Source organism: Wolffia australiana, chromosome 8 (assembly GCF_029677425.1).
Source record: "Wolffia australiana isolate 7733 chromosome 8, ASM2967742v1".
Taxonomy (NCBI): Eukaryota; Viridiplantae; Streptophyta; class Magnoliopsida; order Alismatales; family Araceae; genus Wolffia; species Wolffia australiana.
This window is the reverse complement of record NC_135842.1, coordinates 10,814,813-10,886,476: the sequence shown is the minus strand read 5'-3', so window position 1 is coordinate 10,886,476 and position 71,664 is coordinate 10,814,813. Positions and strand designations below refer to the sequence as shown.

The 71,664-nt window shown below is 40.6% G+C and overlaps 4 protein-coding genes across 5 annotated transcripts in view; 2 read left to right on the top strand and 2 right to left on the bottom strand.

The window, feature by feature from the left end:
* Window positions 1-23,971, top strand: part of LOC144706664 (Alkaline-phosphatase-like family protein) — a 33,815-nt gene extending 9,844 nt beyond the window's left edge. For both annotated transcript variants that reach the window (XM_078579664.1, XM_078579665.1), the window contains 10 exons: window positions 3,168-3,223; window positions 11,418-11,556; window positions 11,777-12,212; window positions 12,301-12,392; window positions 12,472-13,000; window positions 13,114-13,225; window positions 13,517-13,558; window positions 13,654-13,819; window positions 23,254-23,337; window positions 23,775-23,971. In XM_078579664.1, the coding sequence (XP_078435790.1) occupies window positions 3,168-3,223; window positions 11,418-11,556; window positions 11,777-12,212; window positions 12,301-12,392; window positions 12,472-13,000; window positions 13,114-13,225; window positions 13,517-13,558; window positions 13,654-13,819; window positions 23,254-23,337; window positions 23,775-23,870 (1,752 nt within the window). In that variant the 3' untranslated portion in view covers window positions 23,871-23,971. The remainder of the gene's footprint in view (window positions 1-3,167; window positions 3,224-11,417; window positions 11,557-11,776; window positions 12,213-12,300; window positions 12,393-12,471; window positions 13,001-13,113; window positions 13,226-13,516; window positions 13,559-13,653; window positions 13,820-23,253; window positions 23,338-23,774) is intronic.
* A 4,505-nt stretch (window positions 23,972-28,476) lies between these two features.
* On the bottom strand, window positions 28,477-32,477 carry LOC144706665 (transcription factor MYB86-like). Its single transcript, XM_078579666.1, has 3 exons — window positions 31,927-32,477; window positions 31,212-31,341; window positions 28,477-29,010 (listed from the first exon to the last, which is right to left on the bottom strand). Exons 1-3 carry the CDS (start codon window positions 32,057-32,059, stop codon window positions 28,584-28,586), a joined length of 690 nt encoding a protein of 229 aa, XP_078435792.1. The 5' UTR covers window positions 32,060-32,477; the 3' UTR covers window positions 28,477-28,583.
* A 10,701-nt stretch (window positions 32,478-43,178) lies between these two features.
* LOC144707079 (DHHC-type zinc finger family protein) lies at window positions 43,179-46,981 on the bottom strand. The gene is made up of 8 exons (XM_078580202.1): window positions 46,797-46,981; window positions 46,582-46,695; window positions 46,189-46,509; window positions 46,045-46,113; window positions 45,870-45,941; window positions 44,533-44,661; window positions 44,353-44,433; window positions 43,179-43,879 (listed from the first exon to the last, which is right to left on the bottom strand). Exons 1-8 carry the CDS (start codon window positions 46,836-46,838, stop codon window positions 43,274-43,276), a joined length of 1,434 nt encoding a protein of 477 aa, XP_078436328.1. The 5' UTR covers window positions 46,839-46,981; the 3' UTR covers window positions 43,179-43,273.
* A 20,443-nt stretch (window positions 46,982-67,424) lies between these two features.
* LOC144707121 (uncharacterized) lies at window positions 67,425-67,814 on the top strand. Its single transcript, XM_078580240.1, has one exon. The coding sequence runs from the start codon at window positions 67,425-67,427 to the stop codon at window positions 67,812-67,814; it is 390 nt and encodes a 129-aa protein (XP_078436366.1).
* Window positions 67,815-71,664: the final 3,850 nt, after the last annotated feature.

Sequence of the window (71,664 nt, the reverse complement as noted above, 5' to 3'; positions counted from 1 at the left end):
TGGTGTTGGTTCGAGCACAGGTGTAGGTAATTCTCTGTGCTGTGAAACATCAGTTCCTTCAGGAACTAAGGTGGGAACTAGATCAGAAGACGCAGATTCCACTGTGGAATCTGTGACGTCAGTGACTGGCCGAGAGACATAGTCTTCTGCCGGCTCCGGCAGAGAGGATGCTGCAGGAACATCCGAAGCGTTCTCTGCAGGGAAGAGGAGCGGAAGTGGGGATGGACGCTGGGGCAGATCCGAATCTGTCACAGGTGGAAGCGATTCTTCCACCTGGGAAAGGTACTCAAGATCCCTTAGTGTGGCATGTTGTTTAGTTTGGTAGTAAAAGCTATGTTCGTCAAAGACGACGTCCTTGGATACAAGGTACCGTCGAGTGACGGGATGATATACCTTATAACCTTTCTGGGTGGTGGAATACCCTAAGAAGACACACTTCAGTCCCTTAGGTGTCCACTTATCTTGCTTATGTACGGGATTATGTACATAAGCGGTACATCCAAAGATTTTTACCGGTAGGTCAGTCTTAAGGCGTACAGTCGGACATTGAGTTTCAAGGATGTCCAGGGGACTTTGATAACTCAATGTCCGTGAGGGTAGTCGGTTAATAAGGTGGGTGGCTGTAAGTACAGCGAAGCCCCACAGATTCTTCAGGGCATAGGCCTGGATTAGGAGTGTTTGGGCTTTGTCGACAACATCCCCAATCTTCCTCTCAGCAAGCCCGTTTTGCTGTGGAGTATAGGGGCAAGAGGTCTCGTGTCGAATTCCACTGGAGGAAAGGAATTCCGTCAACTCGTTGTTGAGGAAGTCCTTGGCGTTGTCAGTTCGAAACCCCTGAACAGCGGTTCCGAATTGACGTGCGATTAATGCACAAAGGTTCTTGATACAACCAGTCGTCTCAGATTTGTTTTTAAGGAGGAATACCCAACTAAACCGACTGTGATCGTCTATACAGATCAAAAAATAACGATGTCCCAATAGATCTGTATGTGGAGATGGCCCCCAGAGATCACAGTGGATTAGGGAGAAGGGTGTTTTAGCTCTATTATTACTTAAAGGGTAAGTAGACCGTTTAAACTTACCCAATTGACAAGCTGGACAGATGAATAAGTCAAGATTATGATCCTTAAACAAATAAGGGTACACATGTTTGAGAAGGTGGAAGGAAGGATGACCCATCCGTTGATGGATTTCCATGATTTTCTCCATGGATGGCACCTGAGTGACCGTCACTGCAAGTCCCTTCGATGGAGAAGTAGAAGCTTGGCCGGGAAGATAGTAGAGTCCCTCCTTGACTCTAGCTAGACCAATCCTCGACCTGTGGACCTTGTGACAAAGATAGGCATCAATGTCATCAAAGAGTATGGTAAAGTGCTGAATTTTGGCGAGTTTTTGAACAGAAATGAGATTAACGAGAAGCTTAGGAACATGCAGAACATTGGAAACAAATCCAATGGGCTGGATGTCTAGTGAACCAAAGCCAAGAACAGGAAGTAATGTCCCGTCGGCTGTCTGGATACGTTTTCCGGAGGCAATGGGTTCATATGACGAAAACAGAGTTCTCTGATTGGTCATATGATCCGTTGCACCGGAATCTAATATCCAGACAGGATCTATGCAGGTATTAGAAGAAAAAAATGAGAGAGGATCGTTTTTACCACCATTGGCCATAGATGTCGATCCGATGACGGTGCTGGAGTTGCTGAGGAGGGCCTTCAGGTTCTGGATCTCCAGCTGCATGGCGAGTTGGGAATCCTTCATCGTCTGCAGAGTGGAGGCAGATGCTCCCCCTTGTTGAGAATTTCCGTCATCTGATGCACCGGAGGCCATGTGTGCCCGGGCAAGGTGTGGAGGCTTCCCGTGAAGCTTCCAGCATTTGTCCCGGAGGTGCCCTGTCTTCTTGCAGTAGGTACACACCCAGTCTTCTCTGGGTGTTTTTCCAGAGTCGGTTCTGCCCGGTGCAGACCGCTGGGGTTTCCCCTGAGCAGGATTTGGGGGCTTGTAGCTCCGGGAAACATAGGAGCTTGTGATGCCGGAGGCCGCCTTTTCCCGTTCCTGGAGAATGCGACTCTCCTCTCGCAGTAGCCGGGCAACGGCTTCATCGAAGGTGGGCTCTACATCTTGGTTGTAGAGCTGACTCCGGACGACCTCAAAGTCATGGTTGACGCTGAACAACAGCTGGCAGAGGCGAAGAGTGTCCCACCGAGCCTTCTCAACGGGGTTGGTGGGCGGAGGCCAGATGTGGTCCAGCTCGACGTGAATGTTCCGGAGTTCGTCGGAGACGGCTTCGATTGTCCTGTCCCCCTGTCGGACTGAAAAAGACCGCTGCAAGAGATCAACAATGATGGCTTTGTCACCTTGCTTGGAGTGCGTTCGGTGGACAGCCTCCCAGAGCTTGCGAGCCGTCTTATAGGTCTGGTACTTGGTGCATTGGTCACCAAGTAAGCTGTCCAGCAACCAGCCGAACACCAGTTCTTCTTCCATGACCCATATTGGGTATTTTGGCGATGTCGGAGGTGGTCCATCCTCAGTGAGATGCGGGAGGAGTCCTCTTGGTGTTAGGGCAGTCTCAATCCTTTGAGACCAAAGAATGACGTTATGCCCATTAAACAGACAAGCCTTGGGCAGAATAGGCAAGGATGTCAACCATCGATCCATAGAGATGATGGAAGATCGTCCCTCTGGTTGCCCTTGAATGCCAGACACTTCGGTGTCGGAAGTATTGCTTGAGGCTGCAGTGGTGCTAGCTGCCATTGATCAGTCAGTAATTTGCGGAAGCTCGAAGAATCTTGAAGGGAACAAAAAACTTGAAGGGAAGGCCACAATCAGCAAGCAAGAAATCCCTCCCATAGGATGAGCAGCAGAAACAGCAGAAATAGTCAACAAAGAATGCACTGAATGTAGCAGGAACAAGCCTGGATGCTTGCAGGAGCCTCCCTTGGGATGCCCTTTAGCTTCCAGGAAAAAATGCACCTAAGACAGGCTAGAAGACCTGCTCTGATACCATGTAGAACTGTGGAAATTCGGAGGAGAGAGAAAGTAGAGAGAGAGAGAGAGAGTGCACAAGATTGGGGCCAAAAGGATCATCTTTGCTTCACCAGAGTTCCCCTTTTTATACATATGATTATGTTCCTTTTTTTTCTGATTAAGCTGTTGTTTTGTTGCAGCTTGATTTTGCCGTAACTGTTGCAGCACTCCTTGGCATCCCATTTCCATTTGGAAGGTGAAGATTTATGTTCTAAGAAGCTTTCGTTTCCAGAGCTATTAAACATTTATATATATATTTAGAAATCAGCATAGTTAAAAGTTCCAACTTGGAAACGAATCATACCAGCCATTACGTCATTTTGTTTCTTTCATTACTCTTCTCTACTTTTTTCTCTTCGTTATCATTGCCAAGATTCATGTCCAGTGAAGAGAGTAGAGAAGAAGAGAAGGGACAAGCCCTTAGGGCGACGAGAACTAGAGGCACAAAACGGGTATTTTTTTCATTAAAAACAATAGAATATATACAGATAGCCGTGTAACGGCTAGTAGGGCCTATCACGTGCTGTACTCATGTGATATGCTCTAACACCTCCCTGCAAGCTGGAGAATGGATATTATTCATGCCCAGCTTGGATACAAGATAGTCATGCTGCAACTTAGTCAAGCCTTTAGTCGACAGATCTGCGCATTGGTGCTTTGTAGGTACGTAATGAATCGTAAGTGTCTTCTGATCAAGATGCTGTTTGATGAAGTGTCGACGCAGCCCCATATGCTTGGTTCGTTCATGTTGGATAGGATCATGGGTCAGACTAATTGCAGACTTGTTGTCACAGAATATTTTAGCTGGTTGGTCATGTGACAACTTCAATTCTTGAACGAGATGCTGAATCCAAAGGATCCCACAGATGCCCTTAACAAGAGCCCAAAATTCTGCTTCTGTGCTAGAAAGATAGACTGCTTTTTGCGTCTTGCTTCGCCAAGTAACCAGGTTGCCACAGAGAAAGGTACCATATCCCGTAGTCGATTTCCGATCAACCTGCGAGCCAACAAAATCAGCATCAGTGTATACCTCAAGGAGTGGTGACTTATGTCGTTGGAAAGTCAGTCCAAGCACATTGGTGCCCTTGAGATAATGGAGTACGTGATGTGCAGCCTGCAAATGAGAGATTTTAGGACATGTCATTAATTGACTAAGTACATTAACAGTGTAAGAGATATCCAGTCGAGTATGGGCTAAATATATAAGATTGCCTACAAGTCTTTGATAAGAGAGAGTATCCGTGTTAGGTTCAGTAGCGTCATTAGTAAGCTTTAGATTTACCTCCATAGGGGTGGATAAAGGTCGGCATTGTATGTGGCCAGTCTCATTGAATAAATCATCAATATATTTTTTTGAAACAAAATAATGCCATACGGAGTATAGGCTACCTCAATCCCTAAGAAGTAAGTAAGAGGTCCTAAAATTTTTATGTCAAAGTTTGCTTTAAGATGTTGACTTAAAGCTTCACTACCACTAGAATCATTTCCCGTTATAATAATATCATCTACATATACAATAAGGAGAACAATCTTGCCAGAGGGCCTACGGTGGTAGAATAGAGTATGATCACCATCACATTGACTATAGTTAAGATCAGTCATAGCCTTGGTAAACTTGGCAAACCAGGCTTGGGGAGATTGTTTCAGTCCATAGAGTGCCTTACGAAGGCGACAAACTTGTCCACAAGGTGTATCATATACTGGAGGTGGTATCATGTACACTTCCTCTTCCTCCTGTAGGTCACCTTGCAGAAATGCATTTTTTACATCTTCTTGAGTCAATTGCCAGTCATAACACGTTGCCAATAAGATCAAAATGCGTATAATGTTCATTTTTGCTACAGGAGCAAACGTTTCCTTGTAATGAATACCATACTGTTGTGCATATCCTTGAGCAACCAGTCGGGCTTTGTACCGTTCAAGTGTACCATCTGCCTTATATTTTACTGTGTACACCCATTGACAGTCTATAGCTCATTTCCCTGCTGGTAAGGTTGTAAGTTCCCAAGTGTTATTTGCATTTAGAGCCTCCATCTTGACATCCATAGCAGTACGCCATGGAGGATGAGACAAGGCTTCAGAGTGAGACTTGGGAAGAGTCACTTGTTGGAGATTCATCAGAAATGTCTTCTAAGTTGGTGAAACAATCTGGTTGGTAAGAATATCACTTAATGGAAATTGAGTGGTACGAGGCAGTGGGATACCATCCTGAATTGACTCAGGTATATCAGGGACAGTGACTGGTTCGTTTGACATAGTACTAGGACCGTGGAGACAGATTTGTTGATCTCCAGGTTTAGGTCTATTCTGCTAACGAGTGTAATGGAACGGGTACGGTTGTACCCGAGTAAGTGAAGGAACAGGTTCTGCCGGTGGGGGTTCCGGAGGATCCGAAAGGGAAAAATCCCAAAGGGAATCATCAACTGACTCCGAGTGTGGAATGTCAGTACTTAGTGAGTCAAGAGGTGATAAATAAGTAGGAGAGGAGGATACATTTCGTGAATTATTATCTTCATCATCATTTGGTTTAGATTAATAAAATTTGAGTTCAGTGAATGTAACATCTTTGGGTACACAGATACAACTCGTAGGGGGATGATAGCATTTATATCCCTTTTGCGTATTAGAGTATTCGACAAGCACACAGGTTAAGGCGCGAGGAGATAACTTATTTGTCTGATGTGGATATAGATGAACATAACATTCGCATCCAAAGAGACGTAGCTCAAGGGGGGAATTGAAAACGTGTATTTGGATAATTTCTTTGCATTATTTCTTCTGGAGTTTTTACACCAAGGGTAGGAGATGGGATGCTATTGATAAGATGAACGGAGTGCATAGCAGCTTCACCCCAAAATGTTTTTCGAGTATTGCTCTGGATTGTAATGGCTCTAACTTTTTCCAAAATATGTCCTAACTTCCGCTCAGCTACCCCATTTTGTTGAGGTGTATATGGACATGAAGTTTCATGAATTATACCTTGATCATGAAGCATATTCATCATATCGGAGTTGATACATTCACGTCCATGATCAGTGTGCAACCTTTTAATTTTCTCCTCAAACTGACGATGAACCATACTTAAGAAGCCCCGGATAAGATTAGGTACTTCAGAATTGTGTCTCATAAGGTGAATCCAAGAAAAACAACTCACATCATCTATAAAAATCAAAAACCATCGAAAGCCATGAAGATCTGAGAATGGAGCTGGTCCCCATACATAGCAGTGTATTAGTTCAAAAACATTTGTGGCATTATGGAAAGAAGAGGGATATGTGGTGCACCTGTGTTTAGCCGATTGACAGATATTGCACACTAAGTTAATCATGTTCAAATGAGTACATAAATTAGGAAACATGTCTTTCATAATGGAAAACGAGGGATGTCCTAATTGACGATGAAGAAGCCAGAATTTTTTGTCGCTAGTAGACGCTGCAGTCAAAGTGTGAAGAGAAGCCACCGGGATCCCTTGTGGCTGGCATAAGTAGTAGAGGCCTTCCGAGATTCGAGCTAGCCCATGCTTCAGGCCCGCCACCTTGTCACAAAGAAATGCATCAAGGCCATCAAAAATTAATTTATATGATGACAAATGGGCTAGACGCTGAACAGATAGTAAACTGACACATAACTTTGGAACATGGAGGATAGAGGTAAGTGTTCCTATTGGAACAACTGCTATGCTACCAATGCCAACTACAGGAAGCAGGGTACCATCGGCTGTTTGAACCTTCCGATTACTAGTGCAAGGCTCATAGGTTTTAAAAAACTCTCGATAGGGAGTCATGTGATCAGTGGCTCCCAAGTTGAGAATCCATACATTAGACTGATGAACCAGAGCTCTAGTTAAAGTGTGGAATAAAGAGTTGCCTGAGTGAGCAAGAGACGTCGAACCAATAATGTCGGTTGTAGACTTTAATAGATTCTTGAGTTGAAGGAGTTCCTCCTTACTAAGATTAAAGTTTTGTTCCATAGATACTGTTTCCTTCTGCTCGGTTACTTTGAGTTCTTCACTTGTTGAGATAGCGTTATGACTTTTGCTCACTTGGTTTGTCGCCCAGGCAGGTCGACCATGTATTTTCCAACATGTCTCCTTTGTGTGATGTGAACGTCCACAATGACTGCACCGGAGATGATCCTTGTCATCTCCTCGAGGGGGTTTTGGCTGGCATCCACCTTGATTACCCGGTCCAGATTGTTTTCTCTGATGTGTCTTAGATCCGGTAGAAGATTGTTGCACAGCACATGCAATACTCTCAGTCGACCGATGGCTCTCCTGAGTCTACTTTCTTCTTTGCACACTGAATCACCATATCTTCGAAATTCAGTTTATGTTCGCGGTTGAACAATTGTGCACGGATAGATTCAAACTCTGGTCGCAGACCCTTAAGATAGCAATAAATTCGATCTTGTAGGATATAACCATGGTCTACTGAGTTGCTAGTAGGGCCCCAATAAAAGTCGATGTTAGAACACCAGTACTTCTAACAATATAAATCTTGATACTCGAATATTCCACACTGAATTGAGAATTGAACACTGAGTGTACCGAAACAGTCACGATATAAGATCCAGGTTTTGAGTGATGAAGAAGTGAAATAGATCAGGGAGGAGAGAATAGGAGACTTAGATCGAGGGGTAGAAGGGACGGTGGCCGGATCGGGCGACAGCTTCTGCTTCGAGGAGAATCTCCAGCGAAGGGCAGAGAATTCTTGCAACTTCCAAAAGACGCCTAGTCCTTCCTTCCTTCCGCTTATATATTGGGATCTTGAACTCCTTGCGCTGCAACTTTCCCGCCTGTATTCAAATATTCGCACGTGTGGATCCTTCCGCACGTGGGGCATCTCAGCTCTTCTCCTCTTCGATTGATAGGTCCTTAGGGGATGTTTATCAGTCGATCTCTTTCCATAATGTCTGTAGTTCGTTAGCATAAGCTAAAGCTGTCCGATTTTCTTGCATAAGTCGCATGGAGCGATCAACCAGATCTGCAATGCAAGATTCGTCTTCCCGCATTGAATAATGTTTCTGAACATGATCCCATATATCTTTGACGGTGTCAAAGTCCATGTAATGTTGACTCAGATCCGGTGACATAGAGTCTAACATCCAGGTAAGCAAAACATCCTCTCGCAACGCCATTTCTGATAGGATGAATCAGATATCTCTCTACTAGAGGAAACTGTCCACCACTGGGACCAGCATTAATCTCATATTTGGCTTCGCCTTTAGCCATATAGTTTAAAAGCTATGATGAGCAATAACGCTAACAACAAATTCAGCTGGAGTAAATTGGAATGTCGCACCTGGTTTTTCCTTGTTGATGATCAGAAATTTGAAGAAAGTCGTCATCCAACCCCGTCCAGAAGAACACTCACAGTTCAAAGTATCGTCGTCCTTGAAGACGTCAACATCCAGGAGTTGTCATCGTTAACGTCAACCAAATTCGTCGTCGTCAACTCGTATCGTCAACCGCTTCCCTCATTGTCAACGAGCTTTGTCAACCCGTATCGTCGTCGCCTTCTTCTCAAACTAGGTCAGAACAGGAGCCACCAAGGTGAAAAGACAACTCCTTCCCAAGCAAGAGAGTAGCGTCCAACGGTAAGCTGCTGGGGATGATCTTGGAGAGGTGGGAGATTTGTCCAACAATTAGTCGTTGGAGATGCTTCTTCTCCATCCAGGGCTTCAGATCCAGCTCCTTCAGACGATAAGCTGTCGGAGATTCACTTGAGCTCAAGGTCGCTCTGATACCATGCCAAGATTCATGTCCAGTGAAGAGAGTAGAGAAGAAGAGAAGGGACAAACCCATAGGGTGACGAGAACAAGAGGCAGAAAACGGGTATTTCTTTCATTAAAAACAATAGAATATTTACAGATATCCATGTAACAGCTAGTAGGGTGTATCACGTGCTGTACTCACGTGATACGCTCTAACAATCATATCACTTCTGCCTTCATAATGAATATCGCTGTCTGTAGATTGACGTCATCAAGGATAACCTTGGCTTCTCATCAGGGCCTTATACTAGTTAGGTTTACTTTATTGTAATTTGGGGGGTTGTTTTTATTCGAAATAATGTCCGTTGACTTTTATTGTGTTTTATTTTTATACTACATGCAGAGAAACCATCCGTGAAAACATCTCTTTTCCTGTCATAATGTGCTGCCATGCTGCCCAACCTTGTACATATGACTATGTTGTGGCTACAGCTTGTGTTGTAGGTTGGCCCCAACACCCTATCTTCTCTCCTTTCTCCTTCTGTTACGGCTCCCTCGAGTAAATAAGCGTAACTGTATTGAAAAATGCGCAGATCCCACACTGGCAGAACAAAAACACGACTCGACTATATCCAAATCCACTTCACGAGTAAGCTGTTCCAAGTTGAACGCTGACGAGGAGAGAAAGATGAGGTTCACAAAGAGATAAATGGCAGACATAAAAAGATAGACAGGCCGGATTGACACTGTCTCTAGCTGAGTGTCGAGAGGATCTCCAAACACTTCCCGTAACCCCCGTGGAAGCTTCCGACGGCCAGGCTCCAGTATTCTTCCCTTCTCCCTCCCCTTCTGTTATGGTGCCCCCCTGCTCCTTATAGGTTGTTAGCTGACATGGTCTTGTCCCGCATCTGACCCAAGGCACTTGGTGCGTGAGCGACTCGAGCCGTTTTCTGTTTTTTCTCTTTTCCAAATATGTCCTCGTCAGTTGCCTATCACCATCTTATCTCTCTTATGTTGACAAGGATATCACAGTTTAGAGATTCATAAAATTCTATAATTCTGGAAAATGTTGAGTTATTTAAAATGTATTCAGGACTGTGAAAATCCATTAATGGAAGAAACGAAAAAGGGGAACATGAATTGAGTACACAAAATTTTCGTACACCAATTACGGTACGGTTCATGATTGAGTTTGACGGCTAGTCAAGTAGCTTATTACATCATATAATCTACTAGAGTTCCTTTTTCTTTCTATTTTTTTAATTTTCATGTTCTTAGAGCGTAGAAATGCCCAATTTATGCTTGAAGGCCTCTATATCCATCACAAAGGGTAAAACCAAATTAATATTAACCATAATTATTCTGCACGATTATTATTTATTTATTTTTTTGAACTATAACAAGTAGTGAACACCCGATGAATTGGTGAACCTTCCGTCAGGACCTCACAGGCCCTTTACATGCTTATCAGTCACCATCAAAACCTCCCTTCACTTCCCGTCGCTCGCAAGGACCATGCTGCCTTAAGTCCTTCTGCTTCATGTATAGCTCCATCGGTAGAAGCCCTTCTACCGCTGAACAACACCTCGTTTCTGTGTAGCCAGATGGCCCACAACACCGCTAGTGCTGGGCCCCCTTCCTTGTTTCTTCTTCCCACGTAATTCTGTGCTGAATCCCAAAAGGCCTGTTCAGATGTCATCTTCATCCTTGAGAGTAACTGGCTGGCCCAAACTGTGCGAGCAAAGGAACATTCAAAGAAAAGATGGTTGCAATCTTCTTCCCCATTCAAACACAGCACGCATTGCGATGAAGTATCTGGGTATTACTTTTTGTGAAAGACTCTTGTCATTAATCTTTTCCTTGCTAGCAGCCACCCAAAAAACTGCACCTTCAATAGGACTTTTTGGCACCATATGAACCTGCATGCACTGACTAGTGTCAAGTCTTCCTCTTGTCCCTCTCGGATCATCGTATAAGCCTTATGCACTGAGAAGGGGCCATTTGTGCATGTCCAACTATCTCGTTCTCTATCTTCTAGTCGTAGCTGAAATAGGGGTTGTTGCATATCTATGAAATCTGACACACGCTGGTCGGATAAGGCACATCGTATGATCGGGTTCCACGCGCCCTCCCAGCAGTCATGCACGTGGGCATTTTGATCCTGGGCAAGTGCATACAGTCGGGGGAATATCTCACCAAGGATGCCTCGTGGCGACCATGCATCTCTCCAAAATTTGAATGTCTTCCCGTCGCCTAACTTGGCCGAGAAAAAACCTTGCACCCTAGGAAAGACCTGTCTCAGCCCTTGCCAGAATGGCGATGCTCCATGATACATATCTGCCTTCTGTCCCAATTCAGACTCTTACCATAGATGTCACGCAATAAATTGATGACCAAATCCTCCCGTGGATTCATAATTCTCTACACCCATTTGGTTAGTAATGCCGTGTTCATGCTCTGCATGTGTAGGACCCCCAGACCTCCTATCTTAATTGGGTGGCATACCTTATACATTATTCTGCATGATTAGGACTCGCTGCAAAGCCCTCTAGATTTTGTATAAAGTTTTGGACATTTTTTCATTGGGTTGAGTTGTCGATCTAAAATTACTTGCTTTGATGAGCCTTGATTATACGTGATATTATGCTTTGCACTCACATTTTTCTTCATGCTCACAGCATTGGGAGGGTAAATCATGAATTGTATGCTTTGAGCGCTGGTACATGGGACAGAAAGGATCCTGATGTTGACGTTGTTTCATACTCGGAGGCATGGATGAAAAATTTCGTAGATACTTTGTGTGTAAATTCCTGGCAGGTACTTTTACTGGCTTATCTGATTTTTTGTATGGCAGACTCAACAAAAATCTTCACATGTTGCTTTTCGATTTTTGTCAGAACTTTTGCAAACTCTGTGAACTTTGGAACTTTATAGCGTGCTTTTCATTAATTTTGATGGTCAGGAAAGCCCCAAATCTCTTGGCTTTCCATGTGTTTTATCTTGGGACCTAATATTGCGTTAGCTTCTTAAATTTCAGGTGAAAAGATATATCGACCTTTATTCTTCTACCTCTCTTATTGGATTCTCCTCTGAAGACTTGCTGCTAGTAGATGAGACATATGTTCAAGCGCAGAGTAACTGGATTAGGTTCTTGGAGTCTATTTCTCAGTGTCGAGAGAGCGGCAAAAACTGTAACCCAAACCCTTCATTCTTCCACGAGCAAATCCGTGCATACTCAATTTTCTTAGAGAAGGTTGCTGAGCTGGCACGGTCAAAATGGACAGAGTTTGACCTGAAATTGATGATCGCTGGATTGTTTTTCCTACTTCTTTCTTTGTTTTATCAAGTTTTTGCCATTTGGAGAATCGACAAGTCAGAGTGTACTCTGAAGCCTCTGTTTTCCTTCAGACTCATGATTGCCGTTGCTTTAGTGATTATTCGTGCAGTTAGTTTTCTGTCTAATAGCTATATTTGTAAGTTTTCTATGTTTTCAATTCAATTGATTGCACGGTCGTTTTTATGTTTAGGACACTATTTAAGCTCAATAATTTTGGTACACAGTAGCGGAAGGAAAGGTGGCGACCTATCTTTTGGCAACAGCTGCATTGATTGACTTTCATCATTCACTGACGTCCGGAAGAATTAGTGTAGAAGTTAGTTTCATGCTTCATTGCTTGTGATTTCTTTTTGGGGGCCCAATTTAACTATGATACTTTTCTTCATGTTGGGTAGGAACCGATGCTTTTACTGGTGGCAGTTATTCTTAGACATAAGATTGATCTTGGGCCAATAAAAGAAAGCGTGGGTTCAGAGTTTTCAAGTCCATTGGAGTCATCTAATGTCAAAGCTATCGGATCTATCTGGAAGATGACCTCTGATATTTTACCATTTGCATCCTTTGTGACTCTGCCTCTACTTGTCTTTTTGACAGCCCCCATTGCATTGTTTGGGAAAAGCTTCAGCTTGTTTTTAGTAGGAACTTTCATAAACTGCTTTTTAATTGCTCTCCACTGGATCTGCGCAAGCAATGTGAGTTCAACCCAGAATAGACTTCGAAATGTGGGACTGTATCTTATCCCTAGACTTATATATGCAACAGACATTGGGATGGTATTCATTTTGATTCTTACTCAAATTTTCATATGGAAGAAGAGTATGATCCGTATTGCATCAGTAGCCACGCTATGTGTGCTGAGCTCAACCATTTTGTTGTTGTCTGGAAGGCAGAGTCCAGTTGCTGCCCTGATTTTTGTCATCGGAGGTAACTTCACATTTAGTTTTAGGCCTAAATTAATTAGTGTAAGGTTTTCTTTTGAACGTTACACTGATGAAAGTTGTGGTTTTGGTTATCCGTTTCTTCTTTTTTTTATGCAGCGTTATGTATCATACGGTCTCAGAAGACATCTGGAGGAATACTTGAAAACCCAATTCCGGTCTTAAAATGGTGTCTTCTAGCTATTTGCCTGTTTTTCTATACTGGTCACTGGTAAGAACATATTATTTGCTAGGTATTTAGTTCTTGTGGATACAGTTAGGACTTGAGCCCATTAAAGGGGTTTCTGCTGGTTTGAAAGGAATAAATTGAAAGAAATATTTAATAATTATACTTTTTGGTGCTGATTCATCCGTATGAGATCCAATTTTAACATTTTAACGGAAGTTGAAAGCTGTTTCTTCGTGACTGAAAATATTGATATTAATCTCTGTCCATAGTTTTTAAATTCTGTAAAATACGTAATGCTGCTACCTTCATCAGGTTTTTTATTTGTTTTCGCAGGTGTGCCTTTGATGGGCTAAGATATGGTGCTGCTTTTGTTGGGTGAGTGACAATAATGTTGAATTTTTTCCCATCAACGTTACCTATTTATTTGATGATCTTAATTTTTCACAGAATTTGTACTGTTGTATTTGCAGCTTTGACCAGTTTGACCTAATCCGCCAGGGAATACTCCTTTCAATAGAGACTTTTGGATTTTCGCACATCTTACCTATTTTCGGTCTTCCACTTCTGGTCCTCTTCTATCATCAGCAGCCGTGGAGCAGTAGAGAGAGGCAATCATTTCATTCAGACTTGATCCTGGTAATCAGTTCTGTCACCACAATTTTCATTCTGTTAAGACCCCCAATATCAGTTGGGGGTATTTCTAGATTTTTCTCTTAAGAGTAATTCCCATTTAAAATTTTTTAGTCCTCAGGGAAAGATGAGTTGTCTGGGAGATTGATAAGCTCCTACCAAGGAGTTATCATGGTAAGAAAAGACACAATCATAACCCAGCACGTGCCGGCTAAGGTACACGTGCAACTTTAAACAAATAAAGGCAGGATAGGGCAGATATAAATAAGAGGGGAGAGAGACTGATAGGGAATCTGTTACGGACCTCCCACGTTTCTACAATAAACGACCAAGAAAGGCATAACAACCAGCTGGACTTTGGGCGGGAAAAACACCTATATAAATAAAGTTCTCCAAGCAGAAGACAGGAAGGATATTTTGAAGTGAGATCTGGCAGGAGATGCTCCACCAGAAGCGGGAGGGAAGCCGATGCGGCTGAAGCCTCTTCTTCATCTTTCTTTCCTTTTTGGGATTCTCTGTATTACTTCTTGATTCTCTACATCTTTCTCATATTCCAATTGGAAGACATTATACATTGATCAATTGTTACGGATTTCTGGGGTTTTGCTGGACGAATTTCGGGAGATCCATTTCAGAATCAAGAGTTGGTGCATCTTCAGGAGCCCAAAAAAAAATATGTTCCTCAACCGGAAGACAAGAATAACTGATTCAGATTATTAGCAGGGTCACTCAAGCTGTGGGGAGGTATCAGAGGAGGTTGTGTTGTAGTATTGATTGACAGAGGGCAAATTCACAACTTCATTAATCCAGCTACATTGACAGCTTTATCAATCCCTACCTTAGATGGGCCAGATTCGATGTTATGTTGGGAGATGGCTATCTCAGATTATCTGAAGGAATCTGTCTGAATGTACCTGTACATGTGCATAGTTTAGATATCGTGTAAGACTTCTTACCACTTTCACTGGGTCGATTTGACATTATATTAGGTGTTCAGTGGTTAAAGACCCTGGACTGGTTTTATTCTTACAACAACCTGCTTTCACTAAAAATTCTCTGGCATGTTCGTTTATATATTCTGCATACTGCATGGAATTTCGACCACAGGATGTACCCTCGAATCATTAGCCTCAAGAAATTCTCTGGGGCAAATAACGATTCAGGAAATTGCAAGCATTATGTGACCCAAACAAGGCCATGGCACTTACTCTTAAATTCTAATCTTAAGATTTTATATCCTACGATGTTTTAACCTTGGATGGTATTGCCACCTAAAAGAGATGTAGACCATCGAATACACAGTTCCTGGGTCAAGACCAGTACACATGAAACACTATAGATATTCATATCTACACAAGAATGAGATTAAACAGTTGATACAAGAATTGTTGAATGCTAATGTTATTTGACCATCTTCTAGTCCCTTCTATGTCGAGCCCTACTGATTAAAAAGAAAGACGGAGGGTGAAGAATTTGCATCGATTACTGAGCATTGAATAAAATTACTATACCCAATAGGTCCCACATACCCATTGTGGAGGAAATACTAGAGGATTTACATGAAGGCACACTTTTCACCAAGTTGGACCTAAAATCTGTTCAGTATCAGATCAGGATGTTTGAGGTAGACAATAAGAAAAAGTGTTCAAAACACACCAAGGACACTATGATTGTTTGTAATGCCTTTTGGACTTTCTGCTGCTCCAGCTACATTCCAAGGACTAATGAATTCTATTCTCAGACACTACTTGAGGAAATTTGTCTCTGTACTTTTTGAATATATTTTAGGATACAGTAAGACTCCAGAAGAGCAGGAAGTACGCTGGAATATGATCTTGGATGTATTAATAGACTACCAGTTATAGGTTAACTTGAAGAAATGTAATTTCCATCAAGACAAGATTGAGTTTTTGGGACATTGGGTTTTCTATCAAAGGAATCTCTATGGACGCTGATAAAATTGTGGATATTCGAAGTTGGCAGATACCAGCTACACTCAAACAGTTTCAAGGATTTTTGGGGTTACCAACTACTACAGACTGTTCATCCAATATTACTCCACCAAAGCTCAACCACTTACAGCTTTGCTTAAAAAGAATTCCTTTAGGTGGTCACCAGAAGCTGATACAACTTTTCAGACCATGAAAATAGCGTCGACTTCCTGATTTTTCAAAGCCTTTTATAGTTGAAACTGATGCTTCTAGCTTTGGAGCGGGAGCTGTTCTGATCCAAGAAATCACACCCTATTGCGTATTACAGTAAAACACTTTCTTTTAGAGCTCAGTCAAAGTCCATGAATGAAAGAGAATTGATGTCTGGGCAATGAACCAGTGGAAACACTACGAACAATTCAAAAAGTTCTGTTTACTGACAGATCAAGCTACTCTCCATTTCCTCAATGACTGGCTAGGAATTCTCCAGAAATATCACAAGTGGATTTCTAATCTTCTAGGCTATGAATTTGAAATGGGGTAGAATGATGAAAAAAATAACACTGTTGCAGATGCACGATCACACTCCATGAATGAATTTTCATTAACAACCTGTCAGTACTTCATTTGCTGGAAAAAATGCAATTGGGACAAGAAATTGCTCAATATCCCATCCTGCCTGAAATTTAAAGTTCCTTAGTGCCAATATGGGAATGTGATACGCCTTGTTTGTATCAATGAAATATTCTCCGATTTTGCATTACCAGAAATCACCAAAGTGATACAGTAATTCCTATAAAATGTATCAATCAAGAAACAGAACACACCTCTATTGGCTTGGCAGAGATTCAATACCGAGCTGGATCAAGCTGAATAGCGATCCTTACATCTTTGAGTCTGATGAAGCACTGAGATCTGGAGCTCAGTCACCCTTCTCATAGACAGGTCGAATGCAACCCCGAGCCTAGAGGAAGAGACTTCCAACAGATTCTTGATCCCCCCTTTCCAAAAGGCCCCCGTTCTCCTTATATCCTTCTCCTCCCTCCCTCCTCCCCCCCCCTTATTCTCTAATGGGCTATTATTTCCTTCCTCCACTTAATGGGCCTAATTTAGCCCTCCTATTACTAGGTCGTCATGTGCCAATCCACATGATGCTCTTCTGTACTCTTTTATGCAGTAGACTCTGGGTCAGCCCTTGGTTGACCCCCACTGTGCCCTATGTTGACCATCGCCTCAGCCTCTCATCTAACTATTCCTTCCTTGGCCTTCTCTTGTATGAGATTTATAGGACCTTATCACAATGTAGGTCTGTAACGCGAAGACTAGGAAGTATATAATTGAATAAGAGCGATACAAAGATGTAGAGATGCTCCTCCATCCAAGACGGAGCATCCTCCTCCGGTTCAACAGGCCGACTCCTGCTCCAGCGTCCCGATGGTCCTAACCGTCTGCTTCAAGATCTCAAGAAAGACAAGACCTGTCCTCCTACTCTCCTCTTCTCTAATTTATAAGGGTTTCGTCCCCCTTTAGTCAGCACGTGCCATCACCGGCTGTTGGCCTGCTCTCTTCTTATTTCTTTGTTTGTATTTCCTTGAATAGAACATATCAGAATGTACGCTCATTACACATTACACCACAATCTACTATTCTACAAAAAGAGGTTAGTCATTCCTAGGATGTCTCTTTTGATTCTGATATGAATCTTCCTAAAGTATACAAGAGGAGGAATAAATCGATATTGATATTGCAAAACGACAGTTATGACAGTTATGACAGAAGGAGAAATAAATCGTTAGAATTCTCCTGGGCATCAAAACAACATAACAACCCAACGGAAGCATCTGAAGAGGCATTCACAATGGAGGCACTCCTTCATGGAGATGCTCGAAGAAGGCTACTGAAGTATAACTGTCTACATTAGGATAGTATAAATACATGTAAAATATATAGGTATGTTAGGAAAAGGACTCTCCAGGGTAGTGGGAGAATTTCCTAAGGCTCTTAAGGGATCCTTAAGAGATTGGGAGGCGAAGTCATCGTCTTGTAAGATCGCTCCTGTAACAAGGGTTCGTACATTGTACTTGTGACCGTGTAAAATATATTGTTATTGTTTGTTGTTCTAGTCTTAATTGTGCCATTCTAAGAGGACTGTATCAGTTTCCTATTATACTGAAGGAATTTCATGATGCCAAACTGGGAACCATAGTGGATTTTTGAAAACATATAACAGGATTTCTCAGAAATTTTACTGGCAAGGAATGAAACGAAAGATCAAAACTTATGTTTTGGCGTGTCATATTAGGCCAAACCCATCAGGTATCAACATTAAATCCGACTGGTCTGTTTTGCCACTTCCAATTCCTGATAAGATGTGGGATGACATCTCACTAGACTTCATTCAAGGGTTACCTTACTCTCATGGATTCAATTCTATATTGGTGGTGGTTGACAGGTTCAGCAAATACCCTCATTTTATTGCAACCAAGCATCCGTTTTCAACCCGAGTTATTGCGCATTTATGTGTACCTGCATCTATCATATTGGATAGAGGGAGTGTCTTCACTAGCTCATTCTGGAGGGAATTACACAGGCTAGTAGGCACCTTATTATGACTCAGATCTTCCTACCATTCAGAGACAGACAGACGAACTGAAATCACAAAGAAGGGTCTTGAGTTTTATTTATTTATTTATTTTTTGAAGAAAATAGGGCAGACCACCCGAAACCGGTGGCCAACCTGATACTATTTAAAAAAAAAAGTCATGTACACATCATTTACAGGTATGACGCACATCCTGTTTTTATCCCCCTACCCCCCAAAAAGATATTAGTGCCTCAACGTCAAATATGACACTCTCGACTGAAGCCTTCCCTCCCTTGAACACCACTTCGTTTCGGTGCAACCATACCGCCCACAGTATTGCGAGAATTCTCCCCCACTCCATTCTGCTCCGGTATCCACTCCACCCACCTCTACCCGTCGTGACTGATGCCCAAAAATCGTCGTCTGAGGAGATATTCACCCCTGAAATCTGTTGCGAAGCCCATACTCATTGAGCGATGTGACATGTGAAGAAAAGGTGTGAGCAGTCTTCCTCGCCCCGAGCGCACAAGGGGGAGCCGACGGGCTCTGCTGGTGCCCACCTCCGCCGATAGACCCGGGTGATGAGTTTCCGTCTCTTCAACAACCAGCCAAAAATTCTCACTTTGAGAGGAATCTTCAGTTTCAGCATTATGTGGCTTGTCTGCCTGACTTCTGGGTCATCTCTCGCCACCCCTCGAATCTTCAAGTATGCATCCTTCACCGAGAAGGGTCTTGAGTTTTATTGATGTTCCTTTTCTTCAGAACATCGTAAGCAGTGGTCAGATGGCTGCCCTTCTACTGTATGAAAGCCCTTCAACACCTTTGGATTCTTTAGACACTCTCCTACAACAACTTTGCTTGAGAACCTACCATATGAAAGTCCTTCAACACCTTTCAATTCTTTAGACGGTCTCCCACAAGAGGGGGATCGTATTCTCTGTGCGTAAATCTCATTTAACCAAGGGCCAAGAGTGCATGAAGACTCAAGCTGACAAACTCCAAAGAAATGTGCAATTTAATGAAGGGGATAATGTTTGCTTGATAATCCACCCCTATAGCATGAAGTCCTTGGCAAAGAGGCCTTGGAGAAACTCTCAAGAAAATATTTCGGACCTTTTAAGATTGATTTAACAGAGGCTACCAAAATCCATCTAGTTTTTCATTTCTCTCAACCTAGGAAGGCTATTGGTGCTAATATAGTTGCTTTGGATATTCAGGCTGATCTACCTGGAAATTTTGAATGGCAGGTATACCCTGAACGTATCCTTTCTTATCTCTTCATTGGGGACATAATTCAAGTTTTGGTCAAGTGGAAGAACCTGACAAACTATGAGGCCACATGGGAAGACATAGAAATCATCGACCGACAGTTTCCCAGCTTCCCATGCTAAGAAAAGTTCCCATGCAAGGGAGTAATGATAAACTCCTACCAAGGGCTTATCATGGTAAGAAAAGATTCAACTTCGAAGAAATAAAATATAACCCAGCACTTCAAACAAGCATAACCCAGCACTTGTGGGCTAAGGTGCTCAGGCGACTTCAAACAAATAAAGGCAGGTTATAAATAAGAGGGGGAGAGTGACTGATTGGGAATCAATAATTTTGTTGTTGCCATTTGGGTGAATGAATGTGATATGATCCGTCAATGCATCTATGTTCGGAAGAAGCCATGGCAGCAGCCCGGTTCAGAAGTCCAGGCCTAGCCCATTCCGGGTTCCATTTAAGCCCTCTCTCTTGGGAGACTGATAAGAACCTTGGTCCGGGACTCTGTGTACTAGTATTGAAGACCAAGTTCTCAATATGAGAAACAATAAAACATTTCAGAATAGATCATGAGGTAGTATGGTAAGTGAAAATGTCTAGCAATAAAATCAGGCTGATCCTCAGAGGAAACATACCACAACCAAAGACAAAAGGCCTGAATCATCAGTGCTCCCTCCCGGAGGATCTCTCTGTTACAAGCCTGATCTGGATTGTTGTCAGTTGGTTTGTGGTATGTTTCCTCTGAGGATATTGATAAATTGCCAAAGAGAGATGACTTGAAGAGTCTTGATCGTCAAGTATAGATTCAATAATCAACAGAAATAACAATTGTCCTTCCAAATCAGAGAAGATATGTAATGCGCTGATGTCCAGAGGCAGAATGGGGTTGAGATACATAATAAGAGAATAACAAGGTGGAAGAGAAGAGAATAAAAGATGAATCGGCAGTTTGGATTGATCTTGCAGCCTTCTGGAACAGAGAATCTCCAAGCTCCAGCCTGAGGTCGCCCTCCCATCAACTGATCTCAAGAAGTCCTTTTTACTGCCCTTCTGTTTGCCTGATGTCTTTTATCTCTAGGCAGAATCTCTGCCCATCCCATGTCTCACACGTGGCTTGAATAGCCCTGTGTGAAACCTTTCTTCTTCTTTCTTCTTTCCATGTATGTATGGGGAATTTCCATGTCAGTTTCTTCCCTCTAACTCTTTTTTTCTCTCTCTACCCTTCCAATATCATTCTCAACAGAGATTCTCCTAAGAGGGCACGTACGATGATCCTGGTCTGTCTCTTTCTCTATCTACCTTCCTACAACATTCTTTCTTTTTTGCTTTACGGCTGAAAATGATTCTGTAAAATCGTTTATTCGCTTTTACTGGCTCAATTATTTTTGGTGATTTGATGTCTAGATTCGGATATGAGCTCTATTTTATGCAGATATTTTACTGTGCTAGTTGTCCAAATTGGGCTCATCGACAAATGTTTGCCTCTTATGACTACCCAAAAAAATTTCTTTCCAACCTTCAAAGGGTGGTGATTCCATGGCTTGAGCCTATAAAGGGCCCAGTGGGCCAGCCTGACTGAAAGAATCGTTCCAATTTGGGTGTCATATAACAGTAATATATAATCCTTTAGATTGGGATATTCATCACGACATCATGGTTTCACGGTCATTCAGTGCATGGTCTTTTTCGTTCACTTTCTTGAAACCTGACAATTTAGTATTTCTTATATTTCAAGTTGTCACAGCTTTCTATGATCACCTATTCTGAATCTTACTACCGAAATGCTCTCCTTCCTTTTAGTGGGGTTGCTGCGCAACTTCCCCCTCCCCCTCCCCCTCTCTTTCTTTTTTTTTTCTCTCCTCACTGTTGTTGGATCTAGGTTAGGGATAGGATGTTTATGTTGTTTGTTTGCGAACATGTGAATGTTCACGACTGAATACAAACACTAACTTTTCACTGAAGCACTGTTCACAAACAAGTGAACCGTTGGATCAATGTGGTATTGGAGGCAACCAGGTGAACAAATCTCCCTCCTGAGCAATTTCTGGGCCTTGAGAATGCATCAATGATGGGGTGGATTTTGCAAGGAAGATGATGTTCAAGAGGGTGTCACCGAATCTCTAGATAACACTTGTCTTTTCTACGTTAAGGGAGGAGGGCCATCGGCTTGGACAGCTGCCGCACCCAAGTAATGGTGTCGGTGGCGCTGAGCGAGGGGAGCCCTGTTCTTATGTTCATGTGCAGCAGCATGGGTGCTGGAAAGACATGGTGCTTAAGGATATTCCAAGGAGTAAGCTCTACCGTTGAGAAAAAGAAGCTCTGGCCTTCCAGGCTGGGGATCTTTTTCTTTTGAGGTGTTAGAATGGGATTTTGTGGCGCTGTGCTGGCTGTTCTAGACAGGTGGGGAAGGTGCAAATGCCATCGTCATTCAGGATGGCGCTAACTAGGAATCCGGCTTCTACCATTTTTCAAGGAATTTGATATCATTGGATTCCTCAAAATGGTATGAGCTATTGATTCTCCGTCCACATGGATCTATTGTTTCTCCATCTGCATCTCCTTCTGTGTCTCCATCCCCTTCTGGTGCTTATTGCCGGAGAATATCAGATCATCTGCTCATCCTTCTCCGTCATGAACAAATGGTGCTCGACCTCAGGTGAGAGCTGATTGCACCATTGTAATCTGCAGGATGTCCCTGTTTGCCTGGGGACTTTCTGCTGATCAATGGCCGATTCTTCACACCATTCTTCTGTGCCAGATTTCTCAGCACCTTGTGTTTCTCAAGACTCTACAGCCCTTGATTTGCTCCCCTTTTTGTTGCCATCGTCAATTGTCTCACTGAATTTGTTAATTAACTGCCAAACGTTCGCAAACGAACAAGAATGAACCAAACACAAACATGAACAAGATATTTAGTTCATTCTTCCACGAACAACATTCATTTGCCATCGAACAATAAACTTCCCATCCCTAATATAGGCTATCACGCAGCCCGATAATCTTCCCTCTCTCTACTTCTCTCTCTCTCTCTCCTCTCTGTCTCCAGGCAATCAGATAAATGTCTGGTAACCGTCTCTCTCTTCTCTCTGATACAACCCCGACGTATCTAGGCCTCTTTCGCCATTTAGCCCAATAGGGGCATTTAGGTCATTTGGACCCTTTGTAATCCCTTTAAATAGAACAGCCCTCCCTAGAGGAGGGCAGCCAAGAAGTATCACAAGAATGTGTCTGGCTTCCTCCGGCGACATCCAGTCCGCCGGACCTCTCTCACAGGCGATGTCCACTCCGCCTGCCCCCACCTGCAGTAGTCCATCCCGGCACGCCGACGACCATCCTGGCGCCTTCTCCCCCCTTCTAGTCTTCTCCCTGATATGGACCAGCACGTTTGTATCACTCTCTCTCTCTCCTTTCATTTACTCTAATTGGATCCAGGCTATGAGATAGTATCCAGTAACTCTTTCTCCCTCTGTATAAGTGCAAAAGGGTTGGGGTTTTTAATCCTACGTAAATTGAGATCTTTTTTGGAAACCCTCTCTCCACCCAGCAGTTAAGATCTATCCATAGCAGCTTGCTTCTATCCTTTAGAACCTTTGTCTCATTTTGATAATCTTCTTAATTTTCTTCGAGTAGAAATGTGGATGATCCCTTTTTAAAAATTTCAGGTATTTCTGATTTATGGATTTATCAGCGCTGTTACAACTACACTAACAGTAGTTTGTGTCACAATCCAGAGGCGGCATTTGATGGTAAGTTACTCCTGCCAATGATTCACATGATCAAATCTCAATCTCTATCATTGGAGACAAACTATCAAATTATTATTCTATTGTCACCATCCATTCAATTTTTCGTTAAAACTTGATAGAAGTCTATTCAATGTATTAAATATTTATTTACAAATCTTTCAGCGTTTTTGGTAAAATCAATTTTTTATGGCTTAATTGAAAGTTTTCACTTACACTAGTATGTTAAACAAATTTAAAGATATTATTATTCAAGATAAAAACTTATTCCCTTTTTTGGATAGAAATTTTCCAGCAAGTTTTTTTAACCCACGAGATTCTTCTAATTTATAGATTTTGTCATGCTTGCTATTTATCCTAATTATTATTATAATCCAGTTATCACTCTGATTTATTCTTGTGAGTAATTGATCTGACTTAGTGGATTATACTTTTTACAGGTGTGGGGGTTGTTTGCACCAAAGTTTGTGTTTGATGTGGTGGCCCTAATCCTCACTGATACCCTCATATTGGCCGCTTCTCTCTTTTATATGTGATATGATGATATCACATCATGCTTTATAACTTAAAATTTGTATGCACTCTCATATGTTGATTTTTTGTGTTAATCATAGCCATTGAGTTATCTTTACTTGAATGGATGATGGTGTGCCATCCATCGAGATTCATTACGTCCCGCCGTCCATCCAAACCTCAGGAGAAAATATTCAAAATATTATGAACTGGCCTGGTCTGATGAACACAGATGATTTGCTATATTTCATCAGGCAGTATATCTGAATAGTCATGAATGCAGTATGTCTGATCATCCGGCCAAACCTCAAGACGTGAGGAAAAACTCATCATCACCAAAGTTCTTATACTTTTGAAATGCTTTATTCAAATAAAAACGATTTGTTTTAGATAATAGTGGACTAAAAGATTTCCATTCGTCCTACTATGCATCCTATGCCATTCGCCTCATAGCATTGCACCCCAGCCTACATCACTGATATCATCTAACAACAACTTCAACAGAACATGGGAGATATCGTATTATTTTGGTATTTCTCTCTCCTTTAATGTTGTTTAATGTACCCTTGAACTGTTATTTCATATCAAGAAAATGAGAACGTTTCCTGGATAAACGGTGATCATACAGCTCTCTCTTTCACTCATGTCTTGTTCAACTGTGCCTCTTTTCGAGTAAATGATGACCATCTCTCTCCATGATATTTGTATGAGTAAATGGGGAGATGTTCTGCATAAACAGTGGTCACATCTATCCCTATGTTCCCATCTTTGTCTCATCGGTGTTATTCAATGTGATGTTCAACTGTGCTCCTGTTTCGAGTAAATAGTGACTATATCTCTCTACTACTATGTTTCTCCATCTCCCTGATATCTCATATAATCAAAAATGGGAGAGCGTGTGAATAAATGGTGGCCACATCTCATTGATATCTTGCTGGGCAAATGCTCTAGCCCCACCATCTGAAAAGATGTCTCCATCTCTAGAAGAGATGACCAGGGTCACAACATGCCGCCATTGTCAACTCCGGACTCGAGGTCCAAAATTCGGTCATTATAAGGATTTGATTTCTGATTTTTTCTTAAAAGATTGAGTTAATAGTTATTTTCCTCACCTCCGGTGCCTCATAAATAGGTCAAAGTTGTAATGGATTTGATGATTATTAGATCGTGTTTTCATTCTCAAAAGTTGCCTCGATTTAATGGATTTAATGGATTTGACTTTTTTCTCTACCGATTCCACATATTGTCAGCATTGATAGGGGGCATTCCTTGTGTGCCTTTGTCAATACACGTTGCTTTCACCATCTTGTGTTGCCTACACATGGCAGACCAGCATCACTCGCCTGCACGTCCCATGTTATCTCACTCATTACCAAACCTCATATGATTTCAACTAATCTAACTTGATTGAATATTGATTAAATCCACTAACAAAGATTAATTCTGCTCACTCAGAGAAGAAATATACTTCCGATACCTTAATTGTGCATGGATGTGTTTCCTAATGAAATGATAAATATTTAAATTATATTTCTATGTGTCAGTATTGAACAAAACCAATATCTGATACCGATATCCGATATAATCATCCAACCCCTCAGGTGAAGACAAATGCCGATATCGGGACATAACAGATATCAGATGGTCTCATCTGACATCTGCATTACGATAAAGATGGCTATCTGATTATCCCATTTCCAATATTGTCATCTGACATCTGCATATCAATAAAGATGGATATCAGATTTTCCCACCTCCGATATTGTCATCTGACATCAGCATATCGGTAAAGATGAATATCAGATTTTCCCATTTCCAACATCGTCATCCAACATTGGGCTATGTGTTACTTTTGGTGACCAACCTAAGGGGGGGAAAATTGGGTTCTCTATTTGTATTTTATTTTAATTTTAATTAGCCTATGATTTTTCTACTTAAGAAATGAGGCAGGGGAAATGGGAAACACAATTATTTTTTTAGATAACTTAGGCTAATCCTTAATGCTGTTCAGGGGAATCCGTCCCGAGGTGATGATGTGCCCTAACCAAGTTTGTGTGAATGACCCCCAAGCAAATCACTTGGAAATAGCGCTGAACAAGCATACCAAGAAAAGAGAAAAAGGCGATGAAGCTTTGTCGTTTCAACCCTTAAAGGCTTCCACGGAATGATGTTGCTTATTCTACTTCAACTTAGTCCCCAAAGCCGTCTTCTTATGGCCCCCAAAGCCTTAACCTGAGTGATCACAAAGATCAACAATAAACAATATATTTTTGAATAATGTGTTCTCCTCAACAACACTTAGTATTGATGGCTACTCAAAATAGTATTCAAGACAATGATCAATTTTAAGAATTTCAAGAAGAAAACTTCTATGTCACAATTTTATTAATTCGAAGATAAAGATTCATAAATATAATTATGACTTTCCTTCAATAATACCTCCTTGTTCGTGGTCGTTCTTTCTTCAGTCCTTTTCTTCTCCATGTTTTTTTGGATAAAATTCTCGAGTTGTGTTTGACCTTTGATGCTTAAACTTCCAATATCTTTTTGTATCCTACACCAAATGAAATGATTCCACAAGGAACGGTTTTGCAACACGCTTTGTCACAAATCTTATTTTACACAAAGTACTTAAAAACAAATCAGAGAAATCTCCAGAAATTAATCTTTCAACGTCCTTTGTTTACCGCTCGATTCCTCTGTGTCCAACTTCAAACCCCTGTAACTCTTTCCGAAATCAAATAAATGATGTGATTCAAATTTCTTTAGTTTTGTACGGATGTCTGAAACAATTCATATGTTGAAAAAAAGCTCAAAATCACTATAAAAAATATGCTAAATATTCTAAACTTATCATAGGGTCAATGATGTGCGAAGTTTGGGTCCCAGCCTTCTTTTCTTTGAATATTGAAATACCCTGCACCAAAAATCACGATTCCAAGTTCTATGGACTTGGATTGATGTTAGAAAAAAATGGTATCTTCAAAGAATGTTAAAAAAAACTGCTTGAAAATTTCTCTAGGACTTGAGAGATCTCTCTACCTTTTGGACTGCAATTTTCAAAGGGCAAGGAAAGGGAATTTGAAATTAGGGCTCAAAACTGCATATATGGACTTGGAAATCCAAAAGGGCATAATGGTAATATGTAAAAAGTCTAACAGTCATATTCATTGATTATGATTAAGTAATATAAAATAATAATCATTTTAATTTTAATTTTTTTATAAATATAATTTTGCCATCAATTGAAAATAGCTTTCAAGAGTTAATAGCAAAAACTAGCCGTTATGCCAAGGACTTGAGATTTAAAAATAATATTAAACTTTTAGACATATTTAATATTAATAGTATCTTGATGTAATTAATTTTCATTAAATTATCAATATTCAGCTTTAAATACTCGAAGGTAGTAATTAAGATTTTGACAAATCACACAAATACCTGAACAGTGGTAAAAACTATATTTATCTTCATGTCATAAAATTACAAGTCCTAAATACACCGTTTGACTTGTTCAGTGTATAGTCAAGCTAAGTAACCTTTAAATATATCTTAGGCTCTTATTTTATCTTCACATACAATCAGTCAACTACTTGACTGATGGTCTATTATGCTTTGATTAAAACCCATGTAGAGGCATGCATCACTTTGAACATTAATCAAAACACATATCAAAGCATTATGCTAAAAATATCCTTAAAGCTTAATCTTCACTATGGATGGGTGAATACCACACCATGTGCACCGTCTATGGTTCTCTCGTGCAGTCTACCATTTAGATATTGAGCCTACCCAGACCCCTGCAAGGAAGCAGCTTCCCCATTGACCCCACAGGTTGACTCTTGTCTTGCCACTGTGGATGTCCGAGTCATTTTGGATCATATCTAGTAAATTGGGAGAACTTTTCCCTAAAGGTTGACCACATCTCCTATTTTTCTATCTCTCTCTCATTCCGTTATTCAATTTCTTCATCTCTCTCTCTGTCACTGATGTTATTCAATATCTTCTTCAACTTTGAACTAAAAGCTGACCACATCTCTCTCTTCCCTGCTCTTCTCTCTCTCTACTTCCCCATCTCTCTTCTAGAGGTGAAAGAGAAGCTTCATTTCATTTCTTCTTTTTCCCTTCTTCCAGAGTTTGATTGAACTGTGCTTCTCCATATCACCTCTCTCTCCACTATTCTTATATCTCTCTCTCTCTACGTCTCCATCTCTCTCTCTCTCTCTCCTAGAGGTGAAAGAGAAGCTTCATTTCACTGCTTTTCCCCCCCTTCTTCCATAATTCTACTTCTCCATCTCTCTCTCCAAGAGATGAAAGAGAAGCTACATTTCATTGCTTTTTTTTTCCCACTTCTTCCATAATTCTTCGTCTCCATCTCTCTCTCCAAGAGATGAAAGAGAAGCTACATTTCATTGCTTTTTTTTCCCACTTCTTCGATAATTCTTCGTCTCCATTTCTCTCTCCTACATGTGAAAGAGAAGCTACATTTCACTGCTTTTTTCCCCCTCTTCTTCCATAATTCTACTTCTCCATCTCTCTCTCCTACATGTGAAAGAGAAGCTTCATTTCACTGCTTTTTCCCTCTTATTGCATAATTCTACTTCTCCATCTCTCTCTCCAAGAGCCGGAAAGAGAAGCTTTCATTTCACTGCTTTTTTTCCCCCTTCTTCCAGAGTTTTATTCAACTGTGCAGGCTCGGCCCTGTAGACGAAGAACAAAGTAGGAAAAAAAAAACGCTAGATATGTCCAAAGGCGGGGGAGACCATCCGCCACGTGGCCAGGCTTCCCTCCTCCTTGATGACGTCACCGGGTAGCGGCGGCGCCGCCGCCGCCGCCGCGCCGCCGGCGAGGTGGTCCCACCAGTTGAGCTGGTCCTCGGGCCATGCCACGTGGCAGCCTCCATGGAGGTCGGCGCCGCCGCCGCCGCCGCCGCCGCCGCCGCCGTCTTGGTTTAACCAGAGGAGGAAGGAGCCCTGGGCGTTGACCGGCGGCGGCGGCGGCGGCGGCGGGGGTTGACCGGCGGCGGATGGCGGCGGCGGGAGAGGTTTGTGAGTGGCGGGGTCGATGCCGCTGAGGCGGAGCTTCTTCTTGATGGTGGAGTTCCACAGATTCTTTATCTCGTTGTCTGTTCTCCCCGGCAGGTGGGCCGCGATCTGAGACCACCTGCCCAAGAGAGAGAGAGAGACAGAGAAGTGCCCAGAAAGAGCTGTGAGAATCTAGAGAGAGAGAGAGAAGTGCCCAGAAGGAGCTGTGAGAATCTAGAGAGAGAGAGAGAAGTGCCCATAAGGAGCTGTGAGAATCTGGAGAGAGAGAGAGAAGTGCCCAGAAGGAGCTGTGAGAATCTAGAGAGAGAGAGAGAAGTGCCCATAAGGAGCTGTGAGAATCTGGAGAGAGAGAGAGAAGTGCCCAGAAGGAGCTGTGAGAATCGAGAGAGAGAGAGAGAAGTGCCCAGAAGGAGCTGTGAGAATCTAGCGAGAGAGAGAGACGTGGTGGAGTGAGGGGAGGGTGGAGGAGAGAGGTGAAGAGGTGTGAGAAGCTGGAGAGAGAGAGACGTAGTAGAGTGATGGGAAGGTGGAGGAGAGAGAGAGACATAAGGAGGTGTGAGAAGCTGGAGAGAGAGACATGGGCAGTGAGGGGAGGATGGAGGAAAGAGACAAAAGATGGTGTGAGAAAAGAGAGAGAGAGAGAAGGTATGAGAAGCTAGAGAGAGAGAGACATGGGCAGTGAGGGGAGGGTGAAGGAAAGAGACAAAAGATGGTGTGAGAAAATAGAGAGAGAGAAGTAAGAAGGTGTGAGAAGCTAGAGAGAGAGAAGTAGAACTAAGGTGTGAGAAGCTAGAGAGAGAGAAGTAAGAACTAAGGTGTGAGAAGCTCGAGAGAGAGAAGTAAGAAGGTGCGAGAATCTAGAGAGTGAGAAGGAAGAATGAGCCAATGAGGGGATGATGGAGAGAGACATAAGGTATGAGAAGCTAGAGAGAGAAGGTAGAAGGAAGGGAGGAAGGAGGAGAGAGACATAAGAAGAATGTGTGAGAAGCTAGAGAGAGAGAAGGTAGAATGAGGGACGGGTGGAGGGAAGAGAGAATTAAGAAGAATGTATGAGAAGTTAGAGAGAGAGACGGTAGAGTGAGGGGAGGAAGGAAGAGCGAGAATTAAGGTGTGAGAAGCTAGAGAGAGAGAGAATAGAGTGAGGGGAGGAAGGAAGTGAGAAATTACGGTGTGAGAAGCTAGAGAGAGGGAGAAGGAAGAATGAGGGGAGGCTACAGGAGAGAGAGACTTAAGGTGTGAAAAGCTAGAGAGAGAAAGAAGAATTACGCGGAGGAGACAGAAATAAGGTGTGAGAAGCTAGAGAGAGAAGGCAGAATGAGGGAAGGAGGAGTTTGAGAATTACGAAGGTGGAAGAAGCTAGAAATAGAAGGTAAAATGAGGCGATGAAGAATTAGAGAGAATAAAGGTGGAAGAAGCTAGGGAGAGAAGGTAGAATGAAGTGAAGAATGAGGATAGAGAATTACGGTGTGAGATGCTAGAGAGAGAATGTAAAATGAGTTGAAGGAGGAGAGAGAATTAAAAAAGGTGTGAGAAGCTAGAGAGAGAATGTAGAATGAGTTGGCGGAGGAGAGAGGATTAAAAAAAGGGTGTGAGAAACTAGAGAGAGAAAAGGTAGAATGAGGCGAGGGTGAGGATAGTGAGATGAAGACGTGGCAAGAGTAAGATAGAAAAAGAAGAAGATGCTAGAGTGAGAACTTAGAAGAGACTAAAAGACAAGACGCCAGAAGAAAGAGCTCAAGATATAATGAAATATGTGAGAGGCCCGAAAGAGAAGAAGAAGAAACTAGAATAAAAATCTGGAAGGAGATAGATGACGATAATAATAGGATGTCGGCAGAAAGTAGAACATAGAAAAGATGATGGGATGATAGAGGAAGAAAGAAGAAGAAAGAGAAGCCAGAAGAATAATTTATGAAGAACATGGAAAGAAAAGATGAACATAGAACAAGAATCAGTGAGGAGAGAGAAGAAGAAGACAATGGAGCGAGAATCAATATTTTTGAAGAAGAAAAAGAAGATGATGACGATTATGATGATGGAGAAGAAGAAGAAGAAGAAGAATAAGAAGAAGAATAAGAATAAGAATAAGAAGAAGAAGAAGAAGAAGACGAGGATGATGATGATGATGATGATGATGATGAAGATGATGATGATGATAATGAAGAATAAGAAGAAGATGATGATGACGATGATGATCATAAAGAAGAAGAAGATGATGATAATGAAGATGAAGATGCATATGAAGATGAATAATAAGAAGACGACGACGATGATGATGATAATGATGATCATAAAGAAGAAGATGATGATGATAATGACCTATTGCCGAGGGAGGCGTGGAGGTGGATGACGAGGTCCTCCTCCTGCTGGGAAAATGTGCCTCGCTTGAGATCGGGCCGGAGGTAATTAATCCATCTGAGTCTGCAGCTCTTCCCACATCTTTGCAGACCTGCGGCATTTCAGTCTCTCCCAGATGAGGAGAGAACAATAAATAAGTATAGCGAGAGAAAACAGATGATGAGAGAACATGAAACTATAGCGAGAGAGGAGGGAGATATAGAAGAAAGAAGAGAGAAAGATAGAAGCGAGAGAGAAGAGAAGAGAAGAGAGAAGAGACATAGATAGAAGCGAGAGAGACGAGAAGAGAAGAGAGAAGAGACATAGATAGAAGCGAGAGAAGAGAAGAGAAGAGAGGAGAAGAGAGATAGATAGAAGTGAGAGAAGAGAAGAGAGAAGAGAGATGGATAGAACTGAGAGAAGAGAAGAGAAGAGAGATAGAGAGAATTGAGAGAAGAGAACAGAAGAGAAGAGAGAAGAGAGATGGATAGAACTGAGAGAAGAGAAGAGAAGAGAGATAGAGAGAATTGAGAGAAGAGAACAGAAGAGAAGAGAGAAGAGAGATGGATAGAACTGAGAGAAGAGAAGAGAAGAGAGATAGATAGAATTGAGAGAAGAGAAGAGAAGAGAACAGAAGAGAAGAGAGAAGAGAGAAGAGAGATAGATAGAACTGAGAGAAGAGAGAAGAGCGAGAGACCGGCTAACTTGGGGACAGAAGACCAGGAGCCATGGCCGTGCTTGGTGATGTGAGAGAGGAGCTTCTCGTCCTCCTCGGGAGACCAGAGGCCCTTCCTCAGCTTCGGCTTATGGCAGCACGGCTGCCTCCCCATTCTCTCTCTTCCAATTCTCTGCCCCTTCCCACCTCCACAAGGCGCATTTAGAGAGTTAGAGAGTGTGTTTTTCAGAGCGAAACATGTTTATAGAGAGAGAGGGAAAGAGAGAGAGAGAGAGAGAGGTTAGAGAGATTGTGGGAGAGAGATGATAGAGAGAGATTTAGATAGAGAGGTTAGAGAGATTGTGGGAGAGAGGGTTGATAGAGAGAAGGTAAAGAGAGAGAGAAAGAGTGTGCTTCCCAGAAAAATATTGAAAAGAGAGATGGGAGAGAGGGAGTTGGGTCGAGAGAGATTTGAAAGAGAATTGAGAGAGCAAAACTTAGGGAGGGATTTTGAGAGAGTTGAGATCGAAGAGATTTTGGGAAGAAGAGTTGGTAGAGAGAGGGGGAGAGAAAGAGGGTGTTTGCGAGAGAGCATTGAAAATAGACATGAGACTGGAGAGAAAAAAAATGGAGTGGTGAGAGAGAGAAATAGACAGGGCATTTTAGAGAGATTTTTGGGGAGAAAGATAGAGAGAGAAAGAGGAGATTCTGAGAGGGAGAAAACTAGAGAGAGACAACTGTAGCAAATTGGTGCGAGATACAGCTTGTGGGTGAGAGAGAGAGGTACAGCTAGACGGAGGAGTCATTGAAGAGAGATAGATCAATTCTCAATAGAGAGAGAGAGAGAAGAGAGAGAGAGTCAGAGAGTTGAGGAAGAAAGCGACATATGACTCCTTAACAGAAATAACTTAGGTCCAATAGAAACCAAACAGAGTGAAGAGGGATCCACCGAAGAAAACCCAAAGACGGAGCATTAGAGAGAGAAAGTTGAGGTGGACAAGACAAAGTCTTATTTTTTCTTTTGGTTTTTTCTTACCTTGGTTTCATGACCGTGACAAACATTAACAGCGAGAGACTAATCAGAAGTCAACTCCCACACACTCTCCCTCTCTCTATCACTCTCTGTCTCTCTCTCTCTCTCTCTCTCTCTCTTTCTTTCTCTCTCACCCTGTCTCTCTCTCTCTCCTCACTTTCTCTCTCTTCCTGTGTCTCTCTCTGTCTCTCTCTCTTTCTTTCTCTCTCTCTCTCTCTATCTCACACTGTCTCTATCTCACACTGTCTCTCTCCCCCACTTTCTCTCTCTCTTTCTGTGTCTCTCTCCCCCTCACTTTCTCTCTCTCTCTTTCTGTGTCTCTTTCTCTCTCTTTCTGTGTGTCTCTCTCCCTCACTTTCTCTCACTCTCCCTCACTTTCTCTCTCCTCTTTCTGTGTCTCTATCTCTCTCCCTCACTTTCTCTCTCCTATTTCTGTGTCTCTCTCTCCTCATTTTCTCTCTCTTTCTGTGTCTCTCTCCCTCACTTTCTCTCTCTCTTTCTGTGTGTCTCTCTCCCTCACTTTCTCTTTCTCTCCCTCACTTTCTCTCTCTCCCTCACTTTCTTTCTCTCTCTCTCTCTCTTTCTGTGTGTCTCTCTTTCCCTCACTTTCTTTCTCTCTCTCTCTCTCTTTCTGTGTGTCTCTCTCTCCCTCACTTTCTCTCTCTCTCTCTCTCTCTCTCTCTCTTTCTGTGTGTGTGTCTCTCTCTCTCTCTCTCTCTTTCTGTGTGTCTCTCTCTGTCCCTCTCTCTCTGTCTCTCTCTCTCTCTCTCTCTGTGTCTCTCTCTGTCCCTCTCTCTCTCTCTCTCTCTCTCTCTCTCCCTCACTTTCTTTCTCTCTTGCTGTGTCTCTCTCTGTCTCTCTCTCTCTCTCTATGTGTCTCTCTCTCTCTCACACTCTCTCTCTCCCTCACTTTCTTTTTCTCTTTCTGTGTCTCTCTCTGTCCCTCTCTCTATGTCCCTCTCTCTGTGTCTCTCTCTCTCTCTCTCTATGTCTCTCTCTCTGTCCCTCTCTCTATGTCCCTCTCTCTCTGTCTCTCTCTCTCTCTCTCTATGTGTCTCTCTCTCACTCTCTCTCCCTCCCTTTCTTTCTCTCTTTCTGTGTCTCTCTCTTTGTCCCTCTCTCTGTCTCTCTTTCTTACACACTCTCTCTCTCTCTCTCTCTCTCTCTCTCTCTCTCTCTTCGTGCCCTTCGTCGGACTAAGTACTGTTGCATCATAATCAGATTCCAAGATCCAGGAATCGTTCGATTTGCCAAATCTAACGGCTGCGAATAAATTGACGACTTATCTTCCTCTCTCTCTCTCTCTTTGTCTTAATTAATTCGTTAGAATGACTAGTCGTTATACTCTTAGCAGGCTCCAGCGCAGGCGATGGACCTAGCTCCAAAAGAATCATCAAGAGAGATATATTTATGTATATTTATATGGGTATAGTACATATATTCAGAGAGATATGTAGTTTGTACTAAGAGAGAGAAGGTAAGTTACCCTTTGAACAAGACAGGTTCATGAATATGACAGATACGTAGATATCTGGGATTAGAAATATGTTAGGAGAGAGCGATGTGTGAATCATGAACAAGAAAGGTTCATCTGGAGGCACAAAATATAGAGTTAGAAACTTAGAAAGAGTGGTCTAGTTTCCTGAAATAAAAAATTGGAGTCACCAGGAATAAAAAATGGAGAATTGTGAGAACGAGTTTAGAGACATTAATGAAATAGGCTTTGTCCATTTCTCCTGAGATGGGCTCCCACCTAGCGTGCCCTAAAAATTACAGTATCTATCTAACTCTTAACTCTATCTCTTTTTCTCCCTCTTTCTATCTATCTCTCTCTCTTTCTCCCTCCTTCTATCTCTCTCTCTCTTTCTATCTCTCTTTCTCCCTTTTCTATCTCTCTCTTTCTCCCTCTTCCTATCTCTCTCTTCTGTCTCTCTTTCTCCATCTCTCTATCTTTCTCCCTCTTTCTATCTCTCTCTCTTTCTCCCTCTTTCTATCTCTCTCTTTCTCTCTCTTTCTATCTCTCTCTTTCTCCCTCTTCCTATCTCTCTCTTCTCTCTCTTTTTCTCTATCTCTCTATCTCTCTATCTTTCTCCCTCTTTCTATCTCTCTCTTTCTCCCTCTTCCTATCTCTCTCTTCTCTCTCTCTCTTTCTCTATCTCTCTATCTTTCTCTTTCTTTCCATCTCTCTCTTTCTCTCTTTCTCTCTCTCTTTCTATCTCTCTCTTTCTCCCTCTTCCTATCTCTCTCTTCTCTCTCTTTTTCTCTATCTCTCTTTCTCTCTCTGTCTATTATCTTTCTTTCTCTCTCTTTCTCTCTCTTTATCTATATATCTCTAAATCTTTCTCCCTCTTTCTATCTCTTTCTGTCTATCTATCTCTCTTTCTCTCTCTGTCTATTTATCTCTCCTCTGTCTGTCTATTATCACTCTTTCTCTCACTGTCTATCTATCTCTCTTTCTCATCTCCCTCTCCTCCCCAAGAGTTCTCAAACGATTAATAAAAGAAGGTCATCTCTTGACCTTATGGTTGGTCAAAGGGATTGTGTCTTTCTGTATTTCTCTCTCCATCTCCTATCAAAAAAAGGGACAAAATCAACGAAGTAGAGCGATTGTTTATGGTGTGGGCCCAACGTGGGATGATCTGGACCGTCCGTCCCATGTGGCCAGTTGCATGTAAAGGCTATTCTTTAACCATATTCCTAATCAAGGTTAGCTTGAACAGACAAGCGGGGAGCCACATTTAATGGTAGAAAATCCTACCCTATAATGTGAAAGAAATCAGCCAACTTGACATAAAAATAATCCACATCTTGCAAAATCTAACGAAGAGAGATACATGGATGTACGAATATATGCATAGAAGTAAAGATTCTAAGATGGATACAGGGATGAATGGAAGGAAAATACATTCATGATAGTAGATAGAACGACTGATTGGTAGATAGGTATCAAATAATAGATATTATGATTGATAGATGGAAGATAAATATATTGATCCATAGATTGGTTGGAAATGAATAGATACGTAGATTCGTTAGCAAGATCATAAGCAAGTACATTGATTGTATCCTATAAACCTAGAATACTTTATCAATGAATCCATTCGTCTACGCATCAATGTATTTATATTTTTATATAAATATAAATACATTGATTTGTAAAGATGAGGATTCATTGTTAAAAGCACACTAGGCATATAGGATAAATGGGTTGAGAAAAATTTAAATCTTGGTATAGGGGTCAAGAAAGAGAGGGAGAGAAAGTGAGAAAGAGGGGGAGAAGAGAGAGAGAGAGAGGGGAGAGGAGAGAGGGGGAGAGGAGAGAGAGGGGAGAGGAGGGAGAGGGGGAGAGGAGAGAGAGGGAGAAAGAGAGAAAGAGAGACGAGAGAGAGGGGAGAGAGGAGAGAGAGGGAAGGGGAGAGAGAGGAGAAAGAGAGACGAGAGAGAGAGGGGGAGAGGAGAGAGAGAGAGGGGGGAGAGGAGAGAGAGAGAAAGAGAGAGACGAGAGAAGAGAGAGGGGGGAGGAGAGAGAAGGGGGGAGAGGAGAGAGAGGGGGGAGGAGAGAGAAGGGGGGAGAGGAGAGAGAGGGGGGAGAGGAGAGAGAGGGGGAAGAGGGGAGACACAGAGAGAGAGGGGAGAGGGGAGAGAGAGGGAGAGGAGAGAGAGAGAGGGGAGAGGAGAGAGAGGAGAAAGAGAGAGGGGAGAGGAGAGGGAGAGGGGGGAGGAGAGAGAGGGAGAGGAGAGAGAGAGGAGAAAGAGAGAGAGGAGAGACAGAGAGAGAGGGGAGAGGAGAGAGAGGGAGAAAGAGAGAGAGGAGAGAAGAGAGAGAGGGGAGAGGAGAGAGAGAGAGAGAGAGAGAGAGAAGAGAGAGAGAGAGGGGAGAGGAGAGAGAGGAGAAAGAGAGAGAGAGGGAGAGAGAGAGAGAGGGAGAAAGAGAGAGAGGGGGAGAGGAGAGAGAGGGAGAAAGAGAGAGAGGAGAGAAGAGAGAGAGGGGGAGAGGAGAGGGAGAGGAGAGAAGAGAGAGGGGGGAGAGGAGAGAGGGAGGAGAGAAGAGAGAGAGGGGGGAGAGGAGAGAGAGAGAGAGGAGAGAAGAGAGAGAGAGGGGAGAGGAGAGAGAGAGGGGAGAGGAGAGAGAGGGAGAGAAGAGAGAGAGGGGGAGAGAGAGGGGGAGAGAGAGGGAGAAATATAGAAAGAGAGAGGGAGAGAGAGAGAGAGAGAGAGATAAAGAGAGAAAGAGGGAGAGAGAGGGAAAGAGGGGGAGAAGGAGAGAGAAGAGAGAAAGAGAGGTAGAGAGAGAGATAAGAGGTAGGGATGAGAGAGAGGATAAGGGCCAGCAAAGGGAAGGGAAGCGGTACACTTGGCCCTCGGCAAGGAGATGGACCACAAAAGAGGCGTGCAGGGCCGCTTGTCTGGGGTACCTTGGCCGTGGTGGGGCTGTCGGATATCTCCTTCTCTGTGCCATGTCTCTTCTCGAAATGGCATTTCCTAATCAATGCCTGCGACAAGATGTCCCTTACGAAGCTTCCACTGTTCCCATGCCGCTCCTTGGCCGGATACCCCACCAATCCTCTTTCTTCTTCTTCTTCTTCTCTCTCTCTCTCTTTTATTCTCTCTCAGTCTCTCCCTCTCTCTCTCTCTCTACCTCTCTCTCTCCTTCTCTCTATCTACCTCTCTCTCTCCTTCTCTCTCTCTCCCTCTCTCTCCATCACACTCTCTCCCCTTTCTCTCTCCCTCTCTCTCTCTCCTTCTCTCTCTCTCCCTCTCTCTCTCTCCCTCTCTCTCTCTCCCTCTCTCTCTCCCTCTCTCTTTTCGCTTTCTCTTCGCCTTTGTCCTCTCTCTCCATCTCTCTCCTCTCTCTTCCATGTCTCTCTCTCTCTTTGCCTTTGTCTCTATCTTCCATTCTCTCTCTCTCTCTTCCATCTCTCTCTTTGCCTTTGTCTCTATCTTCCATTTCTCTCTCTCATGCCTTTGCCTCTCTCTTCCATTTCTCTCTCTCTTTCTCATGCCTTTGCCTCTCTCTTGCATTTCTCTCTCTTTCACATGCCTTTGCCTCTCTCTTCCATTTCTCTCTCTCTTTCTCATGCCTTTGCCTTTCTCTTCCATTTCTCTCTCTCTTTCTCTTGCCTTTGTCTCTCTATTTCCTCTTTCTTTCTCTATCTGTCTCTAGTCTCTACTCTAGTCTGGAGAGGGGGCTGTTTATGTGATGGTGGGGGAAGGCAGGTAAGTGGGACTGAAATAGGTTCGTGAGTTGAGGCCATCGCGGTTGAGGTAGTGCGGCCTTCGCTACTTCCCTCGAACGCCCAACCCTGGAGGGAGGGAGGGAGGGAGCGAGAGAGAGAGAGAGAGAGAGAGAGAGAGAGAGAGAGAGAGAGAGAGAGAGAGAGAGAGAGAAATGGAGAAGGAGAAGAGGATAAAGAGAGAGGGTGAGAGAAAGAAAGGGAGGGAGAAATGGGGTGATAGAGAAAGAGAGAAAGGGAGAGAGAAATGGGGTGATAGAGAAAGAAAGCAAGGGAGAGAGAAATGGGGAGATAGAGAAAGGAAGAAAGGGAGAGAGGGAGAGAAATGGGGAGAAAGAGATAGAGAGAGAGAGGGAGACAAACGAGGAGAAAGAGTGAGAAAGAGAAATGGAGAGAAAGAGAGAGAGGGAGCGATAGAAAGAGAAAGAAATGGGGCGTGCGAAATGGAGAGAAAGAGAGAAAGACAGAGAGAGAGAGAAATGGAGTGAAAGACAGAGAGAGAGAGAGAAATGGAGTGAAAGACAGAGAGAGAGAGAAATGGAGTGAAAGACAGAGAGAGAGAGAAATGGAGTGAAAGACAGAGAGAGAGAAATGGAGAGAAAGACAGAGAGAGAGAGAGAAATGGAGTGAAAGACAGAGAGAGAGAGAAATGGAGAGAAAGACAGAGAGAGAGAGAGAGAGAGGGAGAGAAAGACAGAGAGAGAGAAATGGAGAGCAAGACAGAGAGAGAGAAATGGAGAGAAAGACAGAGAGAGAGAAATGGAGTGAAAGACAGAGAGAGAGAGAGAAATGGAGAGAAAGACAGAGAGAGAGAGAGAGAAATGGAGAGAAAGACAGAGAGAGAGAAAGGGAGAGAAAGACAGAGAAATAGAGAGAGAGAGAGAGAGAGAGAGAAAGGGAAAAAAGAAAGACAGAGAAATAGAGAGAGAGAGAAAGGGAAAAAAGAAAGACAGATGCATAGAAAAAAAAGAAAGAGAGAGAGAGAAGCAGGGAAGAGAGATAGAGAAATGGAGAGAGGGAAAAAGAAATGGGGGGAGAGAGAAAGAGAAAATAAATGGAGAGAGAGAGAGAGAGACCAGACAGAGACCCTAGACACAGCTGTTCATGCGACAGCAGACGGAACGAAATCTGAGTCGCCATTCACCAAGTCCAGATTCAACGAGGCATCCCCCTCTATCTAAGCTCTACCGGAGGCCACTCCTGGCCTGTCGCTACTCCTCACAGCTGGCCTCGTCTCTTCCTCCACTGTCTTCTCCTCTCCAACGTCATACCACCACTTCACCACTCTACGCGTGTCTAATCCTTCTTCCCCTGACCTTGCTAGATGTTAATTCTACGGCGGCTGACCAAGTTAATGGCCCACTTGTTCTCTTCTTCTACTACTTATTCTTTGTCCACTTCCACACAAAAATATTAATCCCAGCTAGCTCTTTCCCCCCATTTCTTTCTTCTCTCTGTACATGTGAAAGTACCCTGTGAAAGTATTTCACTTGTCTGTGCCTGATTTGAGTCTTCATGCAACCAATTCAAGTCCCCATGATACTGGCTGTCTCTGCCAGATTGTGCTGCTCAAAACCCTTTTTTTTATTCACTAAAAGCCACTTGCTCTCTTATTCTACTACTTATTCTTTGTCCACTTCCACACAAACATATTAGTCCCAGCTAGCTCTTTTCTTCTCTCTGGGTGACACAGGAGTACCCTATGAAAGTATTTCACATGTCTGTGCCTGATTTGAGCCTTCATGCACCAATTCAAGTCCCCATGATACTGGCTGTCTCTGCCAGATTGTGCTGCTCAAAACCCTTTTTTTTATTCACTAAAAGCCACTTGCTCTCTTATTCTACTACTTATTCTTTGTCCACTTCCACACAAACATATTAGTCCCAGCTAGCTCTTTTCTTCTTTCTGGGTGACACAGGAGTACCCTATGAAAGTATTTCACATGTCTGTGCCTGATTTGAGCCTTCATGCACCAATTCAAGTCCCCATGATACTGGCTGTCTCTGCCAGATTGTGCTGCTCAAAACCCTTTTTTTTATTCACTAAAAGCCACTTGCTCTCTTATTCTACTACTTATTGTTTGTCCACTTCCACACAAACATATTAGTCCCAGCTAGCTCTTTTCTTCTTTCTGGGTGACACAGGAGTACCCTATGAAAGTATTTCACATGTCTGTGCCTGATTTGAGCCTTCATGCACCAATTCAAGTCCCCATGATACTGGCTGTCTCTGCCAGATTGTGCTGCTCAAAACCCATCTTTTTTATTCACTAAAAGCTGTGTTCTGCAAGCCTTGCATCTCAAGAGGTTTTTGACTTATTGAGTGAAGATGTTTGTGGCAGACTTGATTGTTTTGGGTGGTTTTTTTCTTTTATTTTAAGATTGGAATGCACTGGATTGTGTTTCATTTTTCTTGGATTTTAATGGGTTTGGAAGTGAAGATTGTGTTGGGAGTGGATGTAAGGTGAACTTTATAAAGGCACATTCAGGTATGAAGATTGAAAAATATCTTGAGCTGAATGGAAGTAATTGTATTGGTTCACTTCAGAACTTGAGGATGGGACTGCAGAACGATGATGTTAATTGAGATTGGGGGAATAAGGCTTGAAAAATAGTCGATCTGGTCAGAATTGATGAATTGAGATACAAAGTGAGGTACACTACAATAGTGATATTGGGAATAGTTAGAGATCAAGAGATTGAATGAATTAAATTAAAAAATAACAAATTATAAAATTAAAAAATGTGGATTTTGAGTAAAATTCATTACAAAATTTACTGAAATAGGAATAACTGAATTAAGCGATAATCTATAGAGATATTTAAGTGGTTTTGTAGACTGAATGTAGATTTGAGATTTGAGAAATTGTAATCTAATTGAGAGATATAATTGAAATTGAAGCAAAAAATGAGTGCATGTGGTTGGATTGAATGAATACCATTTAAGATTATATTTTTATGGAATTTTAATATATTTCAATGTTTCTAGTTTTGATAAATCTGTGGGAATGTATTGAAGGAATATAAATTACGTTCTTGTCTATGATAGTGTTTTACCTATAGACTAAGGTTGCATAAAGATTCAAGAGGAGGTGGCTAAACATTGCTGGTAGATGGAGGATAGATAGAAGAAGTCAAGCCTAGATGTTGAAAACTTGATGACTGAGGCTGGAAGATGATTTAACCAAGAAAATATAATCTTAAATGGTATTTTTGAGAAAGATTTAATGTGAAATTAGACGCATAGGGCAAGAGACGTATCTTATGAAGATACTAAGAAAATTAAAGATAAATGTGAAAGAAAAAAGGAGAGAAAAAATATTGGTATAAAGACTAAATAAGATAAACAGTGAAATAGAAGATATCAAGAATCCAAATTTCGTTACAAAACATCCTAAATCACCCAGGATATGAAGCAAAAGGATTATAATGAAATAAAAATTCAATATTTTGATTAGTAAATGCGTTGAAAAAATAGATAAGGACACCATTAATTTCTTATACTTTCTAAACCAATGACAAATATGTGAACCTAGCATACCATTATCATATAACTTTCATATCAAATACATCAGCATATTTTTTCATGAAATCCATCAAAACTCTTAGTACTATGAATGGCCTTCATCCTAAATTTGTACTTAGACTAAAAATTCACTAATTTTTTCCTCAACCTAGATATGTGACAGCTAATTTAATACAAATGATTACTTGTCCAAGATAACATGGCTATGTTCACCCATCCGGAGGCCAATATTGAACGCCAATATCAAGATGGTCGCAGAACCATATTCCAGAATAGGGTAAACCAATACTTAGAAAACGAATGACAATATCAGATGGTTGCTACAATGCAGAAATACATTATCAATATACATCCTTAGATATACATCCACCTTTGTCTAAGGGGTTGAATGACAGTATCAGATATCAGTCACAGAAATCAGATTTTGGGGATACAATATTGTCATCCAATCCCTCAAACAGACAAATGCCAATCTTGGGAAAATATCAGTTTTTTTCGATATCTAACTAAATAATCTTAAAATCCTTTGTTGAAATATAGTTAATCTAATTAACTCCATAACCCATAGACAGTTGACAAACAATAAATGATGACTTTGAACATCCTAGAAACAATTTGAAAGTGAGTCAATGTGCAGGATTTGAGATATGGGTGCATTCATGAAAAGGGTTAAACATGCTTTTGGTTTCAAACAACATAATATAACATAATTGTTTTTAAATTGTTCCACATGAAACTAAGTGTCTTTACAAAAACTCAAATATCCCAATATTGTAATCTCACATCCAGATATCATTGTCAGATATCCATATATCAGTATTTGGTATGAAATCAAACTCTGCTATCCGGGTATTGGAACCCGATAAGAGATACTTTCCTCTTTCATTGTCCTGACCCTTTTGACATCCGTATTGATATCAGATGTCAGGGAAATACCTGATATCCATCCGATGTCTGATACCGGCATCTGAAATCCATTTAGATTCACCCCAAATATTGGATATCAGACTGTTGGATATCTGATATTAAACAGACCAATCATTAGAGATGGATATAGGTTTAAATTATTATTGCCAAGTGATAATGAGATTTAAATTATAATATCTGAGTCATTTATGCACGAATAATTGATATGAAACTATATTCAATCTAATATTACCTTTATTTATTCAGGGTATTAATATTTCACATTGCTTTCATGGAGATTAGGTCACTTCCACATTTCATGTCATGTTCATGCATAATATTGTCACCTAACTTGACCTATCCAAAATAAGAATTCCAAGGAAAAACGTAGACACTTGATGATTGAATTATGCATATTATTTTCCTGAACTATTTCTTACATTTTGGGAATTATTGATGATTGATAAATGATGATGACTTTGGTGCCCTGAAATAAGCTATTATCTTAACCATCTAATTATGTAGAGGAAGCAAAAGACTATGAAAAGCTTAAAAATATGACTCTATGAGCTCCATTCTTTCTTTCCTGGGTAGATTTCTTTCATTTTCATCTGTTGAATATGCCATCAACCAAAATTTGTGCAAAATTGGCAATAATCGGAAACAAAGACAGTTTTCATGGAGTTCTAGTTAGTGAGCAACAGCCGGGGAGGAGGGCGAGTCTTCCTCACTCCTCGAAAGAACAGAGCAGACAACCTGCCTAGAAATATAAGTCTCCAGCTCGCCAGACACCTCCATTAACCTCAAATCAAAGCTTCCTCTGAACCTCTCTTTCTGCTTTGGTGATGGCGAGCTCGAAAATCTCCTTCGTGGGCTCAAATATGGGCCCATCTTCACAAATGGGCCCTTCTTCGTCTCCCCCGGCAGCGGCTTCGGCGGCGACATGGCAGCGCTGTCTCTCTTCATTCTCTCTCTTGCTCTCTCCGCCGCCGCCATGGCCCTGTCCCTGCTCATCCTGATCAAATTCCATGGGTCAATGCTGATATCAGGTTTAACCATAATAGTTGACTTTTCCATTGACTTTTCCGTTGACTTTTCTTCGGCTTTTGATCTGTAGGAGGAATGGTTGATGTGGCATCGGAAGAGACGAGAGGCACGGGAAGGCTTGTCTAAGTCGTCGGAAAAGTCAATGCTGACGTCATCTTCGTCTTCGTCAGATGAGTAATCGAGATCGTCTGAGTCAGAGAGCTGATTTTGGTGCCTCATTGCTAGAATATAGTCGTAAGTTCTCATTCCCTGCAATACAATTTTCATTCAAATCCAAGGTTTTTGGCACCGGGATAAATTTAAAATAAGTGGTGGATATTTATTTAAAAATTCAAATGAAAAAGGTAAATGAGTCGCGTAGATCTTTTACAACTGAAGATGATTGGGCGTCCATGAACTGTTTTTCATTTAAATGAATGATAAAATTGAAGCCTGAAATCTTTTCTCAACTTATTAAATTTGGCCGTTGATGAACAGTTTTTACATTTAAATGAATGGGAAAAAATGGCTGGGACCTTCATCAGGATTAAGATCTAGGACTGTGACGAGCAATATTTGTGTTTCATTCTTAATCTAAGTAATCGAGTATGATATAATGCTGAAATTTTGACAAAGCAATGATTTTTCGCCAGAAAAAACATTTTTTGGGTCTGGGTCTAACGAGGAATGTAAAATTATGTGAAAAAACAGAGAGGGGTCAAGAACAGGACAGAGAATCGGACCTTTCTGATGAGAACAACGTGGAAGAAGAACAACTGCCCCAGCGCCGCTGAGGCATACATGGTCAGCAAGAACAAAAACGCCTGCGATGGGTAGGAACAAAATTTAAAATTTTCTCTAGGGGCAAATCTTTCCAAGGATTTAATGTTAGAAGGGTTAGCATTTTAATAGAGAGAACTTACAGTTATGCCCGCCAAAACTCCTCTTGGAAGATGGATGGGTAGTTTGTCCTTAGTTTCAGCTTCCATCTTTCTCCTATCAGCGAAACATCGCGCAAAGACTGCGATGGCCCCTCCTCCTTCCACCAAAAGCTGCAAAATTCCACCTTAACTGATTGATGGATAATTCGGAGAGAGAGATACATATAAATTGAGTGGAAGTGATAGAAAGATTCTGAGAAAAAGATAAGAAATATAGAGAAATAAGGACAGAAAGAGATGGAGGGAAGAAGGTAGGTAGAATGAGATTTTGTAAGATCGGAGAGAGAGAAAAAGATGGAGAGAAGAAGAGATATGGAGAGATTTTGATAGATTGGAAGTTAGAGATGGAGAGAGAGAGAGAGAGAGAAATAGAGACATAGAAAGAGAGAGAAATCAAGAAAGAGAGGTCAAGAAGAAACCAAGAGAATGAGAGAAAGATGGAGAGAGGGAGGGAGAGAGAGATGTGATGAATGTGACCGGATTGAATGAATGATCTCAATGAATAAGCCATGGGTGAGAGAAAGAGGGGAGAGAAATGTAATGAGATGGATAATGAGGAATACCCAGAGAGAAAGAGATATAGAGGGAGAGAGAGAGAGAGAGTGAGAAGGGAAGAGAGAGAAAGTGAGAAAGAGAAGAGAGAGAGAGAGAGTGAGAAGGGAAGAGAGAGAAAGTGAGAAAGAGAGAGAAAGAGAAGAGAGAAAGAGAAGAGAGAGAGAGAGAGAGAGAGAGAGAGAGAGAGAGTGAGAAGGGAAGAGAGAGAAAGTGAGAAAGAGAAGAGAGAGAGAGAGAGAGAGAGAGAGAGAGTGAGAAGGGAAGAGAGAGAAAGTGAGAGAAAGAGAAGAGAGAGAGAGAGAGAGAGAGAGAGAGAGCGAGTGAGAAGGGAAGAGAGAGAAAGTGAGAAAGAGAGAGAAAGAGAAGAGAGAGAGAGAGAGAGAGAGAGAGAGAGAAGGGAAGAGAGAGAAAGTGAGAAAGAGAGAGAAAGAGAGGAGAGAGAGAGAGAGAGAGAGAGAGAGAGAGAGAGAGTGAGAGAGAGTGAGAAGGGAAGAGAGAGAAAGTGAGAAAGAGAGAGAAAGAGAGAGAGAGAGAGAGAGAGAGAGAGAGAGAGAGAGAGAGAGAGAGAGAGTGAGAAGGGAAGAGAGACAAAGTGAGAAAGAGAGAGAAAGAGAAGAGAGAGAGAGAGAGAGAGAGAGAGAGAGAGAGAGAGAGAGAGAGAGAGAGAGAGAGAGAGAGAGTGAGAAGGGAAGAGAGAGAAAGTGAGAAAGAGAGAGAAAGAGAAGAGAGAGAGAGAGAGAGAGAGAGAGAGAGGAAGGACTAACCATGAGCAGGACGAAAACCATGAGGAGGACAAAGGAGGTGTAGTTCTTCCGTCCAACGCAGTTGTTCAGCCACTGAAAATAACAATTCCAGATTAATACTCCAAAGTTGAGACCTTAACCTCGCAGATCATCCAAAGATCTTCCGTCAAAAAACACAACCCAAATCCTATCTCACCCTGCAATGGTGATCAAATCCATCCACGCAGCGATCACAACTCTTACAGTGCTTGCTGTGAAGTTTAACCTGCCAAAAGACGCCGGAGAGCTCAAAACAACGATTGGGATTCGATCAAAACAATGTCCAATCATCTCTGATTACCTCAGCATCGCAGATCGAACAGAAGGAGATCTCATCATCCATCGGATCTGGAACAACCGCATCATCCTTGATGATCAGAGGGAAAGGAAGAAGTAACTCCATCGGGGCACCCACATCAACTGATAAATCCCTGTAATTCCTCCTGATGAAGAGATTTAGGGCTTTTCTCTCCAATCTTCTGGAAAATCTCCTCAGAACTTGCTTCACGATCATCCCATAATTCAAATCTCTAGATGTCTTCGCCTTCTTTCCCTTCTTCCTCCTCCTGTCGGACGGATCGATGCCGGTACACCGTGCGAATAACACCGCCACCGAGCAAGCCTGAACAGCAAGAATCGAGATTATCACAGGGCTGGGAAAGAAAACCGAAAAGAGATTCAATCATGGCCGCACCGCGAATGAAAAAAGCACGATTAGGGTATTCTGGGCGAGCTTATTTCCCAGAAATGGCCAGATGAACACGTAGAAAGACGTGACGAGGAGAGCATAGACGGAGATCCCCACCATCTGCGACCGATTTTAAGACAAAATCGGTTGATAAAATTAATAAAAAATGTGGCATTCGATCGAGAAAGAAGGAATCAGAAGGAAATCAGATGAAATCGAACCTGTAGAGGATGAAGTGGGAGCTGCCAGCCATGGCGCCTCATCTCTAACAAGCGAAGATGCCTCCCTTCTAGTTCGGATCGGCCTCCTTCAACCTTCAGAGTTGCTTCTCAGCCGCCATGGCTAGCTACAGAGCTTGAACAACGAGAAATACGTTAACGGGGAGTTTGGGGAAGTTTGAATTTGAATTAAAGCAACGTTCGTATACAGAATCGGAATTACAAGATTTTGCTAATTCTTTTTGGGTACTTCATATTTATCCTAAAAGTTAGGAAATTGCATATCAAGTCTATCCGGGTTTTCGGAGATCGGACGGGTAATATTTAGCCACGTGGAAACCCGATCGATCGGTCGATCGAGCGTCCCAGATCGTCATATGATCGAATCGATCCGACGACCGATCTCATCGGTTGGATCGACCTTTGAAGATAAAGATTTACATCATGGCAAATTGTCATATCTGATCTCACATATGTGGATTGAATAGCAGAGAAAATACCATCAAGATAGTTCAGAATATTGGCTAATTAAATGCAATTTTAGTTCAGAATATTGGCTAATTTAATGAAATTTTAGTTCAGATTATTGGCTAATTTAATGAAATTTTAGTACACAAACTAAAAATAGGGCAGAATAATCCCCCTTTTGTTTTCAGTATTATAAGGCAATCGTCAACATAATATCATCTCCAAGTCTTCTGTGTTTGTTTTTTTTTCTGTTCTTACATCAGAAAATTATTACAGGTGTGGTTGTGTTTAGGAAATTCTCACTCTTAATATTCCCTCGTACACTTCGCTGCATTCAACTATTCCATTGTTGCCAATTTATACAGAAAATTTGCCAAGTTAAATTTTGTAAATTCTTCTAAGGGCACAAATGGATGGTGAAAAATTAAGAGACTAGCCAGAGCAATCAAAGTACATAAATCATCAACCTCCTTGGCCATGGAGACAACAAAAAACTCTAGAATGATGGTGGGTCAATAGCAGATTAATAAAATGGAATCTTAAGAATCTCTAAGTGGATCTCCTTAATCCTAGGTATTTATAGATCCCAGAACCTAGAACCTTTGGAGTCTCTTGTGTAATTAGTTGGAATTATGTTTCGTTTTTATAATCATCCAGGTTATTTTTAAATCCTTGTAGTCTTATCTACCTAATATTTGTGCATATTTCAAAAACTAAATATTTCTCCTCGACACTTCATTCAACTCTGGTTGTGATTACTTAAATACAACTCTGGTTGTTACAAAAAATATTTACCCTGCTCGTCAAACATCCAGAGAACTACAATTGAATTAGCTTTTTAAAAAATTTAACAATGATACTCACTCTCAGTGACAACTAAGGAAAAAAATACTCTATACTGTGTTGTTGAATAATATTAAAATGCTTTAAGTAGGGATTATGTAAATTAAAACATCTAAAACTGAGAGATGGAATAGATGTAAAAATTTTAGTTCTCATGTATTTGTATCACTTAATCCTAAGTTTGATGTCCCTAAAATAATGGTGTCAAGTGCTTGGCTTTATGATGGAGCGCACCAGGCCACCCCATTGGAGATGTCTTTGGAACCGCCATCTTCATCATTGACGGCCCCATCGGTTTGCGTCCAGCCCAACTGGCATACCAAGGCGAAGGTGAAGACACCGGGTTCAAATACCCCGGGTAAAGCACGTTGAATTTTTGCCGTTTTGATTTTGATTGGCATGTGCTCATTTTACCGTATTCGTGTGTTAGTGTTCGTCGTGTCCATGTTTGTGTACGTCGTGTGTCACATCGTCTTTGTGTGGTCGTATTGCGTAGTTGTCTACTCTGTTTTGTTGTAAGCAAGGGGATCCCTATGTATAAGAAACCTCCACCCCAAGGTAAGGGCACTTGGGCCCTTACTAAGGGATCATGTGTCCTTCGTATAAGCCATCGTGCCCCTATATAAGGGGGCACGATGGTGCCCTAGTCTGGCAGACCAGAAATTTGTAGTGATTTTGTTGTCCAGTTCTAGGTCTCATGAACGAAGAAGAGAAAGAGGAAGGAGAGGAAGACGAAGGGAGAAGAGAAGGCCAGTGGAAGAGAAGGGTAGTTGCACCAGCACTGCCCAACACTTCCATGCACCGTCAGCCACTACCGGTGGCCTACTGCAGGCGCCCTAGTTCCTGACTGCACAACGCGCACGTGGATACGCAGCACAGCTCGTACGATGCCCCAACGCTGTGAGGGTGCTCCGCAGACGCAGCATCACACCGCGACGTTGCCGGTCGCACAACAAACCCGCAGTCGCAAGGCCCGCAGGGCCCGCTCCTGCACTGCGCAGTGTGTTCGGGGCACGGAGCCCATGCTCTTGAGGGTGCTGAGTCCTTTTTGGATTGCGCTGCCAGCCTGTGCACAGGCACGGCGTAACGCTTAGTCTTTAGCCATCGTGGCTTACCCGCATTGCGGTCAATGGAGAACCAGCACAACCAGGTTGTCACGCCGCTCACATGACAAACCCCTAGCCACCAAGCTGCCAGCCACCAAGCCTCCAAATGAGTGCGCTGACCTGCCGCCTGCTCCGCGCCGCCATCCTGCTCATTCATAGTCTTCCATTCCGACGCTGTATCTTCCGCATGGTTCAGCCGACTACTTGAACATCTTGGACATCCACACAATAGTGCTACCTGGCCCTGACACTGCCACGGAGTTCACACAAGCCACTACACCTTCCCGCATTTCTCCATTTGACGGGTGTGACTGATAATTCAGATTTTGGAGTAATTAGTGATGAGCTAACTTCACTAATTAGTGTCGTTGGTTTATCCGAATTAAAACAACAAAAATTTATAATAACCTTACTTGCGTAGGAAGTGTTATGTGTAAATACACCTATAACTCTTGGCTCTCTTTAGGGGAAAAATCCTCATACCCCGACATGCCGAGGTAAAAAAAATATATAAAAAACAAAACCATGAACATATCATTTTTTACAATGAATCGCATCAACCTCCGAGCGATTGAAATAAGAGGAGGCTATCGCTTGCTTCGAGCGATTAAGAAATGCGGAGTTTTTAACTGTCAGAGTGAAAACATTAATAATATTTTTAGAACGGTGTGTTGTAAAGGATATTCATTCATTGGAAGAGGACTGAGAAAGGAGTTGATTGACTTGAAATTGCAGAGAAAGTGCATGACATTAAATCAAAATAGAAATAATTTTATAAGGGCGTATTCTAATATAAGTAGTGATAATATCATCAATGAATTTTGGGATCAATTGTATAAGGATATAGTGGAAAAGTTACCAGATTTTGTAGAAAAAGAAATATTTAATACACAAGTTTATAGGAAATTGAATGAGTACAAGAATAAGGGAATAAATGATAAATGGAATGAGTCGGATTTAAGAAAATTACAAATGCAGATTGAAGATATAACTAGAAAATCCGATGAAAATACTATATTTACTGAAACTCCTAATTTAATCAAACGATTGATAGGAAAGAATCTTATTAGCGCTAAATACTATTTGAAAAAATACATTACTAAAGAACTTTATGATAGCACTATTGTTCAATTTGGTGAATATACGATAGAAGCTATTCTTATATATGCCTTAAGTGTGTCCTTTCACAGTATTCAAGAGAACTCGGTTGTGAGGGTATCTACATTTTTGGGACTAATAGATAGAATTTTTATGACACAGGCTAATATAATTAATAAGAATAAAATTAAAAATAGTCGAGTTGATAGTAGTAGCGAAGGTGATATCAGTCATAAAAAAGGTAAAGAATTTGAAATAGGTAGAAGATTGCTTGAGTTTATGATTGAAAGAAAATTGATATTTCTTGAATCCATTTCCGCAGATGATAATAAATATGTAGTTAAAAAGAATGGATAGACTTATATAGAAAAACATTTATTCGTTGTATGCAACTTTGATTTAAGTATTCTCCCGTTGAAACTCAATCTTCCAATGGTTTGCAAGCCCGTAGATTGGCAACATCCATCTGATGATGATGATTACATTGTATTTAAATTTCTTAATGAAGAAATAAAGAAGCCTTTTGTGTTATCAGACCTGAAAGGTGGTTATTTAAGCTGTCCTTCCTTAAATATACATTACAATCTTCTATCATCTCATAACCTAAATAATTTCAATATAGAATTAGATGATTCTAAGTATAAGGAAATGTGCTCCATATTGAATGGGCTTCAGAACCAAGGATTTAAGATAAATAAAAAGGTATTGGAGTTCATTAAGAAGAATCGTTCTACTTTAGAAAAAATAGCTATTCTTATGCCTAGAATACTAGCCCGCGTGAATCTTAAAGAAGTCTTCAATCTTTTGAGGATATCTTTTTATCAGAATAAGGCAATAAAGGTAACTTATCGCCTTGATGCTCTTTTAAAAGAATTATCTATTAAGGTACAAAAAGCTAGGTATGAAGATTTTATAATCACGTTAGCTTCCGCATATGAGGATTTTTTCTTTTATCTGCCTGCATTTATGGACTTCCGTGGTAGAATTTACCGATCAGGTATCTTGCATTTTCATGAACGTGATCTATCTAGAGCTTTAATAGTCTTTGCCAACAATATTCAAGAAGTAGAAGGGCGCAAAGACTCGGTAAAGGACATAGTAACCTCTTCAGCTGCCTTTAAGTATAAGAAATTCTATCTTTATGATGATGCTCTTCAATGGTATAAGAAAATACAGAGTTTAATCTATGCTTCTGATGAGAGTTTAATAAGCTTCGCTAAGGATGCTAGCGATCCATTTCAGTTCATATCCAAAGTCCTATGTTACGATGTAGTTCAAGAATATAATAAAATACCAATAACGCAAGATGCCTCTGCTAGTGCCTATCAAATCATGAGTTACTTATTACTTAACGAAGAAATGGCTATGAGAACGAATCTTATTCCTCACCCTGATGGTAAAATACAAGACGTATATACCTACTTGCTCCAGGATTTAAAAGAATTTATTAATCATCGAATAAATGATAAGGTAAAGATGGATATCATTGAATATAAGTTAGATAGAAAGCTCATTAAGCTTATTTTTATGCCATTGATCTATGGAAAGACATTGATTAGTATAGAAAAATATATTAGGAGTACATATGGACAATTACTAAGTAGAAAAGATACATATAACCTCGCTAAACTTAGCGATGAATTCTGGAATCATAAATATCCAGACATAGTAAATTTAATGAAATTGATCAACATCGTTAGTTGGTTTTGTTCTGCAAAGGATAGAGCTATTTTCTATAGTATACCTTTTTTCACTACAAAACAGGATTATATGGCTTTCAAAAAAGAATGTATAAATGTTTATGAACGGAGTACAAAAAAGAGACGAAAAGCTACTTTAAGTATACCAACCACGATACGGGATAAGCGAAAAACACTATCAGCAACATTCGCAAACTTCATTCATCAAAAGGATGCATACATAGCCATGAAAGTTGTACAATCATTATCGAATCAACAACTTGAAATCTACACAGTACACGATAATTTTATCACAACTCCACCTTATGTAAAAGTAATACCTGATATATATATATCAAGGTCTTTATTAATATGGGTCATCCACTTAAAATAATTAATCATTTTATTAATCAAAATCTCATTCTTCCAGAAAAAGGAAACAAAATAAGTAATGAGTCTATCCCATTAACATCTGATTATCTTGAAGATTTCTTTAATACCATTTCACCAGCTAAAAATAAAAAGAAATGGAATATAGTAGTATCACACTTTATTAAGTGTTACAAGAACTATGTTGATTCTGTGTGCGGTAACCAAGTGATTGATTCTGATGAACATTATAATGCTGTGAAGTGGAATCAATTTAAGAAACTTATAGAAAACAAAAGTAACAATTACAGCGTGCATTACTAAAATAAAAGATGGAAGGAGATCCCTGTGGTCATGCCACCCCGGATGTAGTCTACTCTAATTAGTTTTTTAGTTGAAGATTTAGGCGAAGCGGGTTAACAAAAGTCACGATCGGTGGGTTGAAAAGCTAAATGCTGGTTCGAGTCCAGCTCGTGACAAGAACATGACTATAGAGAGGGATAAACTCATCATACTGCAGTCTGCTAGCCTTACAGCACTTCCTTAATCAGTCTTGAACTAAAGAAATTCGCTTCAAAAGAAGGTTTAGGTTAAAAGTATGATTGGATTTCAAGAGATAGTATCTCCCTCGACGGGAGTCACTAACTCCACCAAAAAGGAAATAAGAGTCAATATGTGTCTTTTTTCAATACTGTATTATTATAATAGGTGTGTTTGAGTTATAGGTGTGAGGTGTGAGGTGTAAGGTGTAAGGTGTGAGGTGTGAAGTGTGAAGTGAAGTGAAGTGTGAAGTGAATTGTGTGAAGTAAAGTGAAGTGTGAAGTGTGAAGTGTAAGGTGTGAGGTGTGAGGTGTAAGGTGTGAAGTGTGTGAAGTGTATTTTCAATACTGTATTATTATAATAGGTGTGAAGTGTGTGAAGTGTAAGGTGTGAAGTGAAGTGTAAGGTGTAAGGTGTAAGGTGTGAGGTGTGAGGTGTTATGTGTTATGTGTTATGTGTTATGTGTTATGTGTAAGGTGTGAAGTGTTATGTGTATTTTAGGGGAACTCTTCAGGGAGCAAGGGTTTTTCCTTAAGAATTTGTGCTTTAGTTATATATTTTTTAATAATTTTAGAAGTAGGTTTACTACATATGAAGATAAGTAACTAACTAAATAAAAATATAAAACAAAGAAAGTTAAAATACTATTATAATATTATAATAATATTAGTAGGCAGAAAATAATTATTTTGGGATTTTTTAGGAGTATTTTAAAGCCAAAACAAAATAGGAAATGAAACAGTCTGGCGCTCTAGGCTTAGTCAAAATTTGGCTAAGTCCGGATGCCAAATGGGGAAAGTGGCTTGATGGAGGAGAGAGAAAAAATGGACTGCACTAAATTCACTCTAGAATGAGTTCTAGAATGAATTTTAGAGCATGGTTGGATGCATTGGAACCGTCTGGATATTGGCTAGCTGATCCAAGACTAACTAAAGACAAAAGACGAACATAAAAAAATTAAAAAGGAGAAATAAGAAGGTAACCTCTTTGTAACACCGCCAAGGTCCAAGGGACTTCTTCTTCTCCTTTCCACCAGCTTCTTCAGCCCTGGATGCTTCCTGCTCAGCCTGGAGCTCATTGAGGTGAATGGATCTATGACTCAATTTCACTTAGGCCACCAAACATTACTTTGGATTGAATCACAAGATGAATATTACAATAGGGTGAAGGGGTTTATATAGGGAGAGAGAGCAAATGAGAGCCATTGGATTTTTAATACAATGGATGGCCAGATCTTCTTTTCAGGGTCATGATCCACATCCATTATGGTCCTCCAATCAGCATAGAGACCTTTGAAATACCCCATGGACGTTCAAGACTTCTTTCCTTAATTAGCATCAAAGGTGCTATCTTTAAGTCTCCACCCTTGGATGTTTTATGGATTGAATGGCTGGATCTTCTTCTCTGGCTTGGATTCACGTCCAAGGTTGTCCTCCAATCAGCATCCAAGCCCCTGAAATGTTCATACATAATCATGACTGGACCTTCCCCTTGCCCTCCTTTCCTTGGCCCAACATGCCTCTCATAGTGGAGTTTCTTTAGTGGGCCTTTAGACTAGAGCCAACAGTCTTGCTTTGGGCCTTCTTTCTTGGCCCAGGGTTGTGGCTGAGCCTGCTCCTCTGGTCCAAATAGCTTCCTCTTCATTTAATTACCCCTTTATTCATGAAAGTTTCACCTAATTCCTGCATCTTCCACATAAACTAAGAAGAGAGTGAGATTCATTCCACTTAACTCATTGAGTTAAGTGGGGTTAGTCCCACAAATGACCATAATTAACTCCAAATTAGAAAAACGTGATTTTGTTTCATGATTTTTCACAACTTAACATAAATGTTGATAATATATCCAGATAAATATAAAGAAGTAGATAAATTAGCTAGAATTGCACATATATATTACTATCATTTTGGATTTATCAGTGACTCATGCCCATTTGTGACGTCAGACTGTCAAGCCCAGCCATCCATGCCGGTCCACGATCATTATGTCGACCGCGCGCGTGCCGCTGGCCATTGCTTGCATCCACTGCCTGACCCTGCTCATGCCGATCCCCTCTTGAGATTGCACTCGCCAGGCTCGGACGATCATTCGAGTCACCTCGCCGCCCACACATCACTCTCATCCTTCTCCCTCGTCTTCACTCTCCCACGTCCTCTCCTGCCTGCACCGTCACCATACCTGTTTGCATCGACCATGGTCTCACGATTACATCAACGATGAGTGACACCACCGATGAGGTACATTGTTAGCCTTGCTCGCTCGTTATATTACCATCTTCAGTATATTTTGTGCTGCACTCCACTACGCTCGGGTTACATTAGGTGAGAGTTATATTTTGAAAACTACGACATGAGTGACTTCTCAAGTACGGGTTGAGTCTGTCCGTTAGGTGCAAGCACCTACAAAATTATTCTGATTGATGTCATAGTCACCTTCGTCGCTTTGATGAGAGTCACAAGGTCACCGTCATCGTCAACGGTAACCCGCCCCGGAGCTCGGAGCTTGGCGAAACCCCACTGGTTGGGGCTTGCACGTATATTCGCCTAGGATCACTGAATCACATAGTTATATTCCTGTAGGGGATTTACCCGTCGAACGACGTCACCAAAGACGTCCGACATCACTTTATGACCTTTAATCCCTTATATTTCAACTGCTGACCTTTCTCAGCAGCTACAAAGCTGATAGTATATTATTTCTCAATAGATACTAAAACTTTGGACATGTGTACAAAAAATTTAATTTGGACTAATATTTTTAGAAATTGTAATCATATTAAAGAAATTTTATAGAGGGAGAGACATTGCACACATTTTTATAGGTTGGCCAATAACAAGACTAATCATGGACCAAAGGGATTAAACACGAGATCTATGGATGTTGGTGGATGTACTTAAATTGTAAGGACTATTATAAAAAAGTTTCATAATAGGTATAAATAAATGGAGATCCATTTTAGGTTCCCATGCAAGCCAAATCTGGCACTCGCTTTCTTCTCCTTTTATCAAAACATCACTCCCTGAAGTGTAGTTGGACGGTGAGTAGACCTACTAGATCTTCAATGAAGATTGAAGAAGTTGAAGAGAATACCCATCATCACATCAATCGTGTGAATATATCTAGAGGTTGGGTAACATGAACGACTTGAAGAAACCCTTCTTGGGAGCAGAGTGAGAGTATAACTAATTCCACACTAGGTGATAATATCCTCCAGGGTTTATTTGATTAATTATGAATTTATTTAAGACAGTTAATATGAGTCATTGAACCCAAAAATACTGCAATCCTCTCATTTTTTGACTCCCTAGTCACTCCACCTCACATCCTAGACATTTATAAATTAATTCAACATTGTACATGACTACAGTTTGACCAATCTAGGCATGCTTTTGATTTGGTCTCAGAGCCTAACTTCTCTAAATATATTTTCAGAAAAAAACTGATGAGCAATGGTTTTCTTTATTTGAGGTTAAGGTTTATAGTAAAATTTAAGAGAAATACATTCCCCCCTACTTATATTAAAGCATGAATATTAAAAGACATTTGGAGTTCTAAAGAATGTGAATAAATGTGTGGAAAATGGATGAAAAATGAATATGGATGGAGATATATGGATTTTGAGATTTTAGGTGTTGGCGCTTGTGTCTTGAGCTCTGATCACCTGGAATGCTTATATTTTCCAGGATCATCCTTTTACACTACAATGATAGGGTTAAAAAAAGAGAAATCCCTTTTAATCGCTTACATCAACAAGATTTATGAAGCAATGGAATGACTTTGATTTATCAAAAAATGGAATGAATTGGATTGATGAAACAGTTGTTAGAGCATATCCAAAATTATTTGAGTGAAAATAAGAGAATATTTCTATGCCCACAATGATTATTGGAATAACCCGTATCTGTTCTTAATAGATATCCTCAACATTTCTTAATCTTTTTCATAGGAAGAGAGCTCGTTATTTTGACATCCATGCTTTCCTTTATGAGGTAAGTTGAAGGGTAATTCTATGAAGAAAATAAGGTTTATATCCCTCTGAATGCTTCTTTGAAATCCAAATCCAAATTTTCTCTTTCCTCGAGCCTCAGCTCATGGTTAGTGTCACATGTAATTATAGAAATTATACACCTCTAAGAATGAGAAATAAATTAACCCTGATCAATGGTAGGTGTAATAACATTCGCGGATTCATATGGATCACTTTAGTGAAATCTTGCCTCAAAGAGAACCACTATCAATATCAGCTAATTGCTACATAGTCGGCTATACTCATTATATGAGTGGGACAAGACGATTCTATTTTAATGCTTTTCTCAAGTATTCTCAATGTCTAAAACATATGTTTAAAGAATGGTGATTGTCATATTATGATCTCATCCAAATTCATATTTTATCGCATGTATTCATGGACTTCAATTATATGCATCACACATGCATTGTAATTAATATATTATATTAATCATTATTAAATGAGATGTGGAATGTGCGATCAGCTTGCATTCCACATATATTTCCAACACATCTGTTTGTATGGAGTGATAATTATGTGAAAATATGTGGTATTACTTGATATAATATTGTATGGAGATGACATATCACTTAATAATTTTGGGCTGAGAACAAATGAGATGTATAAATTCTGCATCATATGCAACAAAAATACTACACATCAATTTTATAATTACAATGCTAGGTTCTAATTCTAGGTCATATTTTAACTCCTGAGCTTCTCAATCAACTCATTTATAGTGTCCTTACATTGAATGCACTAGGGAATATAGTGAGATATAAGGGTCGTGTAATGGGCTTTGATTTAGTAGAAATTCCTAAGAAGTGGTGTGAATGGATGAATGGAGATGAGAAACAAAATTCAAGGGATTTAATAAGGAGAGATAAAACATAATAATTATGACTGACTAGGTAAAGTTAAATGATGAGAAATGGAACAGTGGAATGTATGTGGATAAGTGTAAGTAATTCAAGTTACTCCTATCTATTTGTAGTATAAATTTAATAATGTATTTCCAAGGGGATATGTAAATCTCTAGATAGTGACATTTTAAATAGATCCTAGATCCACATATCTGAAAGGTTAACCTTTAGACCTTGTAGCCAACAGAATGATGAACCTAAAAAAGAAACACTCATTCATAATAATATGATGGAAAAGAGAGGATCATGTAGTTGTGCTTCATAAACTCTAAAAATCATAGGGAAAGTATGGAGAGCGGAAATTTTAATGAGATGTTTTCCCCAAAATGGTCGAAAATCTCCCATAGATTGTTATACTCTCATAGTATTCATCATTAGATTAATATGGTACAATAGTGTATTCATTTACTCTATAAAGTATCTTCCTTTATATTGTCTTAATCATATCTGAAAAAGGTGACTAGGGATAAAATATTTATATCCATGCAAAATTGTACGAGTAATGTGTGGAAAGTTATGTTACAACGAATGTCAATTAAATATACTAAAGGAAAACTCCTGGTCAATAAATACATTTGGTTCCATTTTTTGAGTGGCAAACTGAATGATCTTAATTGAGCCTACCATTGCAGCCAAGTGCATTGGTTTGCTATTCTCCATGTGGCAGATTTCTATTGGTTCAGTTATAAAAATATAGTTGGACCTAGTGCCTATAATGCCTAGGCTCAAGTATTTCATTTCTTTCCAGTGTGTGTTGAATTTTGAAACAAATAGTACACAATGTGTGAGTCATTATATTTTTATAATACATAAATTTCCATTTATTGGATGATCTTGCATTTAATCTACTAATGATGGTTTTGAAAGCCCTAAAATTTCATTCATGAAGGTTTAAAACTCAAATAATGATTCATATCGATACATTCTTGATACACATTATCCAATTTAATTTTTATAGCTTGATTTTCTATTTTTTATTTTCATGTTAAATATTCATTCAATAGAAAGTTTTATATTAACTCTAGAGTGGTAGATCTGTTTTTTATCTCTGAAAAATTAAAATTCATGCATCAATTTATGATTCTACATCTAATATCATGTATGAAAAATTGAATTATGATTCATATGTCTTTGTATTCGATTAATAATTCAGTTTCATCCGCTGCTTCACATACTATATGTATATTCTATTTTTCCTGAAATTTTCATGATTTACGCATGAATGATAAATAAATACAATTTCACCATTTTAATTGCCTTACCACTTTCTTTGTCAGAAAATGACTGAAAACAAAAGGAACTGATAGAATATGGACCACACAAAGGAGGTAAGTGGCACCAGCAGTTGATGGGGCCATGATAACATGGAAAAAAGACCCATGGTTGCAATTTAATTGTAGCCATTGAATCCCGCAAAATAGAAATCGAACAGCTAGGAGGGATCCCACATGGATTGATTACACATTTGATCATTCCCATCCTGTAAAACCCAAATTTCCACACTCTAGTGATGATATTGCTTTCTGAATCAAAAATACTTTCATGAAGTTTTACTAGATGATGATGACTTGTGGATCCCTTTGGTCCAACGGGATGATAGCCTCTTGATCCCGAAGGAAGGGCACGTAACACAGGAGAAAGGGAGGAGTATTAAGTATGAACTTGATAGAGGATGCCACCTGAAGAGGAATGTTTGGAGCTGATGGTGTCCAACGAACACAACAGTGACATCTGAATAGTTCATATAAGTTGCACTTATATTAACCTAAAATAAATATTAAAAATTAAATCATAAAATAACCTTAATATTTGAATCTAAATTATTCCTTGTTTCAGTTCACAATCAAATAATAATGATACAATTTCTTTATGAAAACCTACAAAAATACTCTCTGCCCAATTAGGAATTTTAACTAACACCTAGTGTACTTTATTTTTTTAGTTCATTTTTTGCTTTCTTTTCCCTCTCATAATAACCTTTCCTATCTCTGTACATATGCATTCCTACATTGTTCTTACCTAGAGTTTAAACAAACTTATAATAATGATAATATCTTACTTGTCTTATTATCTTGAAAATCTATTCATCCCCTCTTCTAGCTATTTTATTAATCCTATAGATTAATGTCAGAACCTGAGGAGATGACTTCATTCTGTAGTATATAAATCCCTGAGCGAGATTAAAACATACATATTATTTGATTTGACCAAAGTTAATTGTGATGACGAATTACAATAAAACTTGTAAATAAATCTCCTATTCACTTTATATTTTATGTATGGTTTATATAGACATAGTGGAATGTAGGCATCTCCTTAGGAATAGACTAAGTAATAACCATAATATTTTTGGCATATAAATTAATTATTGAAGGATTGATTTCACTTAATGGATACATAACTTATTCAGCATGCGGAGTGTCAAGCTACACTCCTTCTCTAGAAGATAAAAAATAGTAAAAGAACTTTCTTATGGAACATTTACTTTCATTGGTTACTAAACATGTATAATCATTCAATCATGCTAGAGTCCCAAATGACAGAGTATGGTAAACCATGAAACCCAGATCTTTCATTCCAATAGTACTGATCCGTAATGAGGGTCATTGGAAAATGTCTTCTCCAATTTCTCTTTTAGGTTATTAAAAAAATATTTCAATGATTAAAAAAATATTTTGCAATGCAGCAAAAGTAATAATAAATTTATAATTTTCCTGATAAGCAAGAGTAATAAAGTTACTTTTTGGGGAACTTGTTCCACCTTGACTTTCTCCTTCGGAAAATGTCTTCAAGCATTCCATGTGTCCAGCCTATAGCCATATTCACATGATCGAAGGACTCGTGGATATCCTATCCCTCTACAACTCTTCTTGAAGATATGTGAATGACACATGATTTCTAGTATGGTTGTTATGGGAGTGGCATAGGATAGAAGAAAGCAAAGGCATATCTGGCTGGTATGGGCACCTAAAATGGGGACATCCTTTTATTTATACTTATTCAAGAACTTTCCAAAAAAATACCATATGAATAAAGTATATGTACCAACATTATTTAAGCTTATGCATGCGACCGTCATGGCCCATGTATCAATCTACTTAATAACTTTAGTAGCCAAATAAATTTATTGGACAACATTACTAATTAACTATATCAACATATATATTAAGTAATAAAGTATCAATGTAATCCAATGGATAGGTTAAGTTCCTATCTAGTGGGTGCCAAGAAACACATTGTGTTCTAGAAGAAACATATTAGTGTTTCAACTCTCTTTAGGAACCTTTGCCATCAACGTTTACCATATATGTATAATCCTTCGTATGTTCACACCTCTCAAATGTCTTATAGTGTAGTTAGTCATCAAACCCTAATCTCTCATTCAGTTAGAACTAATTTGTAATGGGGATATGATGCCGAACGTCGTCGGGGACGTCATCCGATGGGTGTAGAGATGATGCTCTGATATCAAGATGATGTTGGATGTCTTTGAGGACATCGTCTGGTGGGGTACCGAGACGATGTTTTGATACCAAGATGATGGCGGACGTCATCGGGGATCTCGTACGGTTGGGTACCGAGACGATGCTCTAATACCAAGATGATGTTGGATGTCTTCGAGGACATCGCCCAGTGGGGTACCGAGACGATGCTTTGATACTAAGATGATGCTGGACGTCGTCTCTAATGTCATGCGACAGATATATTCCCTAAGGGGAATGTAACTATGGGAATGTAGTGCCCTAGGCAGTGTGTACATGCAGGCCTGACTCGTGGGGATTCGCCAAGCTCCGAGCTCCAAGGCGGATGACCAGTGATGATGGTGGTGACCTTCTGACCCTCATCAGAGCAACGACGGCAACTACGGCACTGAACAAAATAATTCTGTTGGCTCTCACACGTAATGGAGGGGCTCGACCCGTACGTAGGAACTCACTCAATTTGTAGGTCTCGGTAGTTAAACTCTCACCTAATCGAATCGAGCGTGGTGAAGTGCAATAAAAAATATACTAAAGATGGCAATATAATTGACGAGTAAGGTGAATGGCATACCTCGTCAATGGTGTCGCCCGTCGTTGATATAATCGTTAGTGTAGTGGGCAGTGCGAGCAGGTATGGTGGAGGCGTGCCAGAGACTAGCACAACATCATTCGACAGGTGGCGGAATTGTGGCGTTGGAGCTGTCATTGGGGCAATCGAGGACAAGGAGGAGATAGTGCGACGGCAATGCGCCACGGGCGTACTGGAGGCTAGCGTGGGCATTAGCACTCCAGATGGGAAGATTAATCGCTGCAGCACCGGGGATGCTGTGTGGGGATCGGGTGGTGGAAATCTCCCGTAGGCACATCGCGGTGCAGTCGCCCCAAAGTTGTGTGTCGTAGCAGCGAGAAGCCTGGTCGCACAACAGTGTCGGGCTGAGTTGTACAGTGCGGCAGGATGGATCTTCGGCGGGGCTTGTCAAATGCAGGATGACTGGACGTGCACCGTGCAGGTGCTAGATGACCATGCGTGTCAGTTTGACGAGTTGTACAGACTGCGCGGAAAGATCAACGAAACCAGTCAAGGTGTAATCGCCTAGCACGGTGGCTCACACTAGCGCTGGCGTCGAGGTAGGGAATCACGTGGTGTCGTCAGGCTGTCACGCACATGCGACATAGGTGCATACCGATCTTGGCCTACGGAACCTCTCCTTCACCTCCCCTACCTTCCTCCTTCCCCTCTTCTTTCCCTCTCTTTTTCCCCTTCGTGATACCAGGCTTTGAATGAAACTTCAATCACAAGAAATAAAACTTGGTCTGATGGTTAGGGCTCCATCGTGCCCCTTATATTGGGGCACGATGGCCCTTACCAAGGGCACACTATCCCTTGGTAAGGGTCCTGGTGCCCTTACCGGGGGGTGGTTCTTATACGTAGGGACTTCCCCTTTGTTTTTAAAACAAAATACATAGATGACCTCGACTCTATGACACAAACAACACAACATATGACTAACACGAACATGACACAACAAACATGGACACGACAAACATGAAAACACGAACACGGTATAACGCCTAACACGTGCTTTCTCCCGGGGTATTTCAACTCGAGTGTTTTTACCCTCGCCTTGGCATGCCGATCGGGGTGGTCGTCGATGACGATGATGATGGCGGCTCCGAAGACGTCTGATGGAGTGGATGGCACGCTCCATCAAGATCATTGGAGAACACCTTATCCAATATCCCTGCTACCTAGGAAACGGCACGTCCGGGAGGTGACGCCCCAGACGTGACGGGACAGATGATGAGCTGTGACGAACGGTGACGTGACGAAATGTTCGTCACATCACCGTTACGTCTAGCGTTTGAGGATTTTCAAAAAATCCATCACGGACCCGTCACGCGTCCTCGCATCCTTGTTTCGTCACATCAGCGTCACGATGATGACGTCACCATCACTAGTGACGGAAATTACAAAATTATGTCAAATAATAATTTTTATTATTATTACTTCTAATGATATGTTATTATTTCACTTACTATGTAGCGTATATTCTCCTCTTCTTCTCTCCGTCGAATTCATTGTCTTCTTCTCTGCCGTAGAAGGGTTGAAGCCCCCTGGATGTTAGGTTGAAGCCTGGAGCAGAGAGATTCATCGACGAGGGCTCCGCCAGCCAAACAATTAGAATAATCCGCCCCAGATTTGCCAGAGGAATTCCCACGCAACCCCGCTTTTGCCGACCCAAGAGAAGAGGGAAGCGTAACGGGGCTGTTCTTGTTCAAATCACCAAATCCGGGTACTTTTCGAGCTTTTTTCTGATTTCTGCGGATTTCCCAGTTGTTGCATTCTTCTGGGTTTCCTCAAGAAATGAAATTGACCCTGATTTGCGGTCAATCTTTGGTATGTCACTTTCCTGTGTGATTTTATCTAGAGAGAAAGTCCCAATGATTTCCTCGAGAAAGCCCTCAACTTTTACGATACAGCCGGCAGAATCGCCTAAAATTTACCAGATTGTGTTCATTTTCGATTTGATAAGATCTGTTCTTATGCCTGCTCTCTTTGATTCACATTAATCTCTAACCCGGTGCTTCACTGAGGAAATCATCAAAATTCACAATCATGCAAGCAGAATTTCTGACAGTTAATAAGATCGGATTATTTCAAATTGGCTTGATCTTCATCTTAGATCCCCATTTGAGTTCTGTTGATTTTTTAGGGAAAGGGAATAGATGTAAAATTCATTCTCCAATTATTCTATTTACCTTGTCGCATTTCAATTGGATATTCTTACTGATCTGGAAGGAAATTAAATGGGTGTTATTTTTTCTTAGATCCCTTATTTTTTTGAAGACGAGGCGACGACGTTTCTGATCCCTGATAAGGTACTCCCTTCAGCTCTCTTATTTGCTTTTGATATTGTTCTTCTTTATTTTATGAATGGCTCGCTAAATTTTTGGAAAAAATGCCTCGCCTCTTGACGTCCGCTCAGTAGGATTTGAGCCCGAATGAAGTTCTAGCAATTTTTCGGAGAAAGAAAAACCAACTTGATCTTGGAGGATTTTTGAGCTTTGATAAGGTACTGGCAAAGTGGCCATCGGATTCAAATCCTGATAAGGTACACTCTTCAGCTCTCCTGTAGTCCTGTTTGGTTTTGATCTTTTTCGTATTTATTTTATGTATGGCTTGTTCTTCTTTACTGTATCTCGTTCCCTCTTCACTCTCACACCCTATTCATTCTCTCCACTCTTACTTTCTCTCATTCCCTCTTCACTCTCATACTCTCTTCTCTCGCACCCTCTCTCTTACCTCTCTTACGCTCTCTCATTTTCTCTTCACTCTCACACCCTCTTCATTCTCACCACTCTTACTATTAGTCATTCCCTCTTCACTCTCACACCCTATTCACTCTCTCCTCTCTTACTGTCTCTCATTCTCTCTTCACTCTCACACTCTCTCCTCTCTCTCTCATTTTCTCCGTTCTCTCTTCTCTTCTCTTGCATTCTCTGTTCACTCCCACACTCTCTTCACTCTCTCCCATTCTCTCCTCTCTCTCTTCTCTCTGTCTTTTTTCTCATTCTTCTCTCTCAGACTATTTTTCTTATTCTTCCATCTTTCTTTTTCTCAATCTTCTCTACCACTCTCTTTCGCCTCTCTTTTTCCACACTCTTTTCCAATCGCTTTTTCTCATTCTTCTGCTTTTTCTTTTCTTTGTCACTTATTTTTATTTCTTCTATCTCTCTCTCCTTCTCGTCGTTCTTTTTTCTCCTTGATCTTGTTTCTCACTCTTATATCCCACTCTTATTTTCGCGTTCTTATGTCTAGGCTACTCTTTTTCCTCACGGTAAGCAAAGCACCATGAATTGTGTCGATTTTATTGCCAACTGAAATGGCGTGTTTAACATAAATCTTGTCAATGAATGTTTTGACATGTGCTTGTCTAATTAGTTTTCATTTTTTTGCAGAAAATTCTTGCAAATGCCTTACAAGTACTTGACAATTTCATTAGACGTTTGTGAAATGTGAAAAGCTTCAACACTTTAGACACAAATTTTAAATCATAGATGAAGGATCCATATCTTTCAATTATATCATTATTAGAAAGGAGGATGAAAAGTTAATGACTGTAAGACACATGGAGATTGGATGTTGAATCTTCTTTGAAAAGGTATGTTTTTTCAGATACGCTAATAGATGGCATGGCATCCTTAGTTCATTTGAAGATAATTTTATGAGTGAATAAATGAGTTCTTTCACCTGTTTCCCTAGGACATAGTCGGCAATGGGCACTTCAAGTGGCGATGAGTGCGTTGACTTGGCCGTAGAGTCCTCGGATGAGGACATACAAGAAACGACCCTACCGGTGGTAGGGCCGTCACGGCCCAAACGTAAAGGGAAGGCTGAAATATTGTGATACTTCATGGAGGTAGGGTCATGCATGTGGGCGTGCCTACTATGCCGCAACCAAAAAGTTGACCCATTGCGCAATAGGTTGAAGCGGCGAAAAGACGGGTCTACGAACGTCTTCTGGAGGCATCTGGAGTGCAGCCATAGCAGAATACACCATGAGATGAAGGGGACTAATCTCTATCAACGTACAATAACTAAGGCGTATGGACAGGGTGGTGCCGTCAAGAAAATGCTGGAAAAGACTAAGGAGATTATAGTGCAATTCGTCTGTCTCACGGACTCCCCGTGGGCTATAGTAGACAACGTGGGGTTCAGATTTATGTGGAAGTACGCCGCGGAGATGAAAGTTGACCCGCCAGGTTTGAAGGCAATAAAGGATGCGATGCGTAAGCTATATGGGAACATGAAGGGAAAGCTCATACATTTATTAGCAAATGTTCCTAGGGTCTCCCTAAAGGTTGATACATGGACCACTGAGAATTCCGGTGGTCTTCTCGGCATCATGGTTCACTGGGTGAACAACCGGTGGTAACTATACGAACGTGTACTTGCTATACGCGAGCTAGTCGGCAAACACAGCAGCGAGAATATGAGTGCAATAGTGATCCAAGTGTTGGAAGACTTCGGCTTGAAGATGAAGGTTGACATCTCCTAATCTGGCTTCAATTTAGGCTTGTACTACCGTATTGAAAGGCTAACAATTTTATCATGCAGGTTGGTTCAATCACTACCAACAATGCATCAAGCAACGGGCGGATGGTAGCGCTGCTCGCAAAGGAACTGAAGCCAATTGACGACCGTTTCACTGAGGACTGACATGTCCCTTATGCTGCCCACGTGTTGAACATCATCGTCTAGGTTGCACTACAGTCATTACATGTATCAGTGACAACACATCCTCCTAAGACTACTGACAGCATCACATCGGATGTAACGTATGAACCTGATTACGAAGCTGATACAGACGACTTGGACTCCACGCGAGATGTTGCAGCAAGTCATGCAGAAATGGTCAGCCATGATAGTAGCCTCATCTTGGGAGATGCGATTGCCAGTGTTCGGCAATTAGTGACAAGTATCCAAGCATCGACACAATGACGACAACAGTACGTGAAGACATGCAACGACATGGGGAAGAATCACAACCAACTTCTGTTAGATTGCCCGACGCGATGGAACAGTACGAATGACATGTTGCATGCTACATTGGAGAAGAGAGAAGTCGTCAATTTTTATGGCGTTACAGATCATGTCGGTGACCAATAAGGACATCAAAATCTCACGTGAGGAGTGGGAAATATTGGCAGACTTCCGCGACATTTTAGGGCACTTTTATCAAACGACAAAATACGTGAGTGGCTCAAAGACAGTGAGAGTCGTGGAAGTGATCCGCATCTTGGAGGCACTGATGCGACATATCGACACAATCTTGCTGAAGTTTGATATATCTACAATTTTTGCATCGGGAAGAAGGATGACTGTTGCACAAATTTCGTCCATCCGCAAAGCTTGTGAGAGCATGAAGTCAAAGATGTTAAAATATGAGAGGATGATTTCAAAAAATCGTGCAACGATGACAGCTACAATTCTGGACCCTTTCAACAACAGAGAGTCACTTGACTCTAGTGGCATTCTAGAAGCACAGGCATTTGTCCGCCGACTTATGTCCCAACAAGGTGAGCAAGACCTGATATGTGGTGACCTCGAGGATGAGGACTGGCTTGCAGAACAACGATGGCGTAGCACCAGCTAGAGAAAAGGAACGACGAGTACCAACTCCAGCCGAGGAATTGGAGGCGTATCTGCAATCAACGGAGAGGAAGGACAACGAGACAGCATTGGGATGGTGGGCACGTATTGGTGCACGAACCTACCCACGGCTTTCTACAGTTGCGCAAGAATTCCTCTCAATATGCGCAACCATTGCGCCAGCAAAACGTTTATTCTCGGCGGGACATGCATTTGTCACTTTCAAGCGGGCACATCTTTGTGCTGAAAGCATTGAGCTCTTGGTTACAGTGAAGTGTTGGTTACGTGCCAAGAACGCTCAGCTGTGCGATGAAGATAGGGTGGAAGACTTTCCTGACGATGAAGATTAGTGAGTGAGCAATTTTACAACAATTTTCAGGCTCCATAACAGTTTGATTGAGAAATTTTTTGCTTCGAGTCAGACCAAAATTGGCGCTCATGAGGTACGCTATTAACCTGTAATGTGATTTATCTGTTGCTATCTTTTTATTTTCAAGTCTCAATAAAACAATCATGGCATGACCATCATGACATAATTTAGAATGCCTATCTAAAATTTTTCATTTATCTAAATTAATGTCCTTGTCATCGTCTATAGTTTGCTATCAGGATGATCATAAGGACGCGAGTCTGTGTGCATAATTTTTTTTAAGAAACAGTATTACGGATGAGGAGGATAAAATAGTATTTCGTCGTGATCCAATTTATTTTATAATTTTCAATTATTTAGATCATTGTATGTGTCTACATTTAAGCGTGATAGTCTGATGATTTTATTCATGAAGTTTCCTCTCCATTTCTATTTGTGACGTATATTCCTAGCGTTTTTTACTGAACTTCATTTCCTAGGAGAAAGAGAAGTAATTTTTCACCTTTGATTCCATATATTATTTCAGGTTACCGTGAACAGCATCAGTTATTTCCTTGAACTATCCCGCGAAAAGGAAAACCAAAGGAGCGATGAACCTCAGGGCAGCTCTTCTAGCGGATATCAACCTCTTAAAATTTTCAATCTCTACGCAGTTTCTTACAAACTTTATTGACATATTTTTCTCAATTATCGGATCGTTTTTATTTATCTTTCTCATCAACTTGTTCGACTTACGCAAAATATGATTCATCTGCCCTTCTGTGGGATGTTCTTTTCAAAAACCCGCATAAATGGTTGAACAACATATCTAAGGTCTGTTAACTTTTGAAATATGTACTTCTTTAACAAAAGTAGTGAGCATCTTTTTTCCAACTCCTTGGAAAATAATGATTGAACTCGCCTCTCTAAGTGGAGATAGTTATCGTCAGGCATCTTATCTATTGCCTATAGTATTTTTTGCGACGCTGTTTAGCAAAAGACTGACATAGAGAGAAGATGGGAATTTTTTGCCACTACTTGGCGTGGCAAGATAATAGAGAATTATTGATCATTTGGTTTGCCTCAATATTAGGATCAAACAAGAAAAGGCTATTTGAAACCTTTGTACCAGATTGCGTTAATTTTTTTTAGTTCTGCAAATTTATTTTATAAGTAATTCCAGAATGGCCTATAGCTTTTCCCTGTTTGTAGGGGTTTTCAGATGTTTCTTCAAGTTTATTTATTCCATAAGTTCCATTTTGAGTACTGTTTTTTTATTACATAAACCAAAAAAAAAAACTCTGAAGAAAATAAAGATAAATCTTTTTCACATGGTTGACTAGGTTGAACCAAGTTATTCTGATCAAACACTTGATTGGTCACCTAAGTTGAATCATTATAATATGTTCAATTCTGATTTGCTTATCTAAAACAATTAACTTACTCCATAAGTTATAGCAAGAAATTCCAACCTAACATTAGTGCAACTTTTCATGATGACTAAATTTTGTACTATTATTCATTTCGAAGGTTTATAAAGTTGATTGAATTGGATGTGGTTAATTAATGTTTATTTTTAATTTGTGACGAAACATACTACAGCTTTTAAAGATGAGACATATTTTTCATATTAAAATGTGACATTTTATATATCTTTTATCATATCAATACCATGTTAAAATTATTCTACCATCTGCTCTGATCCTACCGTTTATTATTTCACTTTCCCTTGGGGTGAGACATATTTTTCCATATTAAATAAACAAAGGCTATAAAAAAATTCTAATTTTCCCAAGATATTTTAGCTATATATTTCAATTCCAAACCAAGCACTTAAATATTAAGTTACTTATATGACGTCAACAATTTTGATATCCTAATATATTAAAATATAAGACAGTAAATACTACATTTTTTCAACAGGATATGAATTTAATAAATTCTTGTTCTCAGATAATTCATTATTTAAATGTAACCAAAAATTTTAAATCTGTAGAAAAATTTATTCAATTTTACTGGACTTAGCGTTAATGATGACAAGTGGCAACAAATTAAAAAATATATAAATGTCTTCACTTTTCTGTCAACAAATTATTCATTATATACTTTGATTTTTCAGTCAAGAACTTAATTAATAAATTACCTACGTTCGAAATTTTAGGTCAATAATTTGATTATCATAACATATTAAACCATGCCTCTCATATTAAACAATTTAATTATTACAATCTATTTTGTAATAAAATACAATTGTATTAAAATTCCATCACGGACATCATCCATGACGGACTATTCGTCACGTCATGCGTTTGGACAACCCCGTCACCATCACGTCACCATCACAGGCAACCCGTCACGCGTCAGCCACCGTCACAGCTCATCGGATTCGTCATCGTCACCGTCACGTCATCCGTCATGTGCCCATCACGGTGACGCGTGACGTGACGGATGACATTTGCCGATCCCTACTGCTACCTTGGCCAGGATTTGATGCATCTTCTTCCTAAGGTCAATCGCCTCTTATACATAAGACGGACCATCCCTTCCAAATTACACAGTCACCATCTAGAGAACTCAATCTTCTAAAATCTTATTTTCACCATCTATGATCTATTATAATCATCATAATTATAGCACTAGTTATCACGGTTTGCCTTGCATTTTCTCGTTGCTCAACTCAGTATTTAGTATGTATCTCATTTCATCTCATTAATTGCTATTTGAAGTTCCCTGTGGAGATGATCCATACTCATCACTGGATAAATTTACATAATGAGTATCTTTATATTTTTATTGATCAAACTCAAAAATACAAAAGATGACTGATAGCATACATATTTATTACTTTAATATGATCATATTTACATGTCTATTTGCATTAAATCACTCATATTTGCATGTTATCTAGCTTAAAATGATTAAATATATATTTAGAATGATTTTATGATTTTTCTGCACTTTTATGCATTTTTGAGATTTTTCTAACAATACATTCTAAAAGAATATAATTTTTGGGACAGAATATAATTTTTATGGAATTTTTTGACATTAAATTTGGAAAGGTATGAGTTTTCTAAGTTGAAATATATATTTATGTGTACTTTTAGCCTTTTATTTTTTAATGTGAATTTTAAAATATTTTTTGCCCTTGATCTCGCGCCACTATGTGTCACCGTTCAATTTGTTGAACGGCGATGAATCACAGCTAACACTGATGATTTGTGACAGCCAATCATTTCACCACACAATCTTTGCTTCATGATTCATGAAGCAATGATTGCAATTATAATTGACAAATAATTTTGAATTTTCTGACGTAGGGGTGATGTGGACGAATTAAAAAAGAAGTCATTTTTGCAATAAATGAGTGAGTGGGCCAAGGGAGAAAAAGACAAAATATGACTTTTGACTTTTTGACTAACGCACTGCCACATCAGCCTCGAGAAAGAATAACGCTTTTTTTTATTGTCTTTCATCTTTTTTGTTTTTTTTCTTTTTGTCTTTTTCAAAGATAGGTACATATGGCGTTACAGACGAGAAGTCTTAGCACAGAAGATGAGAAATTTGTGAGCGAAAGATGAGGAGATGCATAAACGTGGAACAATGTGCTGTTTAATCAAAAATGGAAAACGAGGAAGCGGATGACAAGTAGAGAGAAAAATCGAGGGCTAGGGTTGCTCCAACTTCAAACGGCCATATCTTTTGATCTACATCTCCAATTGAAATGAAATTTTCAGCACTGCATAGTCTTCTCCTCCTATTTCCATCCATATGTTCTGATCTATAAATAGAGGCTTGGATCACTGTGAAATTAATCTTGAATTTGCTTCCCACTTGTGTGGGCTGATTGA

Coding starts and splice junctions, on each gene's coding strand:
- LOC144706665 (XM_078579666.1), bottom strand. CDS start 32,059: ATGGGGAGGCAGCCGTGCTGCCATAAGCCGAAGCTGAGGAAGGGCCTC. Junction 31,342..31,926: donor TTCTGTCCCCAAGTTAGCCG/GTCTCTCGCTCT, acceptor GAAATGCCGCAG/GTCTGCAAAGATGTGGGAAG. Junction 29,011..31,211: donor CACGCCTCCCTCGGCAATAG/GTCATTATCATC, acceptor TCTCTTGGGCAG/GTGGTCTCAGATCGCGGCCC.
- LOC144707079 (XM_078580202.1), bottom strand. CDS start 46,838: ATGAGGCGCCATGGCTGGCAGCTCCCACTTCATCCTCTACAG. Junction 46,510..46,581: donor TCGTGCTTTTTTCATTCGCG/GTGCGGCCATGA, acceptor CTTGCTGTTCAG/GCTTGCTCGGTGGCGGTGTT. Junction 46,114..46,188: donor GTTCGATCTGCGATGCTGAG/GTAATCAGAGAT, acceptor GTCTTTTGGCAG/GTTAAACTTCACAGCAAGCA.
- LOC144707121 (XM_078580240.1), top strand. CDS start 67,425: ATGAGGACTGGCTTGCAGAACAACGATGGCGTAGCACCAGCTAGAGAA.